Below are 71,477 nucleotides of genomic sequence, written 5' to 3' on the forward strand. Positions count from 1 at the left end.
AGACACCTAGACACCCCCTAGACACCTCCCTCAGAGTATATTAATTCATTAATTGATCCTCTCTGGGACTGATTTTTAAATCAGTTATCAATCTGCAGCTCCGTATAGGGTGGCTCTCCCACCTTGAGCCCAAGCTGAGATTCAGACCTGTCGAACCGTGTCCGGCAAAATGGACTGTCCTAAGAAGAACAGAGTGGCGGGAGTTCGTACCTGAGGGCGTTGTCTGGGGCTGAGGAGGAAGGGGGATGGTGTGCGGATGCCTGGGGTGAAGTGGGGATATTAAATGGCGGCTCTCCCTACACCATCCTGTGGGTTGTATCAAGGTCCAGGGATAGGAGCAACCACAAGCAGAAGTTGAAGGAAGGACTCTGTGACAAGGGGGTACTCACAGAGCTGCTCGGGTCCCAGGTGACCAAGTGCAGCTGTGAGTGAGGGAGAAGGGCCTTCCGCTTCCTTGGGAACATTTAGGAAACAGCATCTTTGGCACAAATGTTGCATTCTCGTAGTGGGCACGCTTGTACAGCTTTAAAAGCAGGAGACACCCAGGGAAGCCAGGCGGCAGGGGAGAATATGAGGGCGCCCCCAAGCAGGTGCCTGGAAGGCTGATAGATGAGGATGTCTGAAACAGCCCTGGGACTCCCAGGCGTTTCCAGTAGCGGGTGTAAGAGCATGGGGATGTCCTTCAGGAGCACAAAGCAGCCGAACACTGAGATTCAGGTGTTTGAGATGACGTGATGCATCCGTACCCCCAACTGACAACGCCTGGAGGGATGCAGAAATATGTATTTCTTGCTCAGTACGCATTTCCCCCCAAAGGATATTGAGAAACACTTTAATAGCTTCCTGAACTCCAAGCTTCGAATGTGTACCCCAGTTTTTGCTACTTTCTAAAAGATTCCTGACTGCTGTTTGGGCAGGTTTTCTGGGCGTGAAACATCTTTATATAATTTCCGTTGCTCCATCGTGTTTAAATTCCTGCTTTTCAGAGTTGCCCCACACTTACCAGTGTGAAGAAATGTCCCTGTCACAGAAGTTATGGTAGAAATAGAGGAACTGAGTGGCATCCTAAAAAAAACGTTGGTGATGAAGAGTTACCATGGAAAGTATCTAAGCCAGTGTTTTCCCAAACTTACCTGATTACTTGGGCATAATTACGAAATAACAGATTTCAGGTCTCTTACATGGAGTAGGGGTGGGGCCAGAGCCCCTCTTTCCAGCAAGCCCTCCAGGTGAACCTTAGGATCAGGTAAGTTTTAGTAACAATGATTTAGAACAGCCTCTCTTTTCCCGGATGATGATACTAAGACCAACACTGTCCAGGCAATGGGCTCAAGGTCACAGCTCCTTTTTGTCGTGTTAACATCTTCCCCCATCTAAGTGACTACCACGAAGAGTACCACTTTGTGCCTCTCTACACTTTTATCAAAATCCTTAACAGGATCTCAGGACTGGATCCAAAATTTTGGTTTCTGGAGTGACTACCCAGATGCCCCCAGACTCCAGGGCAAGGCTCAGGGCTGCTGTCTGAAGGCATCAGAGACAATGGTGGAACCACAGCTTTCTGCACACTGTCTTCCTCCCCTAGAACAGCCTTATTCTGATCTGTTTTATATATTCAGTTCTGTGAAGAATTCAGCAAACAAGGTTTTGTTGCTTAAAATAAGAATTGGAGAGCAACCAATCTAAAGTATTCCTGTCTGCACAGTTGATCATACTTTAAAAGTTTGCACATCTCAAAAAAGAAAAGAAATACTTCAGAGCCTCTTATTTCAGTGCTCATTCAATGTTCATTAATCCTCACTGCAAGTAACACCCATATATGTTTATCTAAAGGTCATATTTATTTTATTAATGTAAAGATGGCCAATTACTGGCCACCATCTAACTAAAAAAGTTCATACTTCATAAGGACTATTAGCATCAATTTGGTGGAGAAAAGAATACCTGTTTTTGGATGTGAAGAATACCAAAATCAGCAACCATCATGGGAAAATAATAGCATCTATAGGCACCAGTGAGCTGTGGCCTCTCAGGAAGAGGATAGTATCCTGTCTTTTCTAACACAGTGATTCTCAGCCGGAATGATGCAGCTTATGGAAGTCCCATGAACCCTTCATAGCTATGCTGTATGCACCACAAAGGTTTGATGCCAAATTTTGATCAATGCGTAAAATTTGGTTTTGCTCTGAGTTTATACATTGATAAGGTAATGCTGTTGGTTAGAGGGTGGAGTCAGATACACTGGGTGTCAGCAGGAGGAAAAAATATAGCTTAACATGAGTCTGGAACCAAAGAAATATGTAAGCTTATTTAAATGTGAAGTTTGCCTTGTAAATATGTAATAAAGTCTGTTCAGGGCAGTACACAGTCATACTCAAACCAAGAGTCAAAACTGAAGGATAGACAAGTGAACAGTACAACAATGAAATGGATTGTTGTTCGTGTAAGCCATCACGATGCAGAGGTAGTGATGGTGTTGTCATCATTGGTGACTAGTGCTTCTTTGAGTTTTTAAATTCCTTTCAAGTGTGCCTCCAAAACGAAGAGTGGTAAGAGTTCTTAACAAAATGGAAGGAACTACTACCGCAACATAGGCAAAAGATTGAGGGCAAGGAGACTCTGCGCTCCCCGGTCAAGGCACCAGGACTGGTCCCTGCAATGCTCTCCAATCAGAAATGTGTAATGACAATGCTACCTTATATGCTCTGCATTCTGGAGAAGTGACCTCCGAGAAGCACTTATTGGTCTCAGAGAAGGAAAGTAAGGCTTGAACGAATCCTGCTTGACCCGTATCTGTACCTTTCCCTTGATTTCCTTCCTGGAGAATTGTAAGTGTCCACAGTAGTTCTCCATCGTGAAAGCTGCCCTTTCCCCCAGAGTTCAAATCAAAATGTCTTCTTCAGTCCATCCTATCCACTCATCTATGAAAGAATTACTGCTTCACAACTCAATTTTTAAAATGCTTACTGAGCAATTACTACTTTCCTAGCACCTTTAGAAAGACAATGGAAGTATAAGACATCATCCTTTTTCTCAAGAAAGATATAACATTTGAGGGAGATATAGGAAATAATTAGACTTGTGATGAGACTATAATAAAAGCCTAATATTACCCATGTCAAGCGTGTAGGACATACAGCAAGAGTTATGGTGGTGTCAGGAAGGAGGACATCGATGATCACAACTGTTAATGAAGACAATTTTCATGGAGATACGATCAGAATAATTTAAAGAAATGATAGGTTTGAGATTCAAATCAATTCCCATTTATCGAGTGCTTATTTTGTCCCAGGTGCCATACTATGAACTTTAACAAAATTATTACAATTATGTAAAAAATCCAAGAACTGGAAAAGAACTTGGAAAAAATTTTATATAGATCCTATATGATGGTTTGGGGATTGTAGGTGATTTTACTCCTTCTGAAAATTTTCCTTTATTAATATTATGTAGTATTAGTGAAGAAAAAAGAATTTGTGAGACTGAGGCAGATAAGAAGGAATGAAAAATGTTTTATAATTAGAGAAGATACTGTGTGCAAAAACATGACAGTGAGAATTAATACGACACGTGCTGTAGACAATGAAGGGTTAGTTAGTGCTGGACAGGATTCAAAAATAACCTGGAATAGTAAAGCTGAGTCATATTACAAAGAACCTTGACTGCCTCAGAGAGAAGCTTCTATTTAATCATATTTACAATGGGAATCCATTAAAGTTCTTGAGAAAGAAAGCATAGCTGAAAGAGAATATTTAGAAAGATTACTCTTGTAGCATGGAGGAAAGGTTTTGAGCAGAGAGAGATGAGAAGGGAAGGGACCCACAAAGCTGTGATTGCTGTTTGAGGAATGTGGATAGATGAGGGTTTGGACCAGAATCTGGGTGGAAGAGGTGGAATATGAACTCAGGTCTGTCTATCCAAAGCCCATGATTCTTCTGCTGCTTCACACACTTGTCACGTGTGGTTGGAGACCATCTACTCTGCCACTTCTCAAACTCCTCCAGAGATGTCTTCCTAAGGACTGGGGCACAACCCTAGGGGGTCCACCTGCAGACCAAAACTTACTTCAAAACAGGAGATTTCATCTTGCAACTCAAGCAACACTTTCATTTCTTCTATTGTGTATCCCATTTGTTTTAGTATGAAATTAAATATTCAAAATTTTTATCGAGTAAAATTAATGACAAGTATATTCTATTCCACTTATACATGGACTGAGAAAGCTCTCCTCCAGCTGTTCCAAATAAGTGACAACCAGGTTCTTTTTAAATTCCCACAGAGAAGAGCCACAAACTTCTAGATCATATGATTCTACATTAGTGAGAAAATATCATATAATTAGTTGAAATATAACCTTTCTTAAATTTCCGACCACTGGTTCTACTCTTATCGGGGATCAGGGCGTGGAGCCAGGGAAAGCAAAACCTGAAACAACTCCTCTGACTTTCTATAAGGACCATCTTCCCCAAGGTTAAGAAACCTGTTCCCATGAGCATGGCAGTAGGGGCATGGCACAAGAGAGGAAGATCAAGAGGGGTGATCAAAGACACAGAACAAAGAAAGGATCAATAGGCTTTGGTACCAGAATGATACAAAATAATTTTTGAGGAAGGCAATGAAGACATTGGTGATTCGATGACTCCCAGTCTAGGTGACTGGGAGAAGAGTAATATCATTAGCAGAAATGAAGAAGTCCAGAAGTAAAGTTTGCTGAGATGAAAAAATGAGTTCAATTGTATTTATACTGTATTTCAGCTAACAGAAAGTCAGGTGGAAATAGCCCAAAAAATACAGTTGGAGTCATCCTTAGAAAGTTGAAACTTTAAGAAATGCCATTCCCAGGGGAGCTTGCCAGGTGGCGCAGTGGTTAAGTTCACACATTCTGTTTCTCGGCGGCCCCAGGTTCACCGGTTCAGATCCCGGCTGCAGAGATGGCACCGCTTGGCAAAAGCCATACTGTGGTAGGCGTCCCACATATAAAGTAGAGGAAGATGGGCACGGATGTTGGCTCAGGGCCAGTCTTCCTCCACAAAAAGAGGAGGGTTGGCAGTAGGTAGCTCAGGGATAATCTTTCTCAAAAAAAAAGAAGTGCCATTTCCAGAGAAGCAAGGGAAGAGGAGATCCTGGAGCCAGACGAGGATGTGCTTGCTCTGAGTAAGCAGAGCCCAAGAAGAGAAGAGGAGATCCTGGAGCCAGACGAGGATGTGCTTGCTCTGAGTAAGCAGAGCCCAAGAGCACAAGAGAGAAGTGGCAGGTGCGTTGCCTGTGGCAGATGCCAGTCGGGGAAATTGTTTTAAAGAGAAGCAAGTAATAAGGGGTGTAAATCTGGCAGAAAAGCAAATGTGAATACAGGGAAAATGCCACAATTCAGGGAAGGAAAAGAGCATTACTAACTTGAAGGAAAAAGTTTTCAACAGTGTCATGGGAATAGATCTGAGATGAAATTTTGGAAGAATGAGAGTAAGTAACTGATGCTCTGAATGGGGAGCCATGAACATTTATAGAAAATTCCACGAAGCAATAACCATCAGTGTTTTGTAATAATTGCAGTCTTTCTAAATGAAACAGAGATTGCGCCAACAATGCAGCAGCAATAAACGAGAAGTAGTTGTAGTGAGTGTGTTGCTGCAATGACACTGTTTCAGCAACAGTAAAAAAATAGATTAAAAAATCAAAGCAAATCTTCAGAGACTAAACTGGAACTCTTGATACCCATATTTTTCTGAGGAAGGCCCACAATTGTCTCTGAACTGGAAACAAGGCATATCTGTCTGTGTGTTTTCTATTAAAAACAAATGAGGATTTGAACTAGACAACCTAGTAAGGTCTTTCCAGCACACAGAGTGATTCCATGAGTTTATCCATATCTGAGTCAAAACTGAAACAAAACAGGGGCCGGCCCCATGGCCGAGTGGTTGAGTTCGTGCACTCCACTTCAGTGGCCCGGGCTTTCACCGGTTCGTATGCTGGGCGCCGACATAGCACCGCTCATCAAGCCATGTTGAGGTGGCATCCCACAGGACACAACCAGAAGGACCTACAACCAGGATCTACTACTATGTACTGGGGGGCTTTGGGGAGAAGAAGGAAAAATAAAAGATAAAAAGTAAGTAAATAAATAAAATATTTTTAAAAAATTAAGACAAATTGATGCCCACAGTGATCATTTTTATTGGTGAACGTTCCGACACGAGATACTCTAGAAAAACCGAAAACACCAGAGTTGAAGGTAAAGTGCTTGATAATCTGACACTTAGCTAGTTCAGTGCTCAGGCTCCTGAAGTTGCCTATGTGGTGAGCTGTCTCTTGGTGAGCCTCAGAATCAGGCTCTTTTATACGGATGCATATTTACCTTACCACAGTGTATACTGTGTGTACATACATATGCGGGGATGGAGAAATTTATGCTTCATGTTCGCTAATGAACTCATTGAGGTCCCGCCACCTTAACAGATGAATAATGCTCAATTTAAACCAGAATATCCTCTTTGAATGGTGAAAGGACCTTTTGTTTGTGATGTGCCTCCTTTAATAGGGGAAGTAAATTAAACTATTCATTCCCACAAAATTTGCCCCTTTTTTGTTGTGGTGGTGGTTGTTTATGTTGAAATATAAGCATTTGTCAAACTTTGTTGAATGAGAAAGTTCCAAACAGCAACATAATTCCAGTAAAAGGCAGAGCTATGGCCAAGCTCCACGAAGACAGTAACCTACACAGAACCCAGAAGGATGAGGGCGTTAGCAGGGCGGCCTTCAGGAGCATCGCTAACAGAAAGCTGACCTATTGCAGTATCTCCAACCAAAGGAAAATTGCCGTTATGTTGCCTTTTTGTTTTGCTTTTCATTAAAATTGACTTAAAATAGAGGAGCCTTCTCTCTTAAAAATATGTATCTTTTCATGGGTGTTAGGAAGAAAATATACAACATATACACACACACTTGTTCCTAATGCTTAAGAAGAAAACTGAATAAAGAACCACGTTAGAATCCTTGGAAATAGAAAGCCCTCCTTGTCACTAAATTATCCAGGGTGAGACCTCAGATCTGCACTGAAATAAGAAAGTAAATCTGAAATTGTATTTATAAAATAAGATGTCTCAATTTATATCACGGAAAAATACCATCATTTAATTCTTTGCATCATAACATTTTGGAGGTTTTTATAGCTCTTTAAAATGCCTGTAGAGCATCTAGGCCAATCTGGTAAAACGCTACAAATATTATATTTAAGATAATTTTCCACTATATTTTTCTTCTGAAAAAACACTCTATGTGTTTGTAGAATTCAAACAGCTTCAGCTGCTCGAAATGGTGAAATACCTTTGTGCTTTTCAAAAATCACATTTCAGAAAGGGCATTTATTCTATAGAATTAAAGTTTACTGAATAATAAATATAACTTTAAGTGAGGCAAGCTGTCAAACCCTTGAATGTCAAAGTTAGAGCAGATAGCTCTTCACGTTTTTTGCTGCTTTGGAAAAGAAAAAGGAGCAGAATGAGAATGATTAAGTAAAGGCAACCTCACCTTTGAATTTCTTCCTCTTTGTATATTTGTCATAAATAACAATTTAAATATCCTTTGAGGTTCATATTTTCTGGTTCAATGGGGAAGTACAGAAAAAAATTAATATATTCATGCATGATATGAGGCAACAGAGACCAGAGCGTCTTATTTGTAGCAAATTTTATTTTCAAATAACCATAAAAGGTATCCAGTTTCTCTTCAGCTTAATTTATAAGATCATGCAAGATGTCAACATGAAGTTCCAAAGGAAAAAACCGTTCCTGACAATTCTAATATGTGAGGAAAAAGGACACAGAAATGCACACCAGAACTTTCTACATATGGCTAGTACCCAGATCTTTGTTCCTGCCTGCTTTTGTCATTTCGGCACAAGACAAATGTAGTGCAAAGAAGCAAAAATTAATAATCCAAGGGAAGAAAAACTTGTTGATGTGGTGCATGATAAGGGAGGGTTTGCTATATTAAAACTCACAAAGAAATGTTGGAAGTGAGGAGTGATTTTAGATAAAAAAAATCTATTTTGCAACACAGTTAAAAAGAAATTTAGTTGTGGTGATTATATTGCTACTTACATCATATTCTTAGACTTTTCTTTGAGTACCATGCACAGTTCTGAACTTTTTTTTTTTTGCTATGGAAACAGGCAATATGAAAAACAAATCTTCCCAGAGGGCACTCAAAACAATATTTTAATCTAGAATTCTAATTTATTTTGAAAATAAGGTAAGTGGCAATGATACCTGAAAAAAAAGTTATAAGGGCAGAGTAGGTAATATAAAAATGTTTCAAAATCAATGGCACACCATAAAGAAAGTAACTTCCCATTTTTGACATTGCCTATAAAACAAGGAGTGTGGCTTTACATCTGAGGGTGTTTATTTATTTGAATATTCAGACTTGGTTCCCAACTACCAAAAATATAAAATCGATCCAAAAGGCCAATCTGGAGTTTATCTATACTTATGGTTTCAAAGAAAATACAACTCCATTTCTCCAGTTTGGACGAAGTCCTATTGTCCTTATTCTAACCCTAGTGTCCAGAAACCATAAAATGAACAACGTGGTGAATCACCTCTGGAGCACACACTCTCCACAGATAAAGCCAGCTTTGTTTATAACAGAATTGAAAATTCAATAGCAAAACTCCATACAAAATTAGGTGTTTATCTTTTATAACAACAGTATTCTCTTTAGCATTCTCCATAGCAGCCTAGAATGACTTGACTCCAAATTTCCATTCCAGAATTCCCCACTTCGAACGCTTCCCACCATGATACCCCCTGCAAGCACACTGCAACGGAAAGTGAGATATTTATATGTGGCTTACAAAACGCTGTGACTCCAAAGAAAGGATACTGGGGAAAAAGATGCATGGTGGATTCTACTGGGGTTTTGCTAAATAAAGCTAACTACATTTTAGGTGATAAAAAATCATCAAGCTCTTGAAAGTGTTTGCTTTGGGTCCTTTATTATGGAGTTTTATCCTCATTTGAGGTATAATAAACCTACCCACTCTGTAAGTCAGCCTTGAGGTGGCTACTCAACCAAAGCTGACAGATGCTACCTCTCAGTAAAGCTTTTTCTTGCCCAAGATCAATTTGCCAGAAGTTAGACTAACCCAGGCATGTGGGAGGTAGAAGCTAAGAAAATTGAGTGCCCTGCTCCCTGCTAAGAAGTCCACATCCTTCTCTTGCATGCCAACCAGTAAGTGTGTGGTTGCCCAGACTCAAAGACCGTGGTGCATCCCAGGAAAGCAGGGCAGACCTCCCACCTCTGCATCACATGCTTTTTTCTCTTCCCACTCACATAATTAGTGCTCCTTTCTTTTACTTTTTAAAAACGTGCCTGTTTCAAATTTGTATTATTTTTTTCAGATGTCTGATTTCAGTTATGTTCTTTCCCTCTTCGGTCTCTTCCTGCATTTCACATACCAGACAAATATTTAAAGGTCTGTAAAACCAGGCGAGCTTCCAAAATATTTCTAAATGAAACTGCCATAGGTGACAGCACAGGGAAAGAAGGCAAAACTGAAGAACAAGGATTTGAATAAACTGGCTGGAAATGTATTGGAAAATCTATTTAAGTTGCTATAGCCATGGATGAAGTTTCAATGAGGCATAAACATTCAAGTTACTGACAAAACCAACCTGTTTCATGATCGCTCAAAATAGTCTACTTGTCATGGTGCATTGCTTTTTTTTTTAGTAGTAAGTTGCTCTCTCCTTTAAATTTTTTTTTTTTTTAGTATTCAGGAAGTGAAAGCACTTAAGAAAACATTCAAAATTCTGAGAATACATGTAAGTGAAACATTTAATGTCTGTCATTCATAAAAGTTACATCATTTACATAGGGTTCATTTGTATATAATAAAAGTTTCATCATAATGAAAATTTTCTGGAAAGTTATATGTTAATTTGTTTAACATATGCTTTGGATAAACAGCTAAATAGGAGTTGTTAAAAAATTCTTTCTTCAAATATTCCCTTTAACAATTAAAAAAACCTCATTCCTAAATATTTGTTTTTCTTTCCACTTGCTCCTTTGTTCGTAACATCATATGTAATTCGAACTATGCAAAGATTGGATCTTTGCATAGCTCAGAATATATTCGTATACTTCAATAAATTTGCTCATTGCATAGCGAACATGTAAACTTACAGAGGATCTATAAATTTTACCCTAATAATCTAAAAAAGCTGCTGAAACCTTACATGATAGTTTATTCTAAGGTTTATTTTTGTTGTAATTTTGGATTCCTTTGTTTTTTTTTTAATTTTTAATACATATGTCAATTGAATACAACAACTAAAAAGTCATGAAAAGTTAAAAACCAAGTAAGTAATTTTATACTAGACTACCAGAATTTAACCTCACTCTGTTGTTTGGATCTCCTCCTAACTATAACAAGGTGGAAATGTATTGTGCTGCCTCTTAAGGCAGTGTTCGAAATTAATTTCAACAGTGTGTGTTTAACATAAAGTTAACTATGTTTGCATCAAATAAAATGTTTATTAATGAAAGCTCTTTATCATACAAGAAACAGCAAAGGTAAGTCATCATACAGAGATGCACACTGGAAGGGACAGATGTAGAAGTGCATGCAGAGATTTCTGTTTAAAAAGGAAGTACTAAACAATAATACTAAAATTACCGAGTTTGGATGCCTATTCTCTTAAATGAGTGATAGCCTTTCTTTGAATTTACACTTGGAAAATGCCATTAACAGATAGGACTAATACACATTAGCAAGCAGTGAAATGAGTGTTTTTGGACTTTATTTTACAACTACTGTGCTTGACAAATGTGTGGGATTTTTTTTTCAATAATAATTTTCTTCAAATACGGGGTGGGCATATTACTGCCAGGTTGCTCTGGTTTCTACACAGTTTATCTAATTTTGTTTTAAGCCACATAATTTTAAGCCTCCATTTGTGTTAGACACCGTATAGAACAGAATTTTTGTTAACATTCAGTAAATGACATTTAAGTCTCTCTGTCTCTCTCTCTCTTTTTTTTTTTTTTTTTTGGCTTAATAGATTTTAAAATGTATGATTATCATAACCTAATATTGTCTTTGTCTTCACTGCAGTGGATTTCCGATCAAACTTTTCCCCTTCTTTTAATACTTTAGGGAATTTTCAAACGTCGGGATGTTTGGCTGTAATGCCCCAAGATTTGTTCTCCCTGAAAAAAATCATAGTGACAATTTATTAACTACAGAGCAACTTGGCTTTTAGGGGTCTGCAATTTCTATTTAGATTTACAAATATCCATTTGTGCTCAATAGACCTAACATTATATCTTAATCATATTTAAGGTTTCTTTTCATGCAATTACTTTATTTGCTAATTAGCTCTTTTTTAATTCTAAAAATTGGACTGAGTCAAATCAGTGGGGCATTACTTTTATTATAAGAAAATAGATTTAAAGGTAATTCTAAGTAGAATCACATTGCATATGCAATGGTGTGGACATTTAAAATGAATCAGAAGTTTGGAAATCTAAAAACTGTTTGTATGTTTGAATATTTAAAAATTTTTTGTATTACCATTTTAATGGCTTTTACACATAGACATTGGAAATGCACCAGTACAGTTAAACCTTAAATAAAACTGATGGGAAATAAAACTCTTTAGATTCAAAATGGTTTATTCACACAAATTTAATAGGATATATCACAATTGTTTGGTCCATAAATATTTAGGGGAAATAGTTTCTATACAATGCATTTATCAATAAACAAAGAAACATGGACAGTTTTGCCAGACCACTTACTGTACTATAAACACGAAGGTCAATAGATAAGATTATTGAATTTCTCAACTATATTCGAAAGAGTGCACAACTGCTTTCTATGACATGTTCGTCCCCTCTAACAGGATACACCATAAAAAGAGTTTCAGAAATAAGAGGTAAAACAGTACAAAACTAGCGAGGTGTCAAAAGGGCTTAAAACAGTTAATTTAACAAACAACACATATATCCTGATTTTTCACAAACTTACTTCCAAGTTATATCATAAGGCACATAGGAAAACTGAGTTATAATTAGTCTACTTGATAAAGTAGATCTATAGTACCATATATTGTTCTGTCAAAGAACAAAATTTCTAAGTATCAATATTTTACCTGTAAAAGTGTATTAATAAGATCTCAGCCTTATCAAGGTTGTTTGGTCTGGTTAGTGGTAAATGCCCAAAATGTATTAGAAATATGAAAAGTCAAGATTTAAGCTCCATATAAGATGATAACCACACTTGCTAAATATATAATGGCAATCACACCTTTCTTCTGTTACAGTGTTAACTTATCTTCCATCATCTTTTTTTAAAAAATAAGCTACTTTCTGTGCTAATTTTCTAAAGACCCTGAGCAAAAGTTACAATAATGCACTTTAATGTGGGCAGTGAACTGTCAATATGTAACCACACATTTATACAGCCAGAAGGACACCTTTAAAATCTATTAAATAGCCACTTCGACCACCAGAGGAGATTTAAGGGGTCCAAAAAGTGGAGAATATGTGCAAAGTTATTCTTAACAATCCACTAAAGCAAGACATATATCTTGACTTCTTTTTTATTTTTTATTTTTTTTAGGAAATCCACAATCTAATTGGTATTTAACTACAACAGAAGCATGGATATGAACATTCACCACTGCCCAGACCATTAAGATTTTAGCTTAAATTAAAAGAAAAAAAATGCTACTGTAAACTAGGAAATATATTCAGATCAGCATCCACCAGGCTTCTGAGTTTATCTGCTTTAAGACGAAGAACTTCAAATCTCTCATGTCAGAAGTTTTTTTCTAACAAATATATCAACCTGTGCCAAAGCAAAATAAAGCTGAACAAAACCAAAGAAATCTCATTGTTGGTTTTAATCTACTAAGGTTTTTTAAACATTATTCATACAGAATGTCAGATACAATATCATGGTACAGCTGAAGCCAATTAATAGAGCTAATAATTAAATTATACTGACTTGATTAACTTCTTAAAAAATTATATTTTGCTTATTTCCATTTTCCCTGGGGAAAAAAATTAATTTAGATAGAATGGTTTTACAACTATCATTTTAAGCTTTAGAAGATTAAAAGTATAGAATTTCAAACTCTATTTGGAACTTTCATGGATACACGGGGAGTTTAAGTATTTTTCAAATGTTGAAAAGCACGTAACTAACTAAAAAGTTTTATTGGGATGTACATCCCTAAGAGAAGGAAAAGTCACATTCCTGGAATAAATTTACCACCTAATTAATCTTTAATATTTACAGTTGTTACAGTTAATGATTTGTTTAATCATATTCTTTATCTGCAAGTAAAAGGAATAATTGAAACGTTTTTTCAGTTTTAAAATATTTAAAAATGTGAAGTGTTCGAAATTCCATAAGTACACATACAATTGCAGGATTTGAAAAATAACTTTAATTAATCTTTATTTTATTAGCCTAATCATTTAACTGGGAATATGATTATTTGCCCACCATAATACAATTCTTCTTTTTCTTTTTCCTTCGAGATTCTGGAAATAAGTAATATACAATTTTAAGAGGCACTTGATAGAATGATTCAAAAACTCCCCTTACCGTCTGAAAGATCTAATTAATTTTTTTAAAAATCCAAATACGCTTCGTAGACAAAAAAGAAAAAAATACACTTTGTAAAGGAGACGATACTGTAAACTCATTTGCCAAGTGGCTGCAGATGCTACACACCAAGCTGTTTTTTTTTTTAATTTCCCAAATATCTTGTGGGTTAAGAAAAAAAAAATAATGTCTTGTAAATAATAAAATAATAATAATTAGAATAATAATAAAAAGAAGAGGAAGGATTAAAAAAAAAAAAAACCAATGTTAGAAAAGGTTCGTTAAGGTAGTTTGTGAGGGACTTCCGGATTCGTGGCTGTCCAGGTTAGAGGTCACGGCTGTCACTACAGTGATAGTGGGATTGGTCAGGTCTGTTAAAGTGGTCGCAGTGCCGGGTGGAGTGAGAGCGCCGCTGTCTGCTGAGGGCGGGGCCGGAAGCGACGTGCCATCAGCTTTATCAACACCCCCATTCTCCTGCCGCAAAAGGTTCCTTCTGAATTTGGCTCGTGCGTTTTGGAACCAAACCTGCAAACCAACCCCAATGGATTTCTTTACCGATGTTTATTTTTTATACTTCTTTTTCTCTCTCTTTCCTTTTTTCCTTCTTCTTTTTTTTTTTTTTTTTTTTTTTTGGATATCTGTTTCTCTTTTTAGATAGAATTGTTTATTTTTCTTGGGAGAGAAGGGCCTTTTTTTACTTTTTAATTTTTACTTTTTTGCCTTGCTTTTAAAACAGAATAATGCCAAGTGATGCTACAAGTATTCTGTCAACTGCACGTCCTCCCCCCAGCATGACAAGTGCCATCGGGACGACTGAGGCTCACGTGGAGATACCATGGAAACGAAGGCACAGAGATAAAGTGGGGGACATAGATCCTGATTCTTCAACTGTTTGTGGTCTTTCGAGAATGAGGAGAGGCAGGGTCATTGAAAGTTTGGAAAAGTAAGAATCACTCATATGAAATGAACATCACTGAAACAGATTTCAAGCTATTCTTGAGTCTGACACATGGCAAGTATTCCTGGCATAGGAAAAACTTCCAGGGCCACAGACACCAAGCAGCCTGAAACTGGTTGGCGGAATTTAAAATGCCTCCTATTCCTCACTCAGAAGGGGAAGAGGATCACAGGGGACCCACAGCAACCACTATAATTTCATTATTTGTATGTTCGTCCCATGGTGACTTTAGGAAAACACCTGGACAGCAGATCTAACTCCCAGTATTTAATTTTTAAATATGGTTTATTAAAACGGGAAAATACTTGCCCCCGTTGGTTGCTGAGACACTAAACAGACTTGTGGCTTCCCAGGAGATGAAAACATGGGTCGACTTGAATTTGGAAGGTTATAACATGTGAGTGAGTCTGCCAAGAGTTTGCTGACGTAAGACAGCTTCAGCAGGTGCCCCTCAAGTCTGTGCCCTGAGCCTTCGGGGGATGGAAATCTCTAAAGCCACAGCCCGTGCAAAGAACCTGCATTTGCTGGGCAGTGAGGCAAGCTCTGCCAGCTTTGCTGGACCCATCTCTCCAACTGTAGGGAGAATGTGGCTGCACTGTAAAAGATCCTGGGTCTCTCTTTGGGCACCCTCTGGGAGGCACCCTGCAAAATCTCAGCACACCCTCTAGGGAGATAACTAAGATATGCTAATATAAGAGAAGCAGTTCAGGAAATACAGGTGTCACTCTAAACAGGGAAGAGAACTATTTTTACTGGCAAGGGGAAGGGAGATGTATGCACAGCCAATGATGGAGGTTTCTTACCTGCAAAACTCTTTTGGTCAGCCCTGTTTTCTGAGCAAGCTGCTTGAGGTCCTTGGCATCCGGGTTGTGGTTGATGGCAAAGTAGGATTTCATGGTCCGGAGCTGGTGGTGCTTGAAGGAGGTGCGCATGCGCTTGGTCTTCTGCGAGGGTGGGTAAGGCTGCTGATCGCGGTCCAAGTGGTCGGCCTCATTCTCGTTACAACCTGTTGCGGTAACAGGGAACACACACGGCTCAGTGGAAACTCCTGCATGAGCTGAAATGATGGCGGATGTTGGATACTAATGCTGGGATAATAAAGCAAAGGTGGCAAAGGCTGTCGACCCAATTATGAGTGGGATCCGGACAAAAGAAAGAGGTTAATCGCCAAAGTCAGCCAAGCCAGTCTGCTCATGTAGACGCAACCGAAGTTCATATAGTAGAAAAATACTAGATGAGTCCTCTCTTTTACTTAGTGGTTCCTAGAAAACTTGGGAAGATGAATAAGCCATAAGTGTGAGAGTAAGAGAAATCACCAAGACTGAAAAGAAAAAGCTCTTTTCTAATATATTTATGTGCATCAGCACACTGCCCCTCCACACACACACAGACTCTATGTTTTGCCCAATTTGTGAAATGAGATGCACTATCGTGAAGGTATTGCTTTTTTATGCCAACAAGTAATTTCAGCTCCCTCAAATCTGGGCATTTCTGAGAGCCTACCAACTAAGGAAGAATTCCAATTTTGAGCCTTTTCTGATGGTCCTAGAGCCTTCTCGATCAGGAAAAAGTGAGCAAATGGCTGGAGAAGGCGGAGACGTTACAAAGTAAAAATGTGTAGATTTCCCACATCATTATAAGAATATTATTTTTGAGGGCTTTTAGCTATAATGAGTTAACCTAGAGCTATACCAGGAAGAAAACAGTTTTCCCATGGGGTTATTTTCATAAATATTTCTGAAAGAGAATGAGCCCAGACTTCTCATCACGGGTTGGTTCAAGCCTGGAGCACGCCCTACAGCTCACAGCTCAGAGACACGGATGGTGCTTATTTCTAGGCTCAGATCTCAGCACTTCTTGCTCCAGCTGTGTGTGAGTGGGATTGGAGCTGTGCCTCTGGACGGACCAGCAGAAAGAGGTGGCATCTTCTCTCCCCTTGCAAGGCGTCCTCAGCACTGAGGGCAAAACAACCCAGCCCTTGAAACTAGCCTGAAAGTCCTTTTCCCCAGGCTATGAGGTTGCACGTTTAAGAGGTCATTTCCAATAATCTACCGGCTCTGCATAGGAAATATGATGACAAAATGAAAACATTTTGCTAGTGACTTACTGATTCAACCAACTTTGCAACTTACAGGGCATGGCAATTTCTTTTCTTGAAACCCTTGCTTCAGATACTTATCTGATGTATATTCAGATCTGATCATCCTGCATTTCAGTGCATTACAATAAAATATCTAAAATCAAGCTGATCCTGTCACTGGGGAGAGGCGGAGGAAAATCCTGAACCTTGAAGAAAGTGAGGCATCTCTTACTCTTAGCTCTTCCATTCTGCTTGATAAGATATTATTTGCCTGCTATGCTCTGATTACAATTACTTTTTAAAAAATATTTTCTGTAAATCAGCATATATACAGAAACACAATGGTTCTAGTCATTAACCAAGAGGTCAGCGGCATCACAAAATCCATTTAACAAGAAATTCTCCCTAATGTAAGACGATCAGGCATGAATTAATGTCTCCTTTGTTTATATTTCCATAAGATGCATAAATTGGAGGGTGCACTTGGTAAGAGAGCAGGCAAGTTCATTAAGAGAAAGACTATACCAGATTCACCTGTGGGTCCCCGAAGTCAAGCTCAGGGCCGGGAGCTCAAGAAGCGTTCAATCAAGATTTTGAATCTCTGTTCATCCATAAAATTATGAGTGACTGTTAGTGCAAAACCAAATCAACTTGAACTGGGATCCCAGTTAGATATATACACTCAAATGTTGAATACAGACTTCGTAAGCCCCACCAGAAAGGTTACCATATACCCAGAGATAAGAGACAGAATATACTTTACATTTTACCCTATGTCAGCCCAGTGGGGATATGTCAAGTTCCAATATTCTACAGAGTTGTACATTCATAGCCTCAAATGGATGAAACAGCATCTTATGACCTACTATAAAACCACACTGATCTCCAGTAAACTGAGCTATATTTCACAACCAGATTACAAATGTACCCACAACAAAATGGTCCAGGAGGCACACCTTAGTCATCAAGGGCTTCTTCAAAGAAGATTTCGTCCCTATCATATGTGAGTAACACGTAGCTTTTCCTGAGCAGCACGTCAAATTGAATATTACATTTGGGATAGAAGAATCAACTTGGTGTTTAAATAATGCCCTGAGCCATTTTTCCCCCCAAAGTAATCTTTCTTAGAAATGAACGTGATTCCTAACCTAACTATATGCTCATTAGTCATTAAAAGGAAGTTTATGAAAAATAATTATAGAATGATTTGATAAAATTGCTTCTCTGAACATGCATTCTATATCCATTATTGCAGATTAAAAACTCAGTGGAGAATTTTCGTGCCTTAAACACAATTATGGGACTTGTTCTCACAAAGAATAAAATTCAGTGTGTATGGAGATTAAGTTAGCTCTTTATTAAACAAATATTACTGTATATGATTTCCTGTGACTGAGCAATCACTTATGTTATTCAATTTAATAAAGCAATCTGTTTCTTCTACAGACTAACTCAGTGCATTATCCTAAATTACTTATGTTTAACTACAAATGCATTGTGTAAACTTGCAAGTGATTGTGTTTCCCCAGGGTCTACTTCTAAAGCTATAGATGGTTTTTTTCTGCTGAAATATAGGATGAAATGACAACTCTCTTAAAACTGTCTTAAACATACACCTATAAGTACAAATCTGGTGTTATAAAGTTAATGAGAAGATCTGAATATTTTATTTTCCAGTCACTTATGAAATAGCCCCTATACTAACGTGAGTTTCTGTTCTGAAGGTGGGGAACCTTCAGAGAACGAACTGATCCCTGAGAGACCACTAGGGGTCAGTGCCAGGCTAATGGAACGACTACCGGGAGCTTTTGAAGTTTGAGAGTGAAGAAAGAACCTAAGGAAGGGAGATTTTGAGAAGTGGCAAAAATTTAGTCTCTCAATTAACGTTCAGTTACCCAAATAAGAGCTCCCTATCTTAGACTAACGCTTCTTCTCACCTCCGCAGAGCTTTATTTCAATCCAGCATTCCAAATAAACTTTCCACGTCTTTCTAAAACATCTGCCTGATTTCTGCACAAAGAGGGATAAACTGAATTAGGAATATTCTCATTAAAAGGCGTTTGCCTTATGTCAAGCACTAACTGATCTTTACCAAGTTTCACACCTTCTCTGGAAGTCTCTGGATCTTAAATATATTCTGTGTACATGTTTTTGAATATATATCAATGTATAAATTATATTTCTTTAGTATCAACACTACTCTCTCGGAGAGTGGCTGACACTGAAGCAGAGATGGCAATGGAAGATCCAAATAATGAGCTAAAACTGCAAGGATGTTTTATTTTCTAACTTTTAAGATGTTTCTAATTTGCCGAAGCTTTTCTTCTGCTAGTTTTGTAACAAACTGGCATTAGATTCACAAACTCTTTTTAATGGTGGGCTGATCTTTGGTGAATCATCTTTAACCCAGTTTCTCTAGATTATTTTCACCTGATCTTGAAGAAGTATGTACTATTTACTTGTATCTCTGGGGAAAGTGGAGAAAGGTTGGGGTGGATGCTAATTAAGAGGCATCTGATCGGTAGTGGCGTGATGTACAAATTCCTTCGGGTGAGGGAGGCCTCCACAACTTTTCCCTCCTTCAGCAGCAAGACAACATCAACTTTCTCTGTAACCTTGTAGCAGCACGAATCTGCAAACTAAAGACCTAAGTGGAAGGCGATTTTCATTCTTTTTAAAAAATAAATTTGTACTCCCTAGTTCTTGGAGAAGGAGGAGAAGCTAAATTCTACTGTCCTTAAAGCCCCTTGAATCTTTCTAACATAAAATAAGATCCAAGGAGAAATCAAATTTACCTAATTAGATTAAATAAACAAGCGAAAAGGCAGGCTTGCCGCCGTTTGGCTAGAAATCCCTCCCCACCCCGGCCCCTTTCTGGACTTTGTCCGGGTCTCTCTCTCTCTCTGTCTCTGTCTCTCTGTCTGTCTGTCTGTGTCTGTCTCTCTCTCTTTCTCTCTCTGAAAGACTCGCTATTTATGTGGGTCTCTCTCTCTGTCTAATTAGGGCATTAGGGCCTTGGTGAGTGGCTTGAGATTCCAATGTCATCTTCTATTAATAAAGGACAATTAGTGCCCTGCCTGTCCTGCCCCGGGGACCACGCATCAAAGGAGATGGAGTAAGCGCGCCGGGCGAAGTGGCCCCTGGCCGAAGCGCAGCAGGGGGAGCGCGAGGCCGCGACCCGCCGCCGGGGGGTTGGCAAAACCCGGGGCTGCGCCCGCCGCCCAGACACAACCGATTCTGGTGGGTCTGTAGCGAGCAGACCGGCCCTCTCCCTTCGCCTAGCGACCTTGGCCTGAACCCTCTAGGGAGGAGTGCAGCAGCGCCGGGTGCGCCGTCCCTACTCTCCATGGGAAGCGCCCCGCCAGGCCTGCCCAGAATGCATTCAACTGAGGGAGCCCAGGAGAGGGTTGGGGGGAGCCGGCGTCCTGCGGGGCTCCCCCTGAAAATCTGAGGTCAGAGCAGAACTCTTAGTTCAGCCTCGTTCCAACTGGCTGTGTGACCTTGGGCAAATCACTTATCTGGTTGGACACTGTTCCTTTACCACTGAGCAACAACAATGGTCAGGCACCATACCAGGCTCTGGGACTGGAAGAGAAAAACAAGCAAGATCCGGGCTTGGGGATGTCCTTGCTTTGGCTGCTATGTGGGTGCTCATGGTAACGGGGTGCGGTTGCCACAGCGAGGTCCCCAAGGTCATCTTCCAACAGAATGGACTCCCCTAGCCTGATTCTCCAGCCTGCTGAGATTCCCATCCAGGGCTGGGCCAGGGCAGGGGAGATCAGAGCAGTCAGCAGGCCTCTAGGCTTCTGAAAATCACCCTAGGGCTTCCTGGAACCCCTTTCCTGGGAACTGGGACACACAAGAAGAGCTTCCATCCTGTGCGGAGTTAGAGTATGGTCCACAGTACCTGTCACCATCCCTTTCCCGGGGAGATGGAGGATGGGGACAGGCTAGCAACAGTGGGAAGCTGGTGAGTGGGAGAGTTTGATAAATGATAGATGTTAGCCCCAAAGCAAGGAAGAAAGTGTGCTCTGGCCCATTGCCTGCATTTTCTTTTCAGTTAAGAGAGGAGGCTAGTGGAGGCCAGAAGAGGAGCCTGTGACACCACCAAGCCTGGAGGTTCTTTCAGTCTTCCAGGGGTCTGGATGGCTGACCACACAGGGAATGAGCTGGCTGGATGAGGACCCTGAGCTAGGAAGGGGTCCAGCCAGCTCCTCCGCTGCGGAGAGGGATCCCCACCCCTGCAGCTGCTTTGCACCAAGATGGGGGATTTGGTTTTTTAACACTCCTGCCAACTGTGTTCTGATTAACTCTGGGCTGGTGACCACAGCCTCTGCCCCCGCTAGACAGACTGGGGTTTGCTCTGATTTTTTTTTCCCCCAGTATTTAGGAAAACCTCCTCCAGGATCTATAATTTGGCTTCCACACAGGAATTGCCCTAGGGCTGTTTTGCTCCAACTGGGAGCCAGAAACTAATGGGCTCATTAACTAATGGGCAACCAGGGTTTGGCTCAGCCTGCTTGGGAGAAGTCATTGCAGCCCCATGGTTATGAATGTGTTTTTTGCCACAACCTAAATAAAGGTCTCTCTCTCTCTTTCTTTCCCTCCCTGCCTCTCTCTCCCCCTCTCCTTCCCTCCTTCTCTCCATCTTTCCCTTTCTTCTGAGCGAAGGGCTGTTGTAGGAAGAAAAGGGACATGCTACGCAAAGCGCCCTCTTGCAACAAGATCTTGGACTGGGAAGGAGTTCTGTGGAATCCTCCTGGGGGCAATGGGAGGCTAGGACAGAACGGGGGTGACAGGGGCCCACCTGAGTTGTAATTGACGATGTCCACTCCCAGCGCTGGGCTCTTCCGCTTCCGGGGCCGCCCCTTCTGCACGGTGCCAGTGCCATTGAAGTAAGGCAGGGCCAAGCCTCCGCTCTTGGCCGCCAGCTCGGTGTAGCTCAGCTGCGGAGGATACTCCCCTTGCAAGAGGGTCTCGAAGTGGGCGCGGCAGTACACCAGGCTGTCCTTCATGCCAAAATGGTCGCCCGTGGTCAGGGTCTTGTTGCAAGTGGAGCAGGTGAAACAACTCAGGTGGTAGACAGAGTCTCGGGCGCGCATGACCATCTCGGAGGCGGAGATGCCAAGGTGGCAGCGGGCACATCTCTGCACAGAGAACCTTCTGGAAGGAAACAGTCGTGTCAGGGCTCTGGTTGAGGCAAAGGCAGGGCCCATCTCCCACCCGCGACACCAGGGGCTTGGTCAGCAGCGGCCCAAGACTGAGACCTGAGGGGGCTCCGGGAGGAGAGGACAGGGGCCCACTTGGACATTAATCTTATTTGCGTATTGACCCGTTCTGGTGAACCAGGACAAAGATCCTTTGCATTAAAATCAGAAGAAGCGGGTAACATCCTCAGTTTCCTTCTCTATAAATTGGAGATTTAAAAAGACAAAAAAGCAAAACCCGCCACTACGTAACTCATAACTCTGTCGAAAGAATATTAAATTGCGATGCCGAGTGAAAACGCTGCATCGATTACAAAACATTCTAGGAACGAAGAGTGGTGTTATTATTACGCATGGATGTGTGAACGTGCGTGAGAGCGTTCAGACGGACGCAGCCCCGGAAAAACGACACTTTTGCAGAGGAAAGCTTATTCTTTTTTAACCACCTCTCTGGCTCCGGCTCAGAGCGGAGCTGGGTCACCTGCACGTGGTTCTCGCTCCCAATCCAGAAACAGAGCCGGGAAGACTCAATGAACACGCCTGCGCCCAGGGCCCTCTCCAGTCTGGCGGGCTCAGCTCTAACCAGCGGTGAAGGGAACTCGCGACTGAGTGGCTTGGGTTTCGGCAACCGCGATGTTCCTTCTTATGATCATTTACACGGCTCCCCCCACCCCCCCACCCCCCCACCCCCCGCGAAAACCGAACACCCGGTGTCTGTTGCTGCCCGGGCCGCCAGTTCAGTTCCAAGGCACGAACCTTGCTCAGTTCGTAGTAAACGGAAAAAAAAAACTGCTTTAGTCTTGGTCGGCCGAGACACCGTTCCTTTACTCTTCCCGGATTTCTCCAGGTTCCCTCAACCTGGCTGGGCAGTGCGGGAGCGCATGATGTGCACTGATGCCGCTCCAGACCTGGGTATCTCTGCCACCCATCCTCACCGCCCGTCGCGGGGCGGGGGTGCAGTTAGAAGAGTCTGCAGTGGATTTCCCAGATCTCGGGATGATAACCTTCCGCGGACAGGCGAAAGGTGGGGGACGACGGGAGGGGCTCTCGGGCTCGGAGGTGGCCGCGCCAGGTGTACCGGGCGTAAGGGAGTGGGGCGGGAATACCTGTAGTAATCCTCCTTGCAGTAAATGCTACCGTCCTTGGCGAAGCAGGTGAGCTCGGACTCGAGAGCCAGCTTACATTCACAGCACTTCAGGCATCTCAAGTGCCACTGCTTGTCCACGGCCAGCAGGTAGTACCTGTCCGAGATCTTGCCCCCGCAGCCGGCGCACAGAGCGGGCTTCTCGGGGCTCAGCGGGGGCATGCCCTGCAAGGCAAGCAAAGGCGCGCTGAGGAGGACGCGCGGGGGCCGCGCGGCGCGAGTCCCAGGCATCCGGGAGCGCGTCAGGGTAGGGGCCCCCCAGCGCAAAGGCACACGTCGAGGAAACGCTTGCACTTCCTCCCTTTGCGGCTCGCCGCGTTTCTGCAGCGTCTGCCCGAGCCAGCGGTCAGTCCTCCCGGGGTTGTTCACCTAAAGACAGGCCGGCTGTCTGGAGCCTCTTTTTAAAACGGCTAGGAGCGCATTGACTAGAGTTTGGTGCATATTTCTGAACTCGAGTAATTACAGGCTAAAAACTGTGGCCTTCAACGCACACGAAATAAAACCACAGAAATTGTTATTGCGGAGTGGAAAGGAGATTTGAATGAGCACGAATTGTTTTCCAACAAACGCAATTACAATCCTATTTCTGCACATTCTTATTAGCAGCGTTGAAATTGAAAGGAAGGGAAAGGTTATGCCTAGGCTTCTCATTTGGCCGACACTTTCGATCGCATATATTTAGCAGATCTGTTGGTCTCTAATTTTCAGGGATATCGTTCCTCTTCCTAGTGAGAGCGTAAAGAGCCTGTTCCCAGGGAGGGGCTGTTGTCCGGTACCCTGTGCACAGTCCTTCTTTCCCTAGCATCAAGATACCTAGGAGATCTTTGTCCTGAAAAATCTGTTTAGCGCCCAAGATTCTCGCCTGCATCCCCACCGCCAAGCCGAAGATGGGGAAACCTCTCCTTGACGAGCCCAGGCCCGCTGTGAAATTCGGGTTTGCGTTGGCGCTTTCTGTGTTTAAACAGGATAGCCACAAAAGAGGAAAAAAGAAGTTAACCGCTGGACTTTACCCTTAAGACTAGCAGAAATGGGTTGGACTTCCCCCACGAAACTTTGGCGGGCCTGGAAAAGTAAAGTTTTGTCCTTTACCCAGACCAGGGACCCGCACTGAATTCATGTCGCAAACGTAGAAAGATCCAGCAACTCGGCTACTTGGTGGAACCCCAAACACCGCTGACCCGCCCAGAGCAGGCTACCGGGTTAATTTGAGCTACACGACCCGGTGTGATGCCAAAGGATCTGCACAGCTCTGTTCGGCTGAAATCATTTCCGGAGACTTTTGTAGTTTTTCCCCTCTGGCTCGTAAGTGGGAAAGGGAAACGCATAGATTATTAATTGGTTTTCTTTATTAAGCGGACGTGACTTTTATTCTTAAGAATAGTAGCAACAGCGGTAGTTAATTACATGGTTTAAGGGCTTGGGCGAGGTGTCCCGCTCCTCCGGGTTTTTTATTAGATTCCCTTACACATTACACCCGCCCGGCCTGGAAGCTGAACGCGGTCCTCTCTCGCTAGAGGGGCCGAGCTGGGCTGCCAGAGACCCCGAAAATCTCAGGGTCTGGGGGTGCCAAGCTCCGAGCGTCCGGGTAACTGGAAGTAGCCCAGTGGTGTCCTCCACTCAAAGTTTCCCATGTGTCCCAGAGACCAGAGCCCCGGGGCTCCTGCTCGGCCCGGACGCGTCGGCCACGCGCCGTCCGCCCTTTTCCCGCGTCCAGCTCGCCCTCTGGCCGCCGATCCTCACGGGGGAGGGCCGGGAGTCACGGGGGCCCGGAGCCCGGGCTCTGAGGTCTGCAGGAGAGGACGACCCGGTCCTCCGACTCCCAGCTCGCCCTGCTCTCCCGGGAACCGCTGCGGCAGCGGGTAGCGAGCTCGGGGTCTCAGAAGCGGAGACATTTCGAGTCAGAAAGGGGCCCTTTCTCACCGGAGAAAACCCACCCGCCAGCCTGGAGCGGCGGTCCCCACGCCGCGCCATCCTCAACTCGCCGGCCGGGGCATCGAGGCTCGGCTTCCAGAGCGCGCAGGGGAGCCGACTCCCGCGCCCCGGGGCCCTTCCTTACCGCGTCGCGGCCGTTGAGCTGGGCGCCTTTGGCCAAGCGGGCCTCGGTCTTGGATCTGCGCTCCATCTCCTCCATGATGCCTTGGATGTGGCCTCCGGAGATCCCGTGGAAGAGCATGGCTGGGGGGCGGAAAGGACACGAGTTGTCTTCTGCTCGGCACCCCACTATTTCCATATACACACGCCCGGAGCTCTCAGCTCATCCGAGTGAAGGAGCAGAAGGGACCGCGGAGGGCTGCGCTCTGGAGGAGCGCGGAGATGCTCGGGGACCGAGGGCAGGAGGGAAAGGGAAGAAGAAAGAGGCAGACGGAGTGGAAATCGGTCTGCTCGGAAAAGAAAAAAAAAAGAAAGGGGCGGGGGGAGCCCCAGCAGCTTCTCGAAGGAGATGTGCAGAAAACAAACAAACACGGCGGAGGGGAGAGCAGAGGAAGAAGGGGGATCTTACTGCTCCGAGAGATCGAATTACTAATGGGAAACAACTGCGGCGGGGGAGGACAACAAAATCTGAGGAAGAAAGAAATTAGTTTAGAACACAAAGAAAGAAAAAGAAGTGCTGTTTTCAGCGGTCCCTGGCTGCTCGCAGGTTCCCAGTGCCTGTAGGTTGGGTTGGGGACTGCTCCTGCCAGAGCTGTGTCCAATTTGTTAAGAGACTAAAGCCAGCCCATTTTTGATAATTTAGTAGGAGGAGTTCTCTCCCCGGAGCTGCCACGGATTTTTATTCAGACAACAAAGACCTGTCATACTCCTCTCAACCCCCTGGTGATGGGCAAGCGAGGACAAACATTACAAGGGGGGGGTGGAACGGGGGAGGCAGGAGGCGGGGGCATTTACTTCCCCCCAACACACACACACACACACACACACACACACACACACACACAACCCCACACGTCCTTCCAAGAATTCCCAGCAATCACGTTTTAAAGGGGGAAAAGGAGCCCTTATTGTCCCTGCCCCAGCATAGGAGGCAGAGAGCTGGCCTGTTTGGTCCAAGTTCAAGATCAGACTCCAGGCTCAAGGCATACAGAATGTTGGCTCCAAACTTTGAGTTTTCTCTCTGTGGACTTTCTGGTCCCCAGCTCACGGGGACCTCAAATAAGTAAATATTGGCCAGATACCCCTCTCCTCCCCATCCTGTCTTCCTCAGCTCACTTTTTAAGAGCAAATCGCCTTACCTTCCCAAGAACCCCCGACTCTACCAGGGGCTGGAGCATCCCCCCAAAGTGAAAAGCAGGCTAGGAGAGCCCATGTTTCTGGAGTTTACTTTTGGCAAAAAAGGTTTTCTTTGCAAAATTAGCGTCGAGGCCAGGGCGTGGACTTGTAGGCGCGAGTATGCAGCTGAACCATGACGGTAGAGTGAAGTGTTCTCTCACCCCGTACAGTTTTGCAGGAAAACTGCCTTTGAAACTTGTCAATGTGGGCAGCGGCCCGGGGCCCCGGGAGATCTTGGCGCCCGCCCTGGCGGGACCAGGCGCGTCCTACTGCGTGCTGTTCCCATCGGCCTGGCCGGACTGGGACTTGTAAAACTGGATGCACCTCACAGAGAGGAGGATGTGAAAGGGGCTCCTCGCCGTGGAGGAGGGGAAGGTGAGAGCTGACGAGCAGAATGGCAGACCTGCGCCTCACAAGAGGCGGGATTGTTCTGTCTCCCTCTGTCCCCATTAGCGGCGGCCCCTCCTCGGCCCTATTAAAAAGTGTCCACAATACTGTGATATTGTCGATTCATTCAAACCACCAGAAGCCCCCTAGGGGCCCCCAAGCGCGGAGCTGCGGCAGGAACCAACCCAGCTTCAGCCAGGGAGAGGAGGAAGCCGCCCATTGCTCTCTGCTCTCTTCCTCCCTCAGCTGCCTGTCTTTCCTCTACTCCCCATGGGCTTCCCAGGAACGTGGGCCTAGGTCCTGACACCTCCAGGATACCCCAGACGAGTGCTTCCCTCTTCAGGGAACCGACAAGGAAGTGGGGCCAAATCTAGAAAGAAGGGAGAGAGGGAGGGAGAGAAGGAGGAAAGGAAGGAAGCAATAGGAAAGGAAGCAAGAGGGAAGGGATGAAAGAGGAGGGTTCACGAGGAAGGAAGGAAGTGACAGAGGAAAAAGAAAGGCAGGCAGGCAGCAAGGAAGGAAGGAAGGAAGGGAGACAAGAATGGAGGGAGGAGGAAACAACCCTTGCACGGCAGCCTGACTTCCTGTCCCAAAGCATCGCCTCCTGAAGCTGCTGGAGTTGCCTCTTCCATGAAACCCCAGACACCATGCTTTCCCTTGTTCTTTCTCAGGGTCAAAAATAATGTTATTTGCAGACTGGACGCTGTTACAGTCCTCCGGGTGCCGGAATACAGCTCATAAAACACAATTTCACACAAAAATGAATCCAATCAAGTGAACTAAGCTGGAGACCTCCCCCCCTCCTCACTTTGGCAGCCCTACCGGACAGCAGGGCTGCTATTTACTGTAAGTAATGTAATTAGCCCCTTTGGATGGAAATCAATGAGCTTTTCAAACCCACGTGCACACACGAAGGGCCCCAAGGAGGGGCTGGAGGCGGCAGCCCTTTCAGAGACAGCAGGTCCTCTCACAAAGGGGCAGCTTGCCTTCCCGTGAGTCAGGGGCTAAATGGACTCAGACCCCGAGAAGGAGGAGGAGAAAGAGGAGGGGGTCTCCAAGAGGAACATCAGTCAATTACCCCAAGGAGACTCCAAGAAAAAAGTAAATACAGAACCTCAATCCAGGGTCCCGCTTTGCCTAGTTTCCGGGCTAAACTCTTCCCTCTCCTGTCAAATGGGGCTGTTTGGAATCAGTTTGGCTCTTGTTGGGTTTTGGTCCTGCTCGGCAAAAACAACAAAGAGCCCAAGAACACCACTCCCCCCCCTTTGCAAGACATGAAATTTTGAAGACCCCATGAAGTGAAAGTTAAAGAACTCCAAGAAAAAAACAGAACTTTGTGAAGAGTCTCCAGGGAAGCCAAGCACAGAAGTCCTGTAAGCCCTCTAATCATTCCTTCCTTCATTCCTTCATTCACTCATTCATCTGTTCCACACATATCTGTTCATCATCTATCAGGTACAAGCAGAGCTGAGCACCTTCTGCAACCAGCTTTCTGATTGGATCCCAGTTATGCCTGCTTTTTCTTATAAAATTCAGGTTATAATTTCCTGCCCCCAGTGGGATTTGCTTCCCAGAAAGAAGCGAACCGCCTGGATTCTTCCTTCTCAGCCAACGCAGGAAGTTGGCAGAAAGGTAGGGGTGGGGCGCGGCTGCTGGAGTTTGGGAGGTCCTTGTGAGTCCTGCGGAAATTGCTCCCCATCAGTCCAACCCTGCCTGCTCTCACAGTTCCTTAAGGAGGAAGCCCACGGCGGGGGGTATGCTCCAAGAACTAGCGTGTGACCTGGGGTGTCCTAACCTTTTTGTCTCGGAGCCCCGGGAATTACCCAAGAGGGTCCCCCTCGCTACCCCTCACTCTCAAGGGACAGTAAGCACTTTAAGGAGAGTGTCTTGGTGGCTCTCTCCCCAGGAGGGGCTGGGCCGACGGCTGGCGGAATAGCCCGGGAGCGCTCCATAAAAGTTGGACTGCTCGATGGTTCAAGTCTTGGGGCTGAGCCCCCGCCACTCTCAATGGGACAGGTGCACGCGGCTCTCACCCGCCCGCGGCCTGGAATAAGATTCGAATCTCCTCTCCGAACTCAAAGCTCTATTTGGAGCAATGGACTAGAACCCTAGCCAGGCGCTGTCTCCCCTACAATTGGGCACCCACAGTCCAGTCTTTTCTTTCTGCTCTGCCAGCCACCCGTCCGGCTGCTGTTGCCGCTTTCAGGAAAGCCAGTGGCTGGACGCCAGCGGGGCGGAGGAGTCAGGATGGAGGATTCAGAGTCCTAGAATCTCCATGAGGGCGGCAACCTGGTCCAGGGCTCCAGCCCAGTCAAAGTCCCCAGAGGGGAGGAGAGGGGAAGTAAAGGGAAGGCAGATCCAGGAGCAGCGGAGGTTTAGGGTCCGGAAAGGAAAGTAACGCAGCGGTTACTCTTGAGAGCATCTCTTGAGAGCACAGGCGACTCAAGGTCTCTTTAGACCCGAATTTTGGAGGCCAAGATCCTGTGTCCCTGGGTTTGCCCTTTAAAGGCCAGAGGTCACCCTTTCTCCTGACCCTATTAAGCCGGTTGAGGAGCTCCTTGGTCTGAGAGGTGCAACTCTTGAAGCAGTGTCCGGCTTTCGGCACTGTCATGAGCATCTCAGGGCCCGGGGAAGTCTGCGTGGTGCTGGGGCTGGGAACCGCGCACTGAGCGCGGAGCCGCCCAGCACTGGTTGCCCCGGCTGCACTGAGCCGGAGGTGAGCGAGTGGTCCGGAGGCGCCGGGCCTTCCTCTAGTTAGTCGGTGGACAGGGGGAGGCTCTACGTGCAAACCTCCCCACCGTCGGGAATGGCAGGTCCAGACTGGCCCCTGCCCCTGCGCACCTCTGATTCAGTCCTGCTGGAAGGGCCTCCCTCGGGACCAGATGCGAGTGGTTTGAGCCCGGCTGGGCCGGGGAGTTCAGCTGCGCATCTTCGCTGGCTGGCGCCCGGGGACCACGCGCCCCCTATCCACGCACCCCCCGCACCCGCGCAGCCTCCCGCCGGCTCCCCGGCTCCCTTCAAACCTCTGTTCTCCAGGCCCTGGTCCTCCAAGGGGGCGGCTGCCAAGTCTAGGACGCCGTGCCTCTGAAATCTGAAGCCCCATTACCTGCCCGGTGCCGCCGCTGGCTCGGCCGCCCCAGGAATAAAGGAGACGTCCCGCCCCGCGGGCGCTGTGCGGGGTTTAGGTTGAACAGGGTATGGTGAGTGAAGCCGGGTTCCAGTGAAGCCCTGCACAGGTGAGAACCGGTGGCTTCCCCGCCCCCAACCCTTCCAGGGAGAAGACGCCCCCGTAGCTCCGCGGAGCCCCGGGAGCGCATCCCTCTCGCCACTGACAACTCCGTGACCTCCGCCCTCCACGCCCCCACCTCCCCGAGGAAAGTCAGCGACATTCAAGAGAGGGGCAAAAGGAGGGAAATGCAGGTTGAGGAATCCTGTCAGGGGAGACTATGTATTTCAGAGCCTGCGAAGAGCGGTTTAATTTCTAAGACACACACACACACCCCTCTTCCCTCCACCCAATGAAGGCGCGCACACGCGCGTGCATACACACACCCTTACACTCACACGATCGGCACAGTGGCCCAAGAGAAAAGGAGAAAGGGCAGGGAAAGTGAGAAGGGACCTGGCCTATAACTCACCTGCCTCTAGAGCGGTACCGTTCAGCATCCTTAGAGCGAAGGAGTGGATCACGCCGCAATGGAGGCTGCGCTGGCAGAGAAAAGCCGAGTGTCAGGCGGGCGCTGCGCCGGGCCCCCGAGCACCTCCCACCCCGCGCGGGCCCGGTCCCAACCGCTCCTCCTCCCGCTGCGCCCCCAGGTGCCGGGCGGCGCCCACTGGGCCGGGCCTGCCTCAGGAGGGGCCCGGGACGCTTCTGGGCCCCCACCCCGACCCCCGGCGGGATGGACTCGCACTGAGGCCAGACAACCGCTCGCTCCGACGAGACAACCCTCGTGGGGATCTTACCTTACGGTGCAGAAGTTCCCCCTAAGAACCCGGTCCTCGGCGAGGGAGGGCGGGAGGCGGCGGCCAGAGGCGTGGGCCGGTTCCCAGGTCTCGCCGAGGGTTTCTCTGTTAAGCCAAATAAATAAACCGTTGGACGAAAATCAATCTTTCTCTCTCTCTCTCCCTCCCTCTCTTTCTCTTTCTCTCTCCCTCTCTCTCTCTGTCGGAATTGACCCGAATTCTTCACCTCTGACCCGCAGCTCCCTCCACCTGTCTTTTATTTTCTGTTTATGCTTCCAGATCAGGAGGGGGAGGAGAGAGGGTGGGCAGAGGGCGCAGGAACCGGCCGGTGCCCCGAGCTACGCTCTGAGGCTGCGTTCAGCCCTTCCAGCCCCTCAACAACCAGGGGAGGTGTTAATGGAGGACTCGGCCGTAACTGAACCTCATAAAGCCCAGAGCATCTTGAGGCTTGGGCGCGGCGGGCGGCTAGAGACCCGCGGCGCGCCCTGGGCTCCCGGCCCCGCAGCTGGCCCCTGCCTTCCTGGGGCTAGTACCTAAAAGATGCTGCCGCAGCTGGTGCCTGCATAGACGGTGAAGGAGCAGTAGCATCTGCCGAGATCGGAGCTAAGCCATTGATGGCTCACCCGCCACATCCCCGCCCTCCCCTCCCGGTCCTCCCTTCCCTCTCGGCGCTCCGGGGCTGGGCGCCGGGAACCCAGCTTTTTGGGATACGCTCTGCGCTCGGAGGCGGCCTTCCCGGCCGGGTCAGCGCGCGGGCCGGAGGTATCTCTGCCGCCCGGCCCGTGCTAGGAGGTGGGAGAGCGATTAACCTTCCGGGAGGAAACGGACTAAAACCCTGGGAGACGAGCATTCGCGGGGGCATAGACACCCAGACCCGGGACCCGGCGGGGGCCAGGTTACCTGGTCTCCGGTTCCCGAGGGGCTGCGTCGCCCCAGCAGCCTCGGGCGCAGTCAGGCCTCGGGGAAGTGGAGGGAGGACCGGGCTGCCGGGCTTCTGGCCAATTATTTACCTACTTCCCCACCCAGTGCGCCCCTCACAGTCGGAGATGGGGGGCGGGGATCGCTGAGAGGCTCCCGCGCGGATGCGGAAGGGGGTGTGAGCAGCGAGATTGGCCGCTCCGGGACGCGGGTCCGCGTGATGTGCCTCCCTCCCTACCCGCCCCTCCCCCTGTGTCACCCGAGCAGCTCCTCCGCGGCGCGTGGGCCGAGGGCTGAGAGGGCTGGGGGCGCCCGCGCGCGGACGAGCAGCATGAGAAAACCGCGTGGGATGCGGGGGCGCGTGGGGCTGTGGAGGGCTGGACCCACCTCTTCGCCGTCCCGGGCGCTCCGCAGCAGCTTAGGGGTGCTAAGGGATCCAGCAGGAGCCGCCAATCCAAGCTCTCTGGCTTTTTCTTTCCATCCCAAATCTCGGAATGTGGCTCAGAGCACCGCGGACAGAGTCCCTATTTCTACCGGAACACTTAGCTTCACGACCAGTCCCACCAGCCAATTGGTCCCATTAGTTTACCTTCTAAGTTCCCCCTCACCCCCGACTTTCCCCTTTCCATCGTGGCCTCCTTAGCTCTTTCTTTCGTCGAGAATCCCCCCCAATCTCGGTTCGTTTTCGCAGCCAGGGAGGCGACAAGGTTCAGCTTCTCTGCTCGCTGGCGAGGCCATCGAATTGCTGGACCGCGATACCGACCCGAAAAATGCTGAGGTGCTCTCATTCATCCCTGTCCAAAGCAGCAGTTTTTATCCTCTCGTGGGTCACGAACCCGTTTTAGGTATTTGATAAAAATATGCATTCTACACACAGACACACACGTGCACACACACCCAGAGGCGCGCGCGCACTGAAGAGCACACACTGAAGAAGCTCACACTTTGGAATACAAATTTCGGGTGGGAATATGTGGTGGTCGCGAATCTCCCAATCGCCCTAGAGCCCACGATTCTCGGGTTTACACTCTCTTTCACACTCATAGTCTCAGGGAGGGGGGCCGTGAGTCTGGAGGTTTTGTGCCATGAGCCCAACCTTGAAACCGTTTGTGCCAGCGAGCGTCAACCCAGCGCTGGGCGCCTGGCACACAGCCGGGCATCCGGAGGGCCTGGGTAGGCTGGGCGTCCCAGGACGACCCAATCCCCAGCTGAAAAGCTGCGGGTTCTTCCGCAACCTTCTCTCGGAAATCAGGCTCTCCACAGAGGCGCGCAAGAGGGTGCTGACAACCCCCTCACACACACGCACACACACTCTCACACACGTAAACGTCTGCCTTTTTTTTTCTTTTCTGAAGGAAGAGAGAGTTTTGGTACCCAGAAGTACCTTTTCATTGTTGCAGGGTAGTAAAAAAACAGCACCGAGTTTTAAATCCTCCACCATGGGCAGACAAACTCAATCCTTTGCTGGAATGTACTGAAGATGAAATGGCAGGTGTTGGCATGGGGGGAGGGGGGTGGGGAGAGGTTCCTTCTGGCCTACCCAGGGTCTGTGAGGTCTCAAAGTACCCATAGGAAGGCAGCATGTGGACTGCCGTTCGCCCGGTATTGATCCCCCTCTCCTGGCCTTGTCTGGAGACGAATCGAAGTCCCGGTGGTTTCTGGGGGTGGAACCTGGCGTGAGGAACAGACTTTGCGAACGCCTTAGGATAAGGGGCCCTGAGATGGAACGAAGATCCGCGCTGGGCTCGGGGAGCATCTCGCTTTCTCGCTGCCCCTTCTGTTCCACACACACCTGGTTTGGGAGCCCCAAGTTTCACTTGGAAAAAAAAATAATGAAAGCCCTTCCCTTTCTTGCTCCGCAAAATCGATGGGGCCAGTGTGGCTTCCGAAGAGAGGGCAGTGTGCATGGTAATCCACCTGCTGGGAGGACTGCCCAGGGCAGGGCTCTTCCCAGCGAAAGGAAGAACCACCCCGCGGGCATCTATCCCCATCCGCCACCCCGGGAAACCCCACAAGATTCCCCAGTTTCCGTCGGGTCTTTCTGTTAGGAACAATCTAGAAATCAATCTCCCGTTGATTTATGGCGCCTTGCGCCAGGAATCTCCAGAAACCTTGAAAGCGCAGCAGCGGCCAGAGTTCATTTAACTGGGAAGTCTCTCTATTTCTCGGCATCCACATGTGTTTGTACACACACACCCAATAAGAAACCTGAATTTTTACTTTACAATGTGCGAATACAATATAGCTTGAAGCGCTTGCAGCGAGGCCCATTTATGTGGCCATATTGTGTTTAATGTGGGCGCACCCGCCCGCTGCCACCCCTGACGTGTGGTTCACAAGCATCTCCCCAGAACCACAGCGGAGAACTTCTTAGCTCCCAGCTCCAGACGCAGGAAAGAGTAAGAGCCCGCCCAGCCCCCCAGCGGCGGCTCCTTAGCTCCCGTCGCCTGGAAGGCTGGGATTTCAGCCAGGAAGAGCCACAAACATTCCGCAGGAGGGTCCCGGTGATGGATGTCCGGAGCCCTTCCTTTTTGGTCCAGTCCCCACTGCAGGAAGTGCACTGAGAAGAGGAAAGAACCGCCTCGAGGAAGGATACATCCCATAAGTTATTTCCATCTGCCCAGGGGCTTTCTCGAAACACTGCCTTACGTGGGTGCCCCTTTGCAAGATGAACTTCCTTTCCTCTTTTTCTCGTGTCTCCAGAAAGACGGCCTTTTAAGACTCCATTTCTTTACCTTCTTCCTCTTGGGATTGCTGAAAAAACGCGTCATCCAGCTCCCTCACCGCCGGAAAATGGCCTTGGTTATCTTCTCATCGAGCGGAAAACACGGAGCTGGCTGGTTGCTTCTCGACCTAAGAATGGAAATTGGCTCCCAGGAGTCTTTCCGGAAAGGCTGTCTCCTTAGCAGATGCTGATCCCCTCTCCTAGTCTCCTCCTCGAAACAATTTCTGGAGAGGGCAAAACCAGGCCAGAGACTACTCTTTACATCCCAGGAGGCTGCTATCACCTCCCAGGGCCCTGGGCCAGCGTAGCTCAGGGCACCACAGCTCCAGCACCAGCTGTAGGCACTGGGGCACCAAACATGCCGACAATTTCGGGAAACAATTTAATATCTGACATAAAATGAACCACAAGAGCAGTCACAATCAATGGGAATATGACTGTGCTTTTCACTTATTGTACAGTTTAAAAGGGCTTTTATTTTGAAGAGATTTTGGGACAAGGTACCAGAACCTTTGGTGGCCTCATTCTGGCCACAGGCAGAGAGGACAGCAAACCCCTGAGGTGTTCAGGAACCTGTCAGATTCTGCTGGGAGAAAAGTCTGGGGAGTAAAGCCAGCCCCCTAAGTGGGCAAGCAGCTTCATTTTACTGGTAAAGGAGAAGCCTCCTGGGGGCTACTGTCCTCAGGGAGAAGCAGAGAAGGTGTGAACAGAATGGTCCCTTGAGTCCTAACCCGGCTTGGAGACTGATGCTCTGGGGCTTTCACAGTAGGGAATGGAAAGGGTATGAAGCTGATAAAAAGTTCTAAGATAGCTTCCCCTGGGAAGCGCCATAAGAAACAGAGGGGTACAATGCAGAGGACAGAAGAACAGTTTAATGGGCGTCTCACGCGGCTTGACCCCTAAGTCAGAATGATTTAAAGTTTTTATTGAGAGAACAGATGGAAGATTGAGAACATTTCTGGACGCAGAATGGCACTTCTTGGGCACTCATATGCCGCACAATATAGCGTTTTATCCATCTCTTTATAGCTCAGGATATAAATAAAGTGGAAAATGTATTCAAGCTCTTCTATTTGCCAGCAACCTCCCTTGGGTTGTTCACACTGAGGAGAAAACACTGGGCGAACTGCAGCTATGAGAAAAATCAAGAGCTACTAATGTGATCCGATCACTGCTATTTATTCAACGGAACAGTCACTATTTTCTTTCTTCAACATATGTGTCTGATAATGAACCAAAAAAAAGGAAAATAACTATCAGTGTACCTCTTCAGAAACACACAAACATTTGCTAGCTTTTTAATTTTATTGATGTTCTTTTAACATATATGCTTAAATTAGACTAGGCTCAAATACTAACAACACAGAGAGCAATTCTGAATCAGGGTTTTATTATTTTTTTTAAATAAGGCTCAGTTGGAGAACAGAGATGAAGCTGTTGTCAAACATAAAAATACGAATTGAATTGCTTCTTTTTAGATGGATCTTTAACATTGACTTGACCATATGGACACTGCAGAAGAAATAAAACAATTATTCAATTATTTAACAAACATTTGCAACAAAAAGTACAACACTTCTCATGGTGAAAAAAAGAGACTGCTAACAATGTTGTATAGATCATTTGATCTATCCGGTCAAATGGTCCTAATTAGGGTCCAAGAATCACTTCCTAAATGCGTCCTCCCAACTTTAAGACTTTTACTGTCAAAAACGTTCTCTTAGAAAATCCTCAGGTCCTCAATTTACACAAAGCTCTTACGCATTTGATTAGAAGCACCTAATGGCACAGGTAGGAACATACGTAAAATGAAGGCTTTTCAATACTGGCTACAGTTAATACATGCATTTAGTGTCTGTTCCTTAATTATAAAGTGGGCTAGTAAAAGGAAACAATACCTTCTTGGCCTGAAAACATATAGTTAAAATGGTCTGTAAACAGAGGTTGTTACCAGTTTGGAATCTTAACTCTAAAACAATTTACCTTACTAGTATGCTTTTAAAAAGTTACAGTGAAGAACACATTCCCATTTATGTTTTGCTCAAAATAGGGAAGGATTAGTTGGTTCATCTTGACCAGTGGACACAGAGATATATATTCACTGAAATATACCTTTTAGGAAATGTACAGCCCTAAGTTTGGGGTAGCTAGTTCCATGGTTATTTTAAAGACAGAGTAGAAAACAGCCAAGACAGAATGAAAGAGAGAGAAAGAGGAAAGAGGAGGAGGAGGAAAGGAAGGAAGGAAGAGGGGAAGGAAAGAAGGAACATAGAAAGAAAAATCATTATCACTTAAAGGAAACCCACCTCTCAATGTTGGTTAAGTTTCTATTTATTCAGCTAATAATGAAGAAGAAATGCTTTCTGGGATCTAGCTTGCAATATTCTGGATTTCTTTTCCTGTCCTCTTTTTACTTGCCTAGTGAACACAACTTATTTGAAACCTCGTGAAAAGTTTCCTTGCAATAAAGAACTCCCATGAATTTCCAGTCACAGCATGTCAAGGGGACTGATGCTCACAGTGAAATGTTACAAAATTCCATTAACTTTAAAGGTCCTATGTTGGTCCTAAGCACTTCATTGTCCTTGGCTAAAGGAGCTTGTGAAAAGTGCACTCCAGGTCTATTTAGCTTTTTTATTTGACTTGTTTTTCAAATAATAGGTATTTACAAAGTTTGAGAAGCACGCCAACTGCTGCTGTAATGTGAGAATTTGCGACTCACGACTCACGTGTCTGCAGGCGGAGCCACAGCATTCTCCTCTTTGCAAGTGGGCGAGCTGTGTGAACACCACATAGCCAGTAGCTGGATCCACATAGTTTAGCTGGCCAGCCTGAAGAGTAATGAAATAAAACAATTCATTAATCTCAATATTCATCATATCTCCTCACTATAATTTCTACTCATAAAATACTGCAACATTTTCTTTAAACAATATTAAACTTCTTCCAGGCAATTTGAGTGGCACTTGCAATTAAAGACTGAATGCATTCCAACATTATACACCATCCAACTTTATGTGACATAAGGAGAAAATATACAGGTTGAGAAAAATGAGAAGTTGATGGAAAAACAAGAACTCCTCTATACCCGGTAACTATGTAGCCGCTGCTCAGGTATTTTTCATTCAGTTTCTAGGTAACAAGTTTAATAACAGGTGATTTAGATGACTTTAAGAGCTTAAGAGGCTGAAAATGAACTTTCACTCAAAAGTTGCAGTTGCAATTTCAGTACTTAAAATATGCGGATAATGATTTAAACTTACAGAAAAGGTGATAATCAAAACCAACAGTCCTTATAGAAAAGTATTACCTTCCCTCTTATTGAACACTTTTCTTTACCTTCACGACGAGTTACTCCATTGCACATTTTACACTATTTTCTTTTTTGGGGGAGTGTTGTTAGTTCTGTTTTTAGGCAAAAAAAAAAGTACTGTTTTTACATATTAACACTCACTGCTTTCACGAGTTTGATCCAAAGCAAGTTTTACTCCACCATTTCAGATGTCAAGGCGCCATATTCTACCTACGTTCAAGCATGGTTTTTAAAAAGTGTCCCAAATATGTCATGTAAGGCAAAGGAAATAATGCAACCTCTTCTCTGGATTTGGGCCGCGTGGGTGATACTATTTAGTCTCGAGATTTTGCAGAGGAACTTTCTTCTGAGCTTTTGATATAACCTTTTTACCATGCAGTAACTCTGCCTCTTTCTGCCTGGAGCCTTGTCATTTAAATACACGTGAAACTTGAATGTCTTCTAACATATATTTTTGTATGTGCCACAAACCACTTCTTCAAAGCATCTTCCTTAATGGTTAAATAGTTCATTCTGGTTGAGATTTTAGCCCACTCTGCTTCATGAGCAGAGTGTGGAGCAAAAGGACAAACAGAATTCAAGTCCAGGTCCCCCCTAAGGCATTCCAGCAAAGCCAGATGGGGGCCACAGAAATCCAGCAAGTCCCAAGGCCAGTCGAAGAGGCCTCCCAAATCCTTTGGGACCACAGAAGCAGATGAGATGTAAACAGAAGCATTAAAACAACCTTAGAATGACTGACTGTCAAGACCTCATTTCTTTATTTACAAGGCCCATATTTGAAGACTTGGAAGAAAAACAAAAAAACATTGGCAACAGTGTTAGCAGCCTCCTTCTCACTTTTCATAGCTTCTCGGAGTCTTCTGAGGGCAATTATCCAGCAACCTGGAAGCCTAACAGATTGCTCCTGCACTCGTGCCTGCTCTCCTGTTTTCCACGTCTATCAAGAAACTCTGAGCTTGTTGGCTGCCCACACAAACTTAATTTGTCTTCAGTCAATGAGCTTCAGGTAATGGCGGCAACAGAGGAAGACGCAGCAAGAGTGCTGACAGTTTGACCGGAGAGCAAGATGTTCAGTGACGCAGATCGGCACAGGGAGAAAGGGGAGAGGAGGATCTGCCTTGAGGCAGGGAAGAAGGACCCTTGTGAGGGGGCTCTGATTTGTTGGAAAATAAAAACAGCAAGCTTGTTACTGGGCTTACTTATGGTCTCCCAAACAGTCATTGAACCTGTGATTCTGACACTGATGAAACAAGTGTGGTTCCTTGAGGGAGAAAAAGGTTCTTTCCTTCCCCGGGCTGACTGAACGTGTTTTTACACGCCACTGGGATTTGTTCTAAAAAGAATGGAACTTTTTGCTTATATTTACCATATTTATAGGTTGATGAATATGGAGAATGGGGAAATTACACATGTTGTTTTAAAAAAAAGGTATAAACGAGAACAATCAAGAGCTGCCACTCGTTTCCTGATGAATCTTTATGCAGAAGTTTTAACACTAGAATGAGTCAGGCAGTGCATTCTCAGGGCCTACTCACTGTCCGTGAAAAAAAGGCAACTTTAGGCGACCTCCAAGGTTTTCTCCTCTACTCGCTTGGCTCAAGCCACACCAGATAACACTGACTGTCCTATCAAGTACTGATCACACAGTGTATTAAATAAGTTACTTTCATATCGTTTTCCTATCTTTATTATAGAACTCACTTGCTCTCACAAGATAATAAAAATATAAACCTGCTACCTTTAAACTACCTAGTGTGAGGTGTTAGAAAGCGTGATGGGAGATAAGTTTTTATATTGGTGCTAACGAGCAATTGTCAAGTCCCCCAAACAGAGGAAAACATAGCTCAAGACTGTCTAGGAAGAATGTAAATGCCTGATTTTAGTTTCCTTGTAATTGTGCTCCGTTAGAGCGGAGGGAAAGGACGAAAGGACGGTAGCGAAAATTAAATTAAAAATAAGTCTGTTTTATTTTATCATTATTAAAATCATTGGATGGCAAAGTGTTCAACTGATAGTGCAAATACACACACATTTTTCCTGTTACTTCTCAGCTCCTCCACCTCCTCCATCAACGCCTTAGTCCCCTCCCCCAATACATACACACACACACACACACACACACACACACACACACACACACACAGCAGAGCGACGATGGGTCCCACACTGCGACCGGAGTTTAGCTGCGACACCGGTCAGAAAGGAATCGCGCTCATACTCAGGACAGATACACGTTAACCCTTTGCCCTGAATAGGAAACCGTGGCCAGTTTTCAAGTGAAATGGTCGGAGCGGGAAGTGTGCGCGAGGGTCAGTGGCCAGAGGCAGGACACGCGGGCTGCCTGCAACCTCCTTCTCAGCAGGGCAGCCCCTGGGGCCCGAGCGGTCCAGGACGCGCAGGCGCACAGACCCTGGGGCCGTGGGGCGGGGCCGTGGGCCCGAGCGGGGCCGAGTAGGCGGAGCCGAGTAGGCTTACCGGGACCTGGGTGGGCGGGGCCAGGCCTTGGTGAGCGGGACCGGGCCTGGAGGGGCGGGTTCGGATTTGGCAGGGTCTGGGGAGGCGGGACGGGTGCCGAGTGGGCGTGGCCGAGCCTTGGCGGGAGGGGCGGGGCCTGAGGGGGGGTCGGGTTTGGCAGGGCCCGGGGAGGCGGGACCGGTGCCGAGTGGGCGTGGCCGGGCCTTGGTGGGCGTGGCAGGTTCGGGTTTGGCAAGGCCCGGGGAGGCGGGACCGGTGCCGAGTGGGCGTGGCCTGGGCTTGGAGGGAGGGGCGGGGCCTGAGGGGGGGGTCGGGTTTGGCAGGGCCCGGGGAGGCGGGACCGGTGCCGAGTGGGCGTGACCGGGCCTTGGTGGGCGGGGCAGGTTCGGGTTTGGCAGGGCCCCGGGAGGCGGGACCGGTGCCGGTGGGCGGGGCCTCACCGCGCAGGCGGCGGCGTGCAGCTCCGCGATCCTCCGCTCCGCCGCCGTTAACTCTTCGCTTGCCGGGCGTCTGGTCGCTTCTTCCGGCCTCGGTTGCGAGCGGGGCCCGGCGTCGCCTCCGTCTCCCTCGGAAGCGGGGCGGAGGGTTAAGCCGAGGCGCGGTCGGCACCCTGCTCCGGCCCAGAGAGGCCTGGGTGGCAGGGCGGCGGGAGGCTGCCTCCCGAGCGCGGCGCCCGCCACCGCCGGGATCTGCCTGGCCGCCATGGCCGCCGCCGGCCCGCGGGAGGCGGGGCGGGCGCGGGGCCCCGGGGGCGGGAGCGGGCGCTGCGGGGCGGGGCGTGGGCCGAGCCTCTGGACCCGCTCCGCCCGGCCGCGGAAGAAAGTGGACTTTTTAGGCCGCTGGTGAGGCTCCGAGAAGATGCGGGGACAGGAGGAACGTGCCGTCTCCAGTCTCTGCACAGAAATTCCAAGTATTCCGTTTTTCTTCTGAGATGAAAAGTGGACCTTTTTTTTTTCTTATGTCAGAGTAGACTTGGGATCCTTCAGCAGCATCGGCACGACGATGATGAGAGGCCAGATCCAGAAAAGGGTGGGGCCCATCCAGAAAGGCTGAGTATTTACACGGAATATGTGCCAAGAATAAAGGTGAAAGCAGAGCCTTCTGTCTTGGTTCTTTGGCCCGGCCTGAAATGAGAACCAAAAGCGAAATGGCAGCCTGGGAAAAAGCGGTGTTTTCACGTTGCTGAGTATTTGCAAGATCTAAACTAAAGTTATATTTCCTGTCTGAAAAGATGAAAGTTATCCTGGGGACCCCACAAAATGGAATGTGAGAAAATTAGCACAAGCCCAGGAGGTAATTTGAAGTGTTAGAATTAAATTAGCAGCACTTCCGTCCCCCACCCTCAGCCTGGGTCTCAGGAGAAGGAAGGTTAGAGTTTCCATTTTGTACGTGATCTTCCGTTTTGAAGAACCGAGGGCAGGAATTGATCCCTGAGAGCAAGAGTAGATTCCTGAGTTGTACGGGAGAGGGGTGACTGAACCACCGTTGACCACTGCCCTTGGTGTTTGCATTTACCATGCAACCCTGTAATCATGTTTGAATTTTCTCAGTAGGCGCTGATTGAAACGACCCTATTGGTCCGTTATAAATCTCATAGTGAATTAATAAATTGGAATCCCATTTTGCAAATCTGTTTCCTTTGTGTTGGAATAATAAATTAGTTATCAGGATCCGGAGAATGCTCAATGATCTGAGAAAAGAATTTAATACCCAGAAGGCCAAGGAGGGACCCTAGGAAAAGCTAAAAGGTGCCACCAAACTTGACATCACCAAAAGTGAGCAACTGGATTAGAAAAGGGAATTCACCATAAATCAGGTGTGTGTGTTTGCGAAACCAAATTCTCGAATAAAGGAAGTAAATCTGGAAGTTCAGGTTGATTCCGTTGTTTTTAAAATTGAGGATGAGGACCTATAAATACGTCATAATTCAAACCGTGGCATAGCATTTTACGTTAGTGAAATAGACTAGACCAGGTACAAATAGAAAATAAATCTAGGAAAAGTGCTGTTACATGAAACTTCTGATGGATGGCCGGGTGGGTTTGAATGTAAAGCCGTGGGGCAAGGGAGATCCGTGTGGTAATAGAATAGTTCTTATTTTGATCATGAGGGTTACACAAGTCTGCACATGTGATAAGATACAGAACTATTCACACCTTGTTCCAGTGTCAGATTCCTGGTATTGATATTGTACTATACGTATGTAAGGTGTAATCATTGGGGGGAACTGGGTGAGGGGAACCTCTCTGTGCTGTCTTGGCAACTTCTTGTGAATCTATAATTATTTCAAAATTTAAAAACAGCAATTAAAAAAAAAAGATGTAAAAATTGTTTCAGATTACTTGGTGAGCCAGATCGTTGAATTAACCAGACTTTCCGTATCTCCTCCATTCCCAGGTTTAAAATGCCTGTGGGCATTCAGACTGAGAGAGCTGTTTTGTACTATTCACATGTTACCTATGTGCATGCTTTTATAGATATATATCTCTTTAAAATATAATCAGAGTTGGAAATATGTATACTCAAGAGTTGATAAAGTATTTTAAATTATTTACAAAAAATTTTCAAACATTGGATAATTAGACTATCATTTAAACATTGGATAGATTATCTGCCCCCTTCAATTGTCATTTGATCTTCATACGTTAGAGTTGGTGTCATTTCACATCAAGTAACTTTCATTCATTGTGTCCCTTATTTTAAAACACCTCCTCAGGGCTTGACTCTTACCTTATTCTAGCATATGTCCATTTCTTCTCAGATTCTCTGTGCTCACAGTAGACAAAACTATGAAAGTCGGGACACAATGTTCCACCTTAGAATGGTAAATTAAGTCCTCACTTTATTTACAAAGCGTTTACGCCTAAATTTGCCCTAGAAAGTGTTGCTTTGCGCCACATCTCTGCACATAACATGATATTGGATATATTTTATAATCCTTCCCATCATTTGAGATGTTTATGTTGATATTGAACATGCTTGTTATTTTGAGGGGAGGAGGAGAGTCATTCAGAGACATGCATTCGCCTAGGTTTCATTTATATTAATTTTTAAATAGTTATGTTAGGTCTCTCCAGGTTGCAAGATATAGATCACACAACTTAATTCAGTTACGATAAAAGGAATTTGCTCACATAATCATGAAGTGTGACTTGATTAAGGGCTCAATGATATGACCGGGGCTCAGTCTCTCCATTTTTCAGCTGTGCATCTTTAATGTTAATTCTCTTTTCAGAAAGGCTCTTTTCTTATTGGTTAAAGATGGCTGCAAACAGCTCCTATGGCTTCATCCTTTCTCATCCTTGTCTAGCTAAAAAGAGAGTCTTGTTATGAAGCTCCTGGACAAGGAGCCTTTTTGCCCCAGAAATCCTAACAGCCTTCTGTTTCTGAATCAATCTTTATGAGTATAGGTTACGCTTCAGCCAATCGGCCTGCCTGTGGAGCTGCCTGTGTACAACCCCACCCAAACCAGTGGCTGAGAATGGTCTGTATTGATGCTGGGGGCGCAGTTAAAAATGTCCACTGCAGTGTGACTTGCAAGGGCAAAATAAATACCACCAGCTCACCCAATCCTTTTAGTATCTGCTTATCATTTAAAGCATTTTTATTTGTTCCTCTTGTTACCTTCTAGACTTCCTTCCTTTGATCTCCCACAATTATTTGCTCCATTTTACCTTTTTACATGTGGTAGGTTTTTTTGCATTGTTTTCCAACAGATCATAAGACAGTAGGAACATGTCATTTTCATCTTTATATCTCCACAGCCCCCTTGTACTTTTGTACATGGTACTACAACACTAACTGAATAATAAATAATGAATTTTTGAATGGATAAATGAGTCAGTGTTTTTTCATTCTCAAATTCATATTGAAATTTTAAAATTAATATTCTGTACATAGTAATACAGATTTGCAAATATTTGCTATATATTGTTGCAAATAAATACTTAAAGAAAACTAAGTGATAAAGGTACTAACTCTAAAATCTCATTAAGTTGTATTTATTAAATAACTGGGCCATTTTTCTGACAAACAGGACAGATGCATACATTATCAAATTATCCAATCTAAGCCCCTGAAATTCTGCCTCTAATTGAATTTGTGTTATCTTTTAATGAATTATGAATGTATTGTGCTTTTGGTGGACAAATTTGTGCTGGAGCCACAGAGCTGCCCACAGATTTCGTGTCCATATACTGCTTGTGTCACCCAGTTCTTTTTGGACACTGGTTTATGTATTTGATGTTTTTCAAATAGCCGAATGGTGTGTAATGACATGTCATGCTCCATGTAGAGTGTGTTTTCACTTTCAATTCTTATGATTGAGAGCAAATGTTACATGCCCCTGAGGTTGCCTATAGGGAATCTGTTTCATTTAATCGGACATCCGATAGCACACTTTGTTTCACAGAGCCAGTCTTAGAAAATACTTTTGGGAATTATAACCATTTCTATTGGCAAGCCCAGCGAATCTCTGCTGACTTCACAGTGGACGCCCCGCCACCAGTGCTACATGCCCAGCGCACTACTGCATTTGGCTCTTATCTTTCCATTTTGTTTTTGTTCTCCTGGACGAGCTGTAGGTGAACTACACAATATGAAGTAATCTAACCCTTTCACCTCCTCTTCCATCCTCTCCATCATTCGTTAATGAATCTCAGTCTAGCTGCTACCGCCACTGCCAATGATCTCTGCATCGGGGTCAGTGCTTGGGAGCAAAACACTTATCTATCCATCTGGCTAGACATATACGCTTAAAAATACCCGCCAACTCACCATGTCCAAAATAGACTTAACCATCACTCCCTTTGAAATCTTCCCTGTTTATTTTCCATGTTAAAAACACAGATGTCCTACTGTTCATCTAATTCAGAGATCTTAGAGTGATCCTTTACCCTTTCCACCTTTCCCCATCCAGACAATCACCAAGTCCTACCAATTTTACTCATCTGTGTCTCAAACTGGTCCTACTTTGCTTCTATCAATGTTCTAGTCCAGTTCGTTATCATTTCTTTCCCCTTGACTAGAACAGAGTGATTCATTGATGTAAATAACATATAACGAGGACTTAGTCTGTATCAGGCCCTCTGCTAAGGGCTGAAGAGGTATTGTTCATACTTCGTGCATGCTGTTTAGTCTGACAAAAATAATCCCTCGTGTCCTTGGAGTGGTGAAGTTATACTTGTCCCTAAAGCCTCAACCCGTATGTCACCTCCTCCAGTAAGCTTTCCCTGGCTGCTCACTTTGCTCATTGTTTCCCCAGTCTCCTCTGCAGGCTGGGCTGGGTGCATCGCCTCAATGCTGCCGTAATATCCAAAGTGTGTCTCCATGTTTGCACTCTCTTATTGTAGTTTTATGTTTAGGAGAGCTTTTTTATTGCCAGACTGTGAGGTCTTTAAGGGTAAAGACAGTTTAATTATCTATGTATCTCTAGTAGCACATGTACCTAGAAAAGGTTGAAAAAGAAATGCTCGTTGAAATGAGTGGATGAATGCATAATGGTGGCAAAACCCCACGTCTGAGTCACATAGGAAGGAAATGATACAAATGCATCTCCCCCTCATATTTCCTGGTTAGGCATCAGTATTGGGCTTTATCAACACATCAGCTGTTCTCAAGCTATTGTTCTGAGACACAATACACTAAGATAACAAGGTAACTGTGATTTTATTTGGCAATCTATTTAGTAAGTTGCCCCCAAACAGTCATTGAATTAATGGTAAGTGCAGTATACAGACTGCATTTCAAATGAAGTAAGTTTATGTTGACAGTGAAGGCAGCCTTGTTAACCCCGAACAATCATTCCAATTATAAACTACATGCACACAATCACTGTCACATAAAATATCCAGACTAATTACTGCTAGCCCTTTTGTCATGCAAGTATTAGAAATGAAACCTACTCTTATGTACAGTCAATATTAACAGTGTAATCCCCAGAAAGACCTTGGCTAAAAAAATAGCAAGAATCTAATTCCATTTGTACCTTATTACAATAAATAGATTAATACTGTGCTTTTAAAACGATATAGGCAGCCACTGTTTTGTAGGATTTCCCACATACCAACACAGTGGTAAAGAGATCTTGGTTAAGGCCATAAATACAACATACAAATCAGAGTGTTGTTCTCTGCACTCTCGTTGCTGCCTGAGGGAGATGAGCATGTCCACTGTTCCATGACTGGAATGAAAGGCACACTGAGTTTCAGGTCAAATATCCATGACATTGACGTGTATGACTAGTCTACTGAGTATGATACATGTTAATATCTTCCCAGTGGTAGGCACGAGTGATACGCCTCAGTGATCAGCACAGCACGCACAATCCCTTTAGGTTTTCTACAGGTGTAGAATTCATGCATCTTTGAAATCCTGTGGAATGTGAATCTTTTACGTGCAGCTAAACTGTAATATTGCTGCATGAATTGTTATATTTGTATAATTCTGTAAGGATGTCATCAACACCAACTACTCTATCTGATGATATGTCTCGATGGCACATTTCGGGTAGCATTGTCGTGAGCTAATCCTGTTTGTACTACATCATGGGACCAGTAATAACAGAAAAAGCAAAGCATCATGGTTGGTGGAACCCTGCAAAATTATAGTGCCCTGTCCATATTGTGATTTTGGAAATAGTGGTACATTTGGGATACAATTGAGTAATTCATCCACCAGTCTAAGTTCTATGATAGTAGGAACATATATATTCTGCCCACCGTTTTTATTCCACTGTTAAGAATAGCGCCTGACCCATAGTCCAGTGAAGGAATAAGTCTGAGTGGTAGCGTGGCTTGTGGAGAGAGCACTGTCTTTGAAGGTGTACAGACCTGGAGTTGAATCTTAACCTATCTCCTGTCTAGTTCTGTGACACTGAGATTATTTAGCTTCTCTAAGCCTGGGCTTCCTCCTCTCTAGAATGTGAGTATCTCAGAGCTGAGTTATTTGAACATTAATGAGATATTGGCTAGAGACCATCTGGGGCAGTGTGAGGCTCCTAAATGGTAGCTGTTGTCATTGAAGCAGGAAACCACTTTGTGTGTTCAACCTTCCCATATGTCAGCCCTCAGCTGCCCAATAGTTCACTTGCCTATTTCACCATCCATCCTTTATGACAAGAGGTTTAGCTTGGCTCAATCATTACTACTTTTTACTGTAAATGACAAGAACTCGCTAGATATGTGCACAATTAAACAGATTTTTCAATTAAATAAATAAATAAATAAAAACCTTCTGGGGCTGGCCCCGTGGCTGAGTGGTCAGGTTCACATGCTCTGCTGTGGCGGCCCAGCGTTTCACCGGTTCGAATCCTGGGCACGGACAGGGCACTGCTCATCAAGCCATACTGAGGCGGTGTCCTGCATGCCATGGCTGGAAGGACCCACAAGTAAAAAAAAAAAATACACAACTACGTACCAGGGGACTTTGGGAGAAAAAGGAAAACAAAATAAAATCTTAAAAAACAAAAAAGCTTCTGTACAGCAAAAGAAATAATCAACAAAATGAAAAGGCAACCTATAGAATGGGAGAAAATATTTGCAAACCATATATCAGATAAGAGGTTAATATCCAAAATATATAAGGAACTTATACAACTCGACAGTAAAAAAAAAAAAAAAAAAAAGAATGACCCAATTAAGAAATGAGAAAGGACCCGAATAGACATTTCCCCAAAGAAGACATAAAAATGGTCAACAGGTATATGAAAAGGTGCTCAACATCACTAACAATCAGGGAAATGCAAATGAAAACCACAAGGAGATTTCACCTCACACCTGTTAGGATGGCTATTATAAAAAAGACAGGCAATAAATATTGGGGAGGGTGTGGAGAAAAGGGAACCCTTGTGTACTGTTGGTGAGGTTGTAAATTGGTGCAGCCATTATAGAAAACAGTATGGTGGTTCCTTATGCACAATAGCCAACATAGTGAAACAAACAAAGTCTTTGCTGATGGATGAATGGATAAAGAAGTTGTGGTACACACACACACACACACACACACACACACACACACACACAGGAATATTATTCAGCCATAAAAAAGGAAATCCTGCCATTGTGACAACATGGATGAACCTGCAGGACATTATGCTGGATGAAATAAGTCAAACACAGAAAGACAAATACTGTATGATCTCACCTATACATGGAATCTAAAAAAGCCAAATTCATAAACTAGAGAGCAGACTGTGGAGGAAATGGGGAGATGTTGGACAAAGGGTTCAAACTTTCAGTTGTAAGATGAATAAGCTCTGGGGACCTAATGCACAACATGGTAACTGTAGTTAATAATGCTATATTGTATACTTGGAATTTGCTAAGAATAGATCTTATGTTCTCACCACACGCAAACCAACAAAAGGTAACTATGTGAGGTGATGAATATGTTAATTAACTTGATTGTGGTAATCATTTTACAATATATGTTTATATTAGAACGTCATGTTGGAGAACTTACCAAAAAAATTCACATTGTATAATCTAAATATACACAATTTTTATTTCTCAGTCATACCTCAATAAAGCTGGGAAAAAATTTAAAAAGAAAGGTTTTTGTACACTGAGCCAAAATTACAGTTTAAGATTCCAGAGATCATGTTTCAAAGGCAGCTTGACTGTAAAAATTTAAATTACATATTCGCTGAGTTGCTCTAAATAGTTATAGACATGAAGTGACATCAGTGTTCAGAATAGGGAGATATCTTTTTAAACTTCGTGGTAAGGAAAAGTTTGATGACTGAAGTTGAATTTGAACTGAATATTAAAGACTGTTTCTAATTTTGACAGGAGCTAGGGATGGAAACCTGGGTAAGAGGAAGATTTGAAGAAGACAGCTTTTGTGGACGGTATCAGTGAGGTGCTTTTGGTTACAAGCGACAGAAAGTACCAACTTGATTTGCTTGTAGTGAGAACACTGATCATCTCGCAGAACAGGAAGTCTGGACATAGGCGCTGCAGAGTGTGTTGGTTCAGCGGCTTCGCAACATCAGCAAGGACCTAAGTGCCTTTCGTCTTTCAGCTCTGGTGCCGTCAGTGAGTCCATCTGATCATACTCACTGCTCACTTCAGAATGACAGCCGGGATTGCTACAGTTTCAGGTCGTATCCAGACATGGCAATGTCCAGTGCAAGAGGAAGGATGAGTTTTGTTGTGCCTCTTGAGTTTTATTATAGGTATGTCAAACACACATAAAAATATAGAGACAATGTGACAAATGCCCATATTCCTACCACCCAGTTTAAGAAACGTAACATTAAAATCACAATTGTGGGGCCAGCCCAGTGGCGCAGCAGTTAAGTTTGCACTATCTGCTTCGGCAGCCCAGGGTTCGCGGGTTTGGATCCTGGGTGCGGACATGGCATCACTCAGCAAGCCATGCTGTGGCAGGCATCCCCCATATAAAGTAGAGGAAGACGGGCACAGATGTTAGCTCAGGGCTAGTCTTCCTCAAAAGAAAAAAAAAAAAGAAAAATCACAGTTGTAACTCCCTGTGCACCCCTCCCCAAGAACATCTCTCTATCTCCCAGTCCCCACCCTCGATGACCCTAAACTGATCATTCCCATACATGTCTTTGTGTTTTCGATACATATATATGAATCCCTCAACAATGTATGGTATTGTTCTCCTGTTGTTAAACTTTACATAAATGCTTTCAGACTCTATAATCCTTATAAAACTTGATTTTTCAATTAACTTCAAGAGATTATGTTAATTTATGTGGCTCTACTGCATTTTTATCATGTCAGGATTCTATTGTTTAATGTATCTCAATTTATTTAGTCTTCTCCTATTTGATGGATATTTAGGATGTTATTAATTTATAGCTACCAAAAAATGTTTCCATAAATGCTATTATACCCACCACCTAATGCATTTGTGGTATGATTCTCACACGGTATTTGCCTCAGAGGGAAATGGCTCGGTTGTAGGGTCTGTGCCTCTTTGACTGTAGCAGCTGTTATCAAATTCCTCTCCCAAATGTTTTACTCATTTGCACACCCACTAGCAGTAGATAAGAATTTAGGTCACTCTACATATTGTCAACTTGAAAAATGTTTGCTTATCTCATGGGTGTGAAATAATATTTCAGCGTGATTTCAATTTCCATTTCCCTAATTTCAAGTGAGATTGAACATCTTTTCATGTTTCTTTGTCCTGTATATTGTTTTCTTGTGAAATACTTGCAGATAGCCTTTGCATATCTTTCTACTGTGTTGTCTTTTCCTTATCTATTTGTAGGTGTTATTTGCAAATTTGAGATACGAATTCTTTGTCAGTTGTATGTGTATGAATATGTTGTTTGTGCTGTGTGATCCACGATATGTGTGTTAGTCTGGTTGTCTCTTTTTAAAAAGTAGCATTATTGAGGAATAATTGATATACAATAAACTGCACATATTTAAAGTGTACAATTTGATGAGATACCCCCATGAAACTGCCACCACAGTCAAAATAATGCACATATTCATCCCCCCAAGGTTTCCTTGTGCCCTTTTGTGATCTTTCCTCCCACCCTCCTATCAACTATACACTTGCGGAGGATGTGTGTTCTGCGGTGGAATTGTCTGCAAATGTCAATTAGGTCAAATTGTTCATGAGTTCAAATCCTTCATATGTTTCTATTCATTCTATCAATTATTAAGAAATGAGTATTGAAGTCTCTGAAATAATTTCGGATTTGTTTATTCTTCCAATTTGTTCAGCTTTTGCTTCATATACTTTGCAGCTCTGTTCTTTGATCCATAACCATTAGGATCGTTACGTCCTCTTGATTAATTGATCCCATTATCATTATATAATGCCCCTCTTAATTTCTGATATTTTTCTTTGTTCTGAAATAGTCTTTGTTTGATATTAGTACAGCTACTCCAGCTTTTTTTTTTTTTGATAAGTGTTAGCCTGGTGTCTCTTTTCCCATCCTTTTACTTTCAGCTTATTTGTCTTTATATTTAAAGTGTGTTTCTTACAGGCATCATAGAGTTGGGTCTTTTTTTAATTCCAATTTCGCAATCTCTGCCTTTTAGTTGGTATTTAGGCTGTAGTGAGGGGCCAGCCCTGTGGCCGAGTGGTTAAGTTTGCACGCTCTGCTTCCTCAGCCCAGGGTTTCGCTGGTTTGGATCCTGGGCACAGACATGGCACCGCTCATCAGGCCACGCTGAGGTGGCGTCCCACATGCCACAACTAGAAGGACCCACAACTAAAGGTGTACAACTATGTACCAGGGGGCTTTGGGGAGAAAGAGGAAAAATAAAGTCTTTAGACTGTAGTGGGCTAACGGTGGTCCCCCAAAATATATGTCCATGTTGTAATCCCTGGAATGTGTAAATGTTACCTTTTTTGGAAAAAGAGTTTTTTCAGATGTAATTAAGCTAATGATTTTGAGATGAGGACATTGTCCTAAATTATCTGGAGGGGAGTGGGTGGAGCTAAATCTGGTGACAAGCGTCCTTCTAACAGGCATACAGGGAGAAGGTGATGTGAAGATGGAGGCAGAGATTGGAGCGACGCAGTCTCGAGTCCAGCAATGCCGGGACAGCCACAAGAAGCTGGAAGAGGCGAGGAACGGATTCTCCCTTAGAGTCCCCAGGAGTGCAGCCCTACTGGATTCCGGCTTCTAGTCCCCCAAACTGGGAGAGAGTAAATTATTGTTGTTTTAAGCCTGATAAAATTTTTTCGCATCATTCAGGATCCACCTAAAATGCCATTTCCTCCTTCAGGCTTTTCATATATATCTAAAATGTGACCTCTTGTTCTTCATGACAGTTCGTTCATAAAATTGACCTGAATAATTCCCCCCACCCATGCACTCATATACCCTCACATTGCGATTTTTACATCTCCTCCCATCAAGAGGTGGGGTCTATCTTTCCCACTTAAACTGGAACTTGGTTATGCTACTTGCTTTGGCCAGTGTGACTTTAGCAAATGTGACACAAGCAGCTGTTTGAAGAGCCTGTGCACTGGGGCTTCCGCTCTTTTATCCATAGTTGGGACCATGACAGCGTGAAGTAAACAAGCCCATGATAGGCTTCTGCAGAGGTCTTGAGGAGGAAAACTGAGGCACTCTTGCTGACAGGTAGCAGCAGCTGGCAGACACGTGAATAAGGACATCTTAGACAATCCAGCCCCCATCAGTGTGTCAGGTGAACACAGACTCATGAGTGATTTGTGGGGAGACCAGAAGAAGAACTGCTCACCTGAGCATGCCCTACTGCCCACAGAGTCATGGCCAGTTAAAATGGTTGTTGGTTTAAGTCACTAAGTATTGGGGTAACATGTATGACGTCAATGGTTAACTGAAACGTTCTCTTAACCTCCATGTTTCAAGGCAAGATAACTGCTGTACCAAGCAGTACCAAGACCTTAGTGAATCGATGCAATGAAAATGTATTTCTTACTCAGGAAAACACATGAAGGATGTTTCTGGTCAGTCAGCTCTCCTTCAAGGACTGGGCCAGTTATTGTCTCCTTGCATCTTTTGGTACCACTGTTTCTAACATTTAACCTCTAAATTCACCAAAACGTACTCAACCACCTCAGCCTGGAAGTCACTTCATTCATTGCCATACTGCCTCACCTCGAGTAAGGTAGCTAGGATATATACCCAGCTCTGTACTTGCCATCTCTGATTTACCCCATGTCCCTTTGTTCCTCATACATTCTTAGGACATAAACAATTATGTCCCTTCTCCCAACACTGAGCTATAACCTCAAAGAATAGCATCATATCTACTAGTTTCTGTTGCGATACCCAACCGAAATCCTTGCATATGGTAGACATGCCCTAATGAATGTTTATAATCTTAAACATACATTCAGGAACTCTATTTCATTTCATTCTCACAACAATTTAAGGTAAAAAATACATAATTTTCTCCATTTCTACCAGTGATGGAACTGAGGATGAAAGATTCTAAATGATTTACCCAAAGTTACTACCTAGGAAATGTCAGAGCTGGAACTGGAACCCTCCAATCTGACTCTAAGTCATTATCACACTATCAAATATATTTATTTAAGTAAACTAAATCTTTGCCTTTTTCCTCCTAATTTATCCCATGTCCAATTCAGTCACCAAAGTTCATTCATTCTTCTCTCATAATGTGTCTCCCTTCCTTTCAATTCCTAGTGCAGTCTTACCTGGTTTAGGTCATTGTTGCTTCATGCCTAAGTTACTGCAAAAGACTCCTAAATTATAATTACTGCCTCTAGTCTCCTCCTCTAATTCATGCTTAATACTATTGTCAAAATAATATTATTAACACACCATTTTTATTGTCATTTTCTGCTTCAAAAATCCTCAGTGTCCCAACTTTACATGTAGGACAAAATATGAAGTCATTCGCTAGGCATTTATGGTATTCCCACATTTTGACCCTTGAAATACCTTTCTAGTTTTATGCCCTGTTACTATCTAGGTCAAGTACTCTGTGCTAGTCAGACTAGTCTGCCCAACCTCTCCTAAATTACCCATGTTGCAGGCATGCTAGTTTGTCTCCACAACACTTATTCCCTCCTTGTTCCCCAAATTTGTCTCATTGTCCATTCCTCCCCCTTGGGTTCCTGAGATAAATTCTGCTTTGTCTAAGTCAGGCTTGGAAATCCCATTCTTCCTGCATTGATTGACTGACGCAAGCTCCTAGCCAATGAGACATGAGGCAAATTCTGCAGGGAGGCTTCTGGAAAAGATTTTCTTACTCTTAATCAAGACAAAGGGAGCTTCAGTTTTCAGGAGTATGGTACAGTAGATATCCTTAAAAACATTCCTTACCAAAAATCTAAGTGGAAAAATAAAACAACCCTATTTTTAAATGCATAAGTAAGCCTGAAAGAGTAGGAAAAATCTAGGTACCAAAAACTGAAAACTGAGTTTAACCTCAGAGTTGTAATTTGTCTCTGGCATTACTGTGGCCCTGGAGAAGTCTATCAATCTTGGTCACCATGATGCTTGAGTTTTAATGGCTTAATGGAGTCAGGAGATATAGCCTTGGGCTGTGCCAGATGAGTAGTTTGAGCCAAGATCCTGCCATAAATTTGAGACACTCAAAGAGCTATACCCTTAGGCAGGGCCACTAGCAGGGTGAAGCCAGTATGGCTCTGACTTCACCTTAGTCCCAGCCCTGCCCTTAGTGAATGAGTGGACCACGAAACAAATCTATCCACCAGCAGTGAGAGAAGGCATGGAACTTGTCCAACCTTGCCTGGACTGCCCTGAAAATTTGTAGAGAGGTCTGTCCACACATGAGTTAGAGGTTAAAAGTTTTATTCCCTACTGTATTAGTCTGCTAGGGCTGCTAAAACAAAATGGCGGAGACTGCATGGCTCAGCCAACAGAAATTTATTTTCTCACGACTCTGGAGGCTAAAAATCCAAGATTAAGGTGTCATCAGGTTTGGTTCCTCCTGATGACAGGTTCCTCTCTCCTTGGCTTGCAGAGGACTATCGTCTCCTCACTGTGTCCTCACATGGTCCTCTCGTTGTGCTCGTGCATCCCTGGTGTATCTTCCTCTTCGTATGAGGACACCAGTCATGTCGGATCAGGGCCCCACCTTTACGACCTCATTTAACCCCAATCCTTCTTTAAAGGCCCTATCTACAAGTACAGTCACATTGGGGGCTAGAACTTCAACATATGTCTTTGGGAGGGAGACACAATTTAGTTCATTATACCCACTTAGTCCAGTAAAATCAAAGTCAGGATAAAAACAAGAACTTGTCCCAAGTTAGTAGAACCTCTGTTTGCCTGATGGAAGCCAAAAGAGAGAAATACATTCTCACAAGAAAGATAAAACTTCCATCCTGGCCCCATAAGATTGCTACGGAAAAAGTCTTGCTGACTGTGATTCCACAACCACAATTATGAAACACGTGGGCGATCAAGGCATCATGAACACAGCAAACAGTACAATTTGACAACAAAACTTCCAATAATGGAATTATTGTTTAGATAATATAAAATAGTGCTCTAAAATGTTTAAAGAAATAAAGTTAGAATTGTAACAATGAGACAGAAACAACATAATCGATTTTAAAAGCCCCACAGATTGGAATGACAACTCAATGGAAATTCACAAATGAAAAATAGAATAGCTAACATTAAAAATCCAGAGAGTGGGTTAAAGAGAAGATTAAGCATAAGTGAGGTATGAATCAGTTAACTGGAATGAGAATTAATAGAGAATAAAAAATACATATATAAGAAATTATCCAAATTGAAGCACAAAAAGATCTAGAGATGTGAGACTTGAAGTAGAGGCAAAGAGGCACAGAGGATAGAAGGAAGGCAGGATTAGAAGGCCTCTCGTGTGTCTAGCTGGAGCTCCAGAAGGAGATGCTAGAGATCATGGGAAAAAGTAATCAGAATTTTTTACTGTAACTGACAAAAGATACAAATTCTCAGATTCAGAAAGTACAATGGATCTCAAATAGGGCAAGTAAAAAGGCACTAATGAGCATCACAGTGAATGTGCAGGACATTAAAACAAAGAGAAGATCTTAAAAATAGCCAGAGAGAAATGGCAGATCATCTACCCAGGAATTGCAGTTAGATTAACAGTGGACTCGAAATCAGCAGCAATAGAAATCAGATGGCGATAGCATAACAGTTTCACCATGTTGTGATAAAACCCCTGTCAACCTAGAATTGTGTATCAAAGCAAAATACCCTTTGAGAATAAAGGTGAAATAAATATTTTTTTCAGATAAAAACTTAAAATACTTACCATCAATAGAAACATAGTAAAGGAACTCCTTAATAAATGTACTTCAGAAAGAAGAACTGAGATGTGAGAAGGAAAGATAAGCATAGAAACCGTAAATCTATGAGTAAAGCTAAACAGACTGATTGTCTGAAATTATGATACTAATGTCTACTTAATGGGATTGAAAACACTGTTAAATAAAGCTAATATAATAGTCAATAGTAGGACATAAACCAGGAGAGGAATAAGTAGAATTAAAGAGTTTGGCAATCTTGTGTTGTTTGGGAGGAAGAAGCTATAGAATAACCTTAGATCTGGTTAAGTGTGCTTACTAAATTTCAAAGATGGTCACAGAGAGAATAAAATAGAGCACATAATTTTGAAAATAGGAAAAAAAGGCATAAGAAAAAATATGTCAGTAAGAAGCAGCAGAAAACAAAATGAGGTGAATAAGAATAAAATTATAAAAATAAACTCAACCATATCAATAATCTTAAAACAAAAGTGAACTAACCTCTTAGTTAAAAGATAAAAATTATTGGAATGACTTTTTAAATCTATGTACTGTTTAAAAAGTACACCTAAAATATGAGTGCAGAAAGATTGAAAGAGAAAAGATGAAAATATATATACCAAATTCTAACCAAGAGAAAGCTGCTATAGCTACATTAATATCAGACAAAAGAAACTGTAAAGCAAAAGTATATATATTAGAATGTAAAGGGACACTACATAATGATAAAAAGTTTAGTTCACTGGGAAACTTTAATATTTCTGAAGTAATATTCACTTAGGATTAGAAAATAACTTCCTAAAATTGTTTAAATGTAGCTGTAGAAATCTATAGCAAACATCACACTAAATGATGAAACTTGACAAGAATTTCCTTTACAACGTGAAATAAGAAAAAGACATCTGCTATTACCACCTCTGTTCAACAGTGTACTGAAAGCCCTTATCAGCATTAAGACGAAAAAGGAAAAGAAAAATTGTAAACCTTGGAAAGATAGCAACAAAACATTATAAAATTGTCACAGAAAACCACAAAAAAAGTTTAGTTACATTATTGGAACTAATAAGAGGACTAAACAGGATTACTGGAGATCAAGATTAATGTTAAAAATCAACTTTATTGTTTTTATTCATAAGGTACAAATAATTAGAAGATATAATTTTGAGAGATAGATTTACAATGCATCAAAAATATAAAGTACCTAGGAGCAAATTTTACAAAATTGTACTAGACCTTACTGGGGAAAATTTTATAACTTTGTGGAAAGGGATAAAAGATGACAAAAACGATTGAAGAAATATCATGAATAGAGACTTCATATGATGGCAATATCAGCTCTTAAGTTGATCCCTATATTCAATGCATTTCCCATCATAAAAACCAACAAGAGGGTCTGGCCCCATGGCCAAGTGGTTAAAGTTCCAGGCATTCCACTTCAGTGGCCATGGTTTGTGGGTTTGGATCCCCAGTGTGGACCCACACCACTCATCAAGCCATGCTGTGATGGCAATCCACATACAAAATGAGGAAGATTGGCACAAATGTTAGCTTAGCATGAGTCTTGCTCAGAAAAAAAAAAACCCCTACAGGGGTTTTCATTGAACATGAAAAGCAGATCTTAAAATGGAATCTTTTTTTTTAAAAAAAAAGATCATTTTAAGTGGAATTATTTTATATAGAAGAGAAATGAACAGACTACCATAGAACTTTTTGAAAAGGAGTAACGAGCCAGAGGTGGGACTGTCCTATCAGATATCCAGACAGACTGTAAACGTAATGCAGTTAAGACAGTGTGGGGCTGGAGAAGTGGCAAATAGCCACTGGAACACAACAGACAGCTCATAAACAGACTTATGCATAGGTGGAAACTTGGTACAACACAGACATGGCAGAGAAGATCAGAGGGGAATGTGTGGACTATTGAATAAATAGTCCTAGGACATTTAGATAAGTATATGGGAAAAAAATAGGATTTCTGTTTCATACTATACGCAAAATTCAGTTTCTGATGAATCAAATTCTTCAAAGTGAAAAGCAAAACTTTAGATTCTCTAAGACAATATATGAGACTACTTGATGACCTTTGAGTTAGGGAAAATTTTCTTAAATGAGATATAAAAAGCACAAAACATAAAGAAAACGAATAAATTTGGCTACGTTAAAATTAAACTTCTATTCTTCAAAATCTACCATTAAAAAGTAAAAAGACAAGTCAAACTGGAAGAAAATATCTGAGATATATATAACTGACAAAAGGTTATTGTTCAGAAAATATAATAAACTTGAACAAATCAATAAAAGCAACAGAAAATAAAAAATGACAAAAGACATGAAGAGTTATTTCAAGAAGAGGAAAGATAAATGGCTAAGAAAAGTATAAAAACTGCTCAACTTAAATTCCTCAGGACAACCCAAATTAATACCACAGTTAGATATTACTTTCTACCCAACAGATCATTTAAAAAAATTAAAGTGTGATAGTGTGGAGTATTGTCTAGGAACTGGAACAAAGAAAACAGTTATGTTATGCAGACAGGAGTGTAAGTTGGTAAAACTGCTTTGGAAAACGGTTTGGCACTTCAATAAAGATGGAGATGCACATATCTTAGAACCAGTAACTTCACTTTTGGCAGCGTGTTTGATATGTTTGTCTGCAGACTTGCAGAGGAATGTTCCTAACAGAGTAGTTTATAATAGCAAAAACCTGGAAACAATGCAGATATCTGCTAAGGGAGAAAAAGATACAGATGTGATCAAGCAGTGGGATACTGCACCGCCGTGAAACGAACAGGAGCCTCACAAATCTCACAAGGACGGGATCTCATCAACATAATACTGATGAAAAAAAAGTTGACGAATATATACACTAAAGGCATTTAAATAAAGTTAAAAAACATGCAAACATCAATAATCTATTATTTAGCTATGAACATCTCTATTTCCAAGACTATAAAGAAAAACAAGGGCATTCGTGGTATAAGAATGTGTAGCTGAAAATCAGTATTCCCCAATCACTGTGTTTAAAGAACTGGTAAGATGCCGCACAGTATGATTTTACAACTTTCTCTGTAAGCTTTTTTTTTTTTTTTTTGAGGAAGATTAGCCCTGAGCTAACTGCTGCCCATCCTCCTCTTTTCACTGAGGAAGCTTGGCCCTGAGCTAACATCCGTACCCATCTTCCTCTACTTTCTTTGTGGGACGCCTACCACAGCATGGCTTGCCAAGCGGAGCCATGTCCGCATCCGGGATGCGAACCAGTGAGGCCCGGGCTGCAGAGAAGCAGAACGTGTGAACTTAACTGCTGCACCACCAGCCGGCCCCTCTTTAAACATTTTTAAGGTCAGTTTCTCTAATTTTTAAAAGATTTTTGTACTTTAAAAAATTCCTGGGGTATTTTGATCAATTATTCCTGCTTGCTGGTTTTACTATGAAAAGGAGACAGAACCAAGTATATAAAAATAGAGAATAAGATGGAATACCCTAACTGTCCAACAATTAGTAGATTACTTAAATTATGGCAGGCTTTTAAAGAGTATATACAGTCTGATCCCATTTTTAAGTAAAATAACACAGACGCACACATATGCATCCATGCACAGGGATATATACTCACAGAAAAAGATCTGAAGGTATTAACTGAGTTTTCTTAGGGTGAGTGGGATTATGTGAATTCGTTACGGTGTTCTTTTGATTATCTATATTTTCTGATCTTGCCTTTGTAATAATAAAACTAAAGTCAAAGAAATTATAAAATCTTATTTCTGGGCAGTAGGTCGTTCCACCTGAACACGTTTTGCAGGCTCATAGCTCTTGACTATTACATATGTTGAATGAAAGGTTTTTTCCCAACCAATTCCTCTTTGGATATTTGAATTTATTTTCCTTTTCAGTTAGGCATACTTCGGCAGAATAATTATAAAAGCACTGCCTTCTGACATGCCTTCAGATTGCCACTTATTAATACACAGATTGTTAAATCTCATTTTTAGCTACATATGCCTGCACTTGCATAAGTAAAAAGATCTTACCCGTTTATTGTCTTTGTGCTTTCAATTGAACAAATGAAAACTCTTTTAAGTAATCTCTTTAGTTTTATATTTTTTAATTCGAAGCCTTCCATAACATGCATTTTGAATGTATTTCTTCAGAATCTTTGGCCAATAAACGCTTAGCTCCCTGACTTCAACTGATATTTAGAGATTTATTCGAGTTCAGCTGCTTAAGGGGAAAGTAAAGAGCTGTTCTTAGTTAAATAAAGCTTTCACTAGTACTGTTTTCTGTCTTTAAATTTTTCCAGTGCACCCTTAAATGAAGTGTTATATTTGAGTCTCCAAAATCCCTTACGAATTAGATACAAAAGAGGTCAAATTATTCCCATTTGTCAGATCAGAGAACTGAGTTACAGAGAAATTAAATGAGTGATAATTATTATACCTACCATTTATTTCTGTGTATATTGTATACAAGAACTCTCCCTGCTGTTTTAATACAGAGCCTATAAAAATGTGCTGTTCAAATCTCCAGTGGCGTAATTGACTGATGGCTCCTGCCACTGCCCTTCTTGATCCATATGCGGGCCAATAATGCGTCCACACAATGACCGAGCGCCACAGGGGCACTAAGACAGGCTCATTCTGGCAAAATGTGGGACTCCGTTAATGAGCCTTCCAGAACCTTTCTTGGAACCACACTACAGTCTGAGACTTTTCCTACCCAATCTTCCTTCCTTACCCCTCTTCTTCCACAAGTGTCAGAGCTTCATGTGATCTTAAACCTCCCCCAACTTTCTCTTCCAATAAATATCTTGCCCATCTAATGCTTTCTTGGCAACTGCTTCTCAGCAGATCCAAACTAACACATTGGGACTGAGAGTGGTCTGAGAAAACAGATAGTAAGATGGGGATTTGTGACTGGCTCACTCACTCACTCATTACCGGGGAGCAAAGAGATGGGTACGCAGGGCATGGATAGTCCTTAGAACAAGATGGTGGCCTAATTGCTCAAGATATCACCAGTAGTGACTCAGGAAAACATCCCAGTGGAGGGGAAGTCCTTGCAGGGATAATGATTCAGGAATTTGAAAGACATGGGGAGGAAATGCCTGCAGACAGTAGAGCTGGCTGGTTATGGCTAATCTGAATTGGGGCCTGCAAAGAGAAAATGAGAAACTGAGAGCCATTAGCAATCAGTTAAAGGCTAGGTGTGAGAACCAGAGAGACTCTGGGGTAGCTTGCAAAGAGGCTTTTGCCTTTAGGAAGAGCAGACACATCTGAGCAACCGACTCTTGGTCTAACGGAATCCATTTGAACGCTCAGCCTAGGCAGATCTAGTATCCTGAGGTTAGTACTCTGGTTGGGGACAACTGGGACTTTGAAACAGGAGGTGGAGTTATCTAGATAGGTCTCCCTGATTTCTGCAGAGTGACCTGAAACCTCACATCTTACAGGGGTGGTTCATACTTCTCTGGTAAGAGTTAGCAATTCCTTTGTGCTGGAAGAACATCCATAGATATCATTCTGATCCATTGTATTGATTATGTCATGCTAACTGGATAGGATGAGCAAGAGGTGGCTAGTCTCCTGGAGGCCTTGGTAAGATACACGCACTCCAAGAGGTACGACATAAATCCTATGCAGATTCAGGGACCTGCTATTTCAGTGATATTTTTAGGAGTCCAGTGGTCAGAAGATTGTTGGGATATACCCTGCAAAATAAAATAAAACACAATTTGCCACCTCTCGCATCCCCTACCACAGAGCAGGAAACACAATAGCCGATAGGCTTCTTTGGCTTCTGGAGGCAACACACTCCAGATCTAAGAATTCCTATCCAGGTGATATATTGGGTAACATGGAAAACCGCTAGCTTTGAAAGGGGCCCAGAGCATGAAAGCGTTCCATAGCAGGTCTAGGCTGCAATGCAAGCAGCCCTACCACTTGGGCCACACGATCCAGCAAACCTTATGGTGTTAGAGGTGTCAGTAGTGGCAAAAGATGCCATGTGGTTCTAGTGCCAAGCCCCAGGGGGAGAATCACAACGTAGGCCTCTGTGACTCTGGAACAAGGTAGCATCTGCAGCAGAGCATCATGTGGTTTTGAAAAACAGCTTCTGGCATGTTGCCGGACCCTGATAGAGAAGTGACACTTGAACATACGGCACTAACGGACCATGCATTTAGAATAGCCCATTATGAGCTGTGTTATGTCAGACCCACCAAGTCATAAAGTCAGATGGGCCTAGCAACAGTCTATCATAAGATGGTAACAGCACATCTGAAATCAAGCTTGAGCAGGGCAAAGGGCATGAGTGAGCTGTATGAACAGATATCCCAGACCTCATGTTACCCGCAGCAGTTGTACCAGTGCCCCTTCCACAGCTCATACCTATGGCCATATAGGGAGTTTCATAGGACCAGCTGAAGGAGGGGAAAAGTCTTGAGCTTAGTTTACAGATGGGTCAGCTTGTTATGTGAATATAAGCAGAAAATGGATCGTGACTGCATTGTAGCCACATTTTTTTTAAAAGATTTTACTTTTCCTTTTTCTCCCAAAGCACCCCGGTACCTAGTTGTGTATTACCTAGTTGTGTATTTTTAGTAGTGGGTCCTTCTAGTTGTGGCATGTGGGATGCCGCCTCAGCGTGGCCTGATGAGTGGTGCCATGTCCACGCCCAGGATTTGAACTAGCAAAACCCTGGGCCGCCAAAGCAGAGCATGCGAACTTAACCACTCGGCCACGGGGCCAGCCCCATTAGCCACATTTTAAGGATAGCCTTATAAGACAGTAAAGAGGAAAAATCTTCTTAATGGGCAACTTTGAGCAGTGTCCCTGGTTATTCGTTTTGCATGAAAGGAGAAGTAGCCTGAGGTCACAATGCATAGAGATTCGTGGGCAATGGCCATTGGCCTGGCCATCTAGTCAGGGGCCAGGAAAGAAAAGAATGGAAGATTGGAGACAAGGAGGTCTGGCTATAGGTGATGGACGTGTGGAAGTAGGCACAGAGTGTGAAGGTTTTTATAATAGCCACGAGAGAGCATTCACCATGGGAGAGACACTGAACAACCAAGTAGACAAAATGACTTAGCCAGTTAATGGAGTAATGGCACATAAATGAAGTAATCATGTTGGCAGAGAGGGAGGCAATATATATAGGCCCAATAGGATGGACTCCCAATCACAAGGCTGATCTAGCTACTGCTGCCTCTGAATGTGCCACCTGTCAGCAACAGAGACCAACACTGAGCTCCTGAAGTGGCATTATCCCTCAAGGAAACCAACTGGCCCCTTGGTGGCAAGTCAACTACATTGTGACCCTTCCATGTGGGGTCAGTGATTTATCCTCATAGGGATATATACATATTCTAGATATGAGCTTGCCTTCCTGCCCTCAGAGCCTCAGCAAATACCATAATCCAGGGGGTTACAGAATGCCTGATCCATAGGCATGGAATCTCATACAATATAGCATCTGACCCAGGGACCCACTTCTCAGTGAAGAAGATGTGGGAGGGGGTCCACTAGAATGGACAGTGGAAGGTGAGCTGTGGGCCATCAGCTGTGGCCCAGAAACCAACCACTTGCAGCAATGGGGGCTATAATTTGTCCCACTATCCTCCCTTCTCTAAGTCAGGAAGTGAAGCCCTAGGAAACAAGGAATAGTTAGCTGTTCCCTGAATTGGGCTGGAGTAGTAGATCTGTGAGGCACAAGAGGACAAGAGCTCCTGCTGCAAAGAGCATAATCGACTGATGGCCCAAGCTGCTGCCCCACTGAGTCCACTCCTCTATTTGCATAGATGCCACATTTCCCATAAACCTCTCCAAACCAATGACTGAGCACAGAAGGGGTACTAAGGCAGGCTCATTCCAGCAAGACAAGGAACTCCTCCTATAGGTGACTTTGGCTCGATTACAACCCATCTGCTTGGCTGAGCTTGTCTTGGGACTGAGGTGCAGTCTGAGACTCTTCCCACCCATTCCTCCTTCCTTCTCTCTCTCTCCTTCCACTAGGGTCAAACCAGCATCTGCCCCTTCCCCCAATAAATCTCTTGCATGTCTAATCCTGTCTTGGCAGCTGCTTCTGGGGGCAACCTGAACTAGTACGCTTACATGCTTACAATATACCTCAAGGTTTATGTTATTATCCTATAGCACAGATCCAGATGAAGAGCTGAGTTTTAGATGACTTGCCTGAGGTCACTCAAGCCCAAATGCACTGCAGTCCCCTTTCCAACATTCTTAGTTGATGTTTAAAAGAGATGCTGTGTTGTAATACGATAGAGAGATTACTTAATTGGGTCACTTCATGAAAATGGGATTCTTTTACCCCAAATATGTTAGTAATTGGGAGTCTTTTAAAATGAGAGTTTTGAACTTGTTTCTCTCTTTACCATTCAGTCCCAAGAGTTTATGATTTTTCCCTGTAGATAAAGATATATGTTTTTTTGTAATTCTAAGAAATGGGTCTCAGTGCTATAGATTAAAACCCTAAAATGACCCAGAAAAAGGAAGGCTCCATTTCCAATATATTTCTATGATGTGGGCATGTGGAACCTGTGAAGCTCTCCTACTACTTTTCCTCCCCCTTATTTCCTTCTGGCGCTAGACAGGTTAGTCTTCTTGCTCTTCCACAAATAGCCCAACCTTTAGGAATCTGCCTTTAGTGTTCTCTAGGCCTAAAAGGCTATTACCCAAGATCTTCATGGATTCAACCCCATCATTTTGGTCTCTACTAACCCTTCTCTCTAAAATTGACTGCTTCCTCATCGCATTTTCCGTTATTTTACAGTATTTTATTTTCTTCATTGCAATTATTACTACTTGAATGTTTTTTATGTATTTGTTTACTTATTGTTAGTAGTCTCCAGTATAATGAAATATCTTTGATAGCACGCAATTTTTCTTCTTCACTGTGTATATGCAGTCATGCCTGGCATAACAACATTTCAGTCAATGATGGATCACTCACATGACAGTGGTCCCATAAGAGCAGTACCACATAGTCTAGGTGTATAGTAGGTTATAGCATCTAGGTTTGTGTGAGCACACTCTATGATGTTCACACAATGACAAAATCGCCTCACGGCACATTTCTCAGAATGTGTCCACATCGTTAAGTGATGTATAATAAATATTTGTTGAATTAATTATTAATGCAAAAAATATATACCTCACTGCTTTGGCAGGACCCTTCTCCAGACTTTCTCCCTCCCCATTCTCTTGCCAATCACCTTTTCATATAGGTAAAATCTAGTTAAATCTAGTTAAAATAAGCATACATTTTGAAGAAGTAAGTTATAAAACATACAGCTTTGCCGAATCTGTTCATTCATTTGACATATGTTCATTGAAGTCTTACTACATATTAGAGACTTTCCTACACTGAAGATCCAGCAGAACTAGACATAAACGATCCTTGCTTAGATGGAACTCACTCTGTGGTGGAGAGGAGACAGATAATAATAAAAAAACAAAATAACTACCCAAAGTCAGATAACATGTGTTATGTAGAAAATTTTAAAGAGGTGACAAGATGAAGTGAGTGGTTGGCTACTTGAAATTAAATGGTCAGGGAGCATATCTTTGAGAAGGTAGCAGGGAAAGCATTTTAGAGATTCAGTTCAGAGTTCAAGAGACCCTCTGAATCTTCCAAAGTGGTTGTACCAATTTACAATCCCCTTCTCAGTTTATGGGAAGACCAGAGGAAAATAGTTAATGTAAGTGTCTAAGGCAAACATGAACTTGGATAATTTGAGGAAGATAAAGACTAGAGTAGTGAGTGAGGGGCAGAGTGGTAGTAATTTGATGAGAGCCAGGCAGGCAGGATGGAGATGCTCTAAGGCTTTGTAAATCTAGATAAGAGGATTGGATTTTAATACTGAGATGGGAAGGCATTCAGGAGTTTTAAATGAGGATTGACATAATCTTGTTTACATTTTTAAATGAATAGAAAGTAAAAACAATCCAATTTAAAAATGGGCAAAGGAGGAGGATTCTGGGAAGATGGTGGAGTAGGGAGCACCAGAAATCTCTCTCCCCACCCAGACAGCAATTGCACTGGCAGAATCCATCTGATATAACTGTTTTTGGAACTCTGAAGTCTATTGGAGGCTTGCAACTTCGAGGGAAAGGCTTGAAGGGTAAATTGCAGTTAATTTTGGTTAATTTCAGCTGTTGGCACAGTAGTAGCTCCCCTTCTCTCACTCCTCAGCACTGTGGCAGGCAGCCATGCATGTGTTTTGGGGGCAGCTTGCAAAAGCCAGGGTGGGCAAAACGCACCCTGTCTTCAAAATATTGAGGATCTGTGCTCTGATCTCTGATTGCTGCTTCTGAGCACAGAAAGGCAGGCAAAGAGGTAGGGCTGCCATTGTTCTTGCACCTCCCTCATTGTTGCAAGACCCTCCCCCTCTGGCTGAAGTGATTTCCAGGGGATTTAAAGAGCTGGTACCTTTCTTTTTCACTCCCTTTATTTTTCCTTTTCTCCTTTTGGGAGTCAGACATTGAAGACTGCATCATTCAAAAGCAACTTCAGATACAGGGGAATTTAGAAAACCACCAAGTATGCCCAGGGGAAGGTGCAGGCTCAGAAAAGACTTGAGAAGACCTTAAGTTTCCACCTCAGGCTGATCCTTGGCATAGAGATAGCCTACAACAATAAAATCGAAAATGAAAACCAGTAAGACTTGAGGAAGGAAAAGGCTCTGATTTCTAGAGTTACCAAATTATTAGATTCAAATGTCCAGATTTCAACAAAAAATCATAAGGCATAAAAAGAAACAGGAAATATGGCCATTTCAAAGAAAAAAAAATAAACCAACAGAAACTGTCCCTGAAAAAAACCTGATAGCAGAGCTACTAGACAAAGAATTTGAAATAACTGCCTTAATGATGTTCAAAGAACTAAAAGAAAACATGGATAAAGTCAAGAAAATGATGTATAAACAAAATGGAAATATAAATAAAGATGTAGAAAACCTAAAAAGAAACAAAAAACAAATTCTGGAGCTGAAAATTTCAATAACTGAAATAAAAACCTCACTGGGAGGGATTCAAGGCAAATTTGAGCAGGCAGAAGAAGAAATCAGCAAACTTGAAAATAGGACAATGGAAATTATCAAGTCTGAGGACTAAAAAGAAGGAAGACTGAAGAAAAATGAACAGAGCCTAAGGGACCTGTGGATACCACCAAACAGACCAACACATGCATTGTGGGAGTCCCAGAAGGATAAGAGAGAATATTAAAGAAATAATGGCAGAAAACATCTCAAATGTGATGAAAGGCATAAATATAAATATCCAGGAAGCTCAATGAATTCCAAGTGGGATGAAGTCAAAGAGACCCGTACCAAGACACATTATAATCAAACTGTCAAAGGACAAAGACAAAGGAAGAATTTTGAAAGCAACAAAAGAGGAACAATTCGTCACTTACAAAGGATCCTCAATGACTGTCAGCAGATTTCTCATCAGAAACTTCGGAGGTCAAAAGGCAGTAAGCTGATATAGTCAAAGTACTAAGAGAAAAAAAAATCTGTCAACGAAGAATCCTATATCCATAAAAACTCTGCCTCAAATGAGGGAGAAGTTAAACCTTCGCTAGGTAAATAAAAGCTGAGGTTGTGCATTACCATTAGACTTGCCCTGCAAGTAAGCCTAAAAGAAGTCCTACAGTTGAAATGAAAGGATGCTGGACAGTAACTTGAAGCTATATGAAGACACAAATATCTCAGTAAAGGTAAATACATGGATAATTATAAAACCTGGTATTATTATAACAATGGTGTTTAGCTCCACTTTTCATTTTCTACATGATTTAAGAGACTAATACATTTTTTAAAAACTGTTAGTTCAAAAGCTATTATTTTTGTAACTTTGGTTTGTAACTCCACATTTTGTTGTCTATATAATTTAAAGACTAATGCATTTAAAAATGATTAGTTTATGTTTTTGGACAAACAATATATAAAGATTTAATTTTTTGACATCAACAACTGAAAGAGGTGGGGACAAAATTGTTATAGGAGCAGAGTTTTGTATGTTATTAAAGTTAAGCTAGTATAAATTCAAATTACAGTGTTATAACTACAGGATGTTAAATTTTACCTTTATGGTAAACAAACAAAAAAAATAGCTAAAAAATATACATAAGGGCTAGCCTGGTGGTATTTTGGTTGGGTTCACACGTTCTGCTTCAGCAGCCCAGGGTTCATGGGATCAGATCCCAGGTACAGACCTACATACTGTTCATCAAGCCATGCTGTGGTGGCATCCCATATACAAAATAGAGGAAGATTGGCATGGATGTTAGCTCAAGAATGCTCTTCCTCCAGCAGAAAAAGAGAATATACACAAAAAGAAAGGATAAAGGAATTCAAACAATTCACTGCCAAAAAATCAACTAGACACAAGAGAAGAAAGTAATGCAGGAAATGAGGGACAAAAATGCTGTCAGGCATATAGGAACTAAACAGCAAAATGACACAGATCTCTATCAGTAATTACTTTGGATTGGATTACTTTGGATTAAGCTCCAATCAAAAGACAGCAATTGGCAGAATGTATTAAAAAATGATATGATCCAACTATGCATAGTCTAAAAGAGACTCACTTTAGATCCAAAGACACAAATAAAATGAAAGTGAAAGCATATTCCATGCAAATGGTAACCAAAGGAGAACAAGGGATAGCTATACTAATATTAGACAAAATAGAGTTTAATTCCAAAAAGGTTACAAAAGACCAAGAAAAGGACATGATGTATCAATGATGTATTCATTATATATTAATAAAAGATTCGATAAGTAAGAAGATATAACAATTATAAACATTTACACACCTAATAACAGACCATCAAAATATATGAAGCAAAAATTGACAGAACTGAAGGAAGAAACAAAACCACAATAATAGTTGGAGACTTAATATTCCACTCTCAAGAATGGATAGAACAACTAGACAGAAGATAGGTGAGGAAATAGAGGACTTAGAAACACAGTAAGCCACTGGATCTAACAAACAACTATGGAACATTCTACTCAAGAACAACTGCATATGCATTCTTCTCAAGCGCACACGGGACATTTCCCAGTCTAGACTGTATGTTAGGCCACAAATCAAGTCTCACAACATTTTAAAAGATAGATATCAAAGTACCTTCTCTGACTACAACAGGATAAAGTTAGAAATCAATAACAGAAAGGAAACTGGAACATTCACATATTTGTGGGAATTAAACATAAGGTGAAATATGACCCAGAAATTCCACTTCTGGGTATTCATCTGAAGGAAACAAAATCACTATATCAGAAAGATATCTGTGCCTCCACGTTCATTGCAGCATTATTGACAATAGTGAAGACATGAAAACAACCCAAGTGTCCACCAGTGGATGAATGGATAAAGAAAATGTGTTATGTTGGATTAATGAGGAAATTAAAAAATACCTGGAGACACATGAAAATGAAAACACAACATACCAAAACTTATGGGATGCAGCAAATGTGGTACTAAGAGGGACATTTATAGCAATACAGGCCTACCTCAAGAAGCAAGAAAAATCCCAAATAAAGAAAATGTGGGGACCAACCTGGTGGCACAGCAGGTAAGTTCGCACCTCCCAATTCGGCAGGCTGGGGTTTGCCAGTTCAGATCCCAGGTGTGAACCTCCGCACCACTTGCCAAGCCATGCTGTGGCAGACATCCCACATACAAAGTAGACGAAGATGGGCATGGATGTTAGCTCAGTGCCAGTCTTCCTCAGCAAAAACAGGAGGATTGGTGGCAGATGTTAGCTCAGGGCTAATCTTCCTCAAAAAAAAAAAAAAGAAGAAGAAGAAAATGTGTTATATATATATACAATGAAATATTATTCAGCTGTAAAAAAGAAGGAGACCCTGCCATTTGCAGCAACATGGATGGACCTTGAGGGCATTATGCTAAGTGAAATAAGTCAGACAGTGAAAGACAAATACTCTATGATCTCATTTAAAAATGGAATCTGAAAAAAAAAAAAAAACCAAACTCATAGATATAGAGAACAGATTGTGGTTACCAGAGGCAGAGGTGGGAGGGTTGGCTAAATGGGTAAAGATCGTCAAAAGGCACAAACTTCCAGTTATAAGATAAATACGTCCTGGGTATGTAATGTACAGCATAGTGACGATAGTTTATAATGTTATATTGTATATTTGAAAGTTGCTAAGAGAGTAGATCTTAAAATTTCTCATCACAAGAAAAATAATTTGTAACGATGTGTGGTGATGGATGTTAACTAAACTTCTTGTGGCGATCATTTCACAATACATACATATATCAAATCACTATGTTGTACACCTAAAACTAATATACTATTATATGTCAATTATACCTCAATTAAAAAAAAAGTTTGTCCCAAGATTGCCAATCCTCTGTATATATTCTACACAAAAATTCAAATAAATAGATAATTGTTACATGTTTATCTATAGTATAGTGGTTCAGATGTTAAAAATATGTTTATTAATTTTCATTAAAATAAAGTCCACATATTTTCTTTCTTTTGAGGAAGATTAGCCCTGAACTAACATCTGCTGCCAATCCTCCTCTTTTTGCTGAGGAAGACTCGCCCTGAGCTAACATCTGTGCCCATCCTCCTCTACTTAACATGTGGGGCACCTACCACAGCATAGTGCATAGGTCCACACCTGGGTTCCAAACCGGCGAACGCTGGGCCACCAAAGCAGAACGGGCAAACTCAACCACTGCGCCACCAGGTTGCTCCCAAAGGCTGCATTTTTAAGTAGCCCATCCACCTCACTTAAATTTAGAAAACTGAATCTTCAAAAATCTCCAAGTGTTGGTAACTGGCTGAATTGTCTTCAATTTATTCAATTAATAATTAATAATCTAGTTCAAAGCAAACCAATAACAGAGATATTCAGATGGATTTAACAATTTTGTCTGAACAGTTCACTACTTTAAAAAAATTTAGAACCAAATTTTATATATATGTTATATTAAACTGCTTACAACTTGCAAATAAGAAATGGAATAAACAAAAACAATCCATAGTCACCCAATGAAGCTCCTTCTTCTTTGCTAGCTTTTATCTTTACTGTTAGAGTGGAGCGTTTAGTGCTGGGTTCTGAATTCTTTCAGTGCAAGACAACAATACACAGGTTGGTATCTTGAGTTTAAAGAACGGATGATGAAAGCTCTGAGAAATGCCAGCGAGAAAAAGCCGAGGAGTTGTCAGGAATAAAGCCCCAAGCACTCCTGACCTCACACATGTGCTAACAATTTAGCAAAATAAAAGAGCTATCATGTTAATATGGCCTTGATTTCAAGAGAATAACCAACTTGATTCCCCTTTCTGAAAGCACAAAAGATAGAGAAACAGGAAGAAAAAAGAATCCTCTGATACAAGAGATGGAAAATGCAACCTAAATCATAGGTGTGTTATGAGGAAATGGAATACGGTTAGAGGGGGAATGACCTTAGGTTAGCATATCCTTTCTCAACCTTTGATTGACATACCAGATATTCATCACGGGCATATTTTACTTCCATTGTGCTATCTGATTTTGTTTCCTATTTGAATTTCCATTGAATCCACTCTCTTGTGTTAAATGTGGAAATTTTTGGTGGTTTTAATGAATGCTAATTTTATTATAGTACCTTGCATTATCTTTGGATTCCTATCATTGTATTAGACTTGTCTCTTGTGCTACACTCT

At 43.2% G+C, this 71,477-nt stretch overlaps 2 protein-coding genes across 6 annotated transcripts; both read right to left on the reverse strand.

Annotated features, from left to right (window-relative positions):
* Nucleotides 1-7,682: 7,682 nt before the first annotated feature.
* Nucleotides 7,683-31,690, reverse strand: LHX9 (LIM homeobox 9). Of its 4 annotated transcripts, none has more exons than XM_044762939.2 (8): nt 31,522-31,690; nt 30,622-30,726; nt 30,297-30,361; nt 25,061-25,179; nt 22,967-23,169; nt 21,461-21,816; nt 15,377-15,579; nt 11,567-14,140 (listed from the first exon to the last, which is right to left on the reverse strand). In XM_044762939.2, exons 3-8 carry the CDS (start codon nt 30,322-30,324, stop codon nt 13,883-13,885), a joined length of 1,167 nt encoding a protein of 388 aa, XP_044618874.1. In that variant the 5' UTR covers nt 30,325-30,361; nt 30,622-30,726; nt 31,522-31,690; the 3' UTR covers nt 11,567-13,882. The 4 variants fall into 4 exon arrangements, with proteins under 4 accessions (XP_014684866.1, XP_044618874.1, XP_044618873.1 ...); XM_044762938.2 differs by having other exon boundaries at nt 30,297-30,366; XM_014829380.3 differs by lacking the exons at nt 11,567-14,140; nt 30,297-30,361; nt 30,622-30,726; nt 31,522-31,690 and adding an exon at nt 7,683-11,208 and having other exon boundaries at nt 25,061-25,726.
* Nucleotides 31,691-35,550: 3,860 nt separating this feature from the next.
* On the reverse strand, nt 35,551-40,798 carry C30H1orf53 (chromosome 30 C1orf53 homolog). Of its 2 annotated transcripts, none has more exons than XM_044762665.2 (3): nt 40,493-40,798; nt 36,994-37,095; nt 35,551-35,776 (listed from the first exon to the last, which is right to left on the reverse strand). In XM_044762665.2, exons 1-3 carry the CDS (start codon nt 40,754-40,756, stop codon nt 35,705-35,707), a joined length of 438 nt encoding a protein of 145 aa, XP_044618600.2. In that variant the 5' UTR covers nt 40,757-40,798; the 3' UTR covers nt 35,551-35,704. The 2 variants fall into 2 exon arrangements, with proteins under 2 accessions (XP_044618600.2, XP_070357762.1); XM_070501661.1 differs by having other exon boundaries at nt 36,987-37,095.
* Nucleotides 40,799-71,477: the final 30,679 nt, after the last annotated feature.

Source organism: Equus asinus, chromosome 30 (genome assembly GCF_041296235.1).
Source record: "Equus asinus isolate D_3611 breed Donkey chromosome 30, EquAss-T2T_v2, whole genome shotgun sequence".
NCBI lineage: Eukaryota > Metazoa > Chordata > Mammalia > Perissodactyla > Equidae > Equus > Equus asinus.

What these genes read in the sequence shown, in the direction of transcription:
- C30H1orf53 (XM_044762665.2), bottom strand. Translation starts at nt 40,756, where the DNA reads ATGGCGGCCAGGCAGATCCCGGCGGTGGCGGGCGCCGCGCTCGGGAGG. An exon ending in TGCACGCCGCCGCCTGCGCG is followed by an intron (nt 37,096 to 40,492) that starts GTGAGGCCCCGC and finishes ATTACTCTTCAG; the next exon opens with GCTGGCCAGCTAAACTATGT. An exon ending in GTGGCTCCGCCTGCAGACAC is followed by an intron (nt 35,777 to 36,993) that starts GTGAGTCGTGAG and finishes TTTCTTCTGCAG; the next exon opens with TGTCCATATGGTCAAGTCAA.
- LHX9 (XM_014829382.3), bottom strand. Translation starts at nt 25,234, where the DNA reads ATGGAAATAGTGGGGTGCCGAGCAGAAGACAACTCGTGTCCTTTCCGC. An exon ending in CATCGTCAATTACAACTCAG is followed by an intron (nt 15,580 to 21,460) that starts GTGGGCCCCTGT and finishes TTACCGCAACAG; the next exon opens with GTTGTAACGAGAATGAGGCC. An exon ending in TGACCAAAAGAGTTTTGCAG is followed by an intron (nt 14,141 to 15,376) that starts GTAAGAAACCTC and finishes GTTGGTTTGCAG; the next exon opens with GTTTGGTTCCAAAACGCACG.